Genomic DNA, 71,661 nt, shown 5'->3' with positions numbered 1-71,661 from the left:
TTTTTGGACTACCGCTCTCTTTTTGTGCCGTAGTATCTTAATTTATTTTGCGAGGAAAGCTCCGTACTTTTGAAGGATGCCTGTCATTCTTAATATGTTGGAGCGCCTTCAATTTCTTATGGTACTGTGCAATACTTCTAGTGTGAAATAGTTGCCTCAGACGCCGTGGCACGCTGCGGCGCGGCGGGCGGGCAGAGAGCGCGAAACGCGCATTGGCGCCTACAAACCTAACAGGGATACTTCACGCATTGCGCAATGCGTGAAGTATCCCTGTTAGGTTTGTAGGCGCCAGTGCTTCGCCGCTCCGCTTTGTGTTAGGCTCTAATATTTAATCTCGCGGAGTCAGCGTTTTTCAACTTATGATTTTGAAATGTTTGCACATCCTGTATGGATTATTTCATTTTAATTGATGAAAATAAACATGTATTAAAGGAAAATATAATGTGTGTTTTGTAAATATTAAGGTGGTTCCGTATCAAACTTAATGATTTCCAAAGCACACGAATTTCTACACAATTTCTTATAGCCATTTATAGCCAATGGCGATAAAGTGTAAAGCCCGGCGATAGGAACTATAGCCCGACTGTATACTTTTTTATAGCTTCGTATAGCCCGGCTATATGATTTGCTCCGCTTTCTACAGCCAGCTTCATGATTTTCAATAGCCTTCTTTAGTCGGCTATAAGAACTCCTATGGTATTTTGAAACGCAGCTCCTATCGCCAATTTTTACGAGGGATTCTAGATTGAAACGCTAAATTTTGCGGAGGGGTCGATAGTGATTCACGTCACATCTCCGAAGAGGAATTTGGGTTTACTATCAAACATCACTTAGAAAAGAACCGGTGTTCCGCATTATTTTCATAATTTTCACATAAATATCGAAAAGTGCCAATTGTTATGCAGTACAGAGAGGAAAGAAAGAAAGCGAGATGTAAATTTCAGGAGGTACGTATCTGCGTATAATGGTTACGTGACAAGTAGGAGATTGCTGAAAGGGTTATAAAAATGAAAGATCCAGTTTTCACGGTAATGCGGGAAGGTGTCAATCTTGATTTTTTTATGTTTATTAGTCCCGTCAATTTCACATGAATGATATTGAGCATGGAGAACAGGACACACATACATTTTTCGTAACAAGGAGCCCTTGCTCAGATATTCTTCAGGAGGGGAGAACTGAAAGTCACTAATTTCACAATTTCGTGATGGGTGTCATATCAAATCCGGGACTTGTTATCTCATCGATTTGGAAAAATTGGCCCCCTAACTCTGGGCCCGGAATTCTTTTTAAATGCCCATTTTTGTAGTTCCCCCTTCAATAGGCCTGTTCTGCCGTGCTAAGGAAGAACGCCGTATGAGCCTTCAGTTGTCGCCAAATTTTCACTCAAATTGCCTTTTTAATGAAGAAAGTTAAGAATATTTTTCCTTGAAATTGTCACAAATTTGAGATCTTACAAATTATATTCTCTAAAAATTTGGAGAAAAATGTTTTACAAATTTTTCCGAAAATTCGTGATTTTAAAAGGAAATTTGGCAACGTCTGAAGGCTTAGGCGTTCTTCCTTAGCATGGCAGTGTTGCACACTTCAGCTAGAGCAAAACGAAGATTTGTGTCTTACAGTATCGTTTTTTAAGTGAGAAGCTTAAAAAAACGCATATTCCTTACGCAGATTGTGAAGTTAGGAGTGTACTTCATACTAACTCGATGCGCTCATCGTGATTTTTTAACCAGTTTATCCAAGAAATAACTCCTCTTTTCGCTCTAGCAGAAATTTGCAACATGCTCATCATTAATGCTGCAAGAAGCAGAACTAATACTTCAATTTTCTTTCTGTGTTTTCAGGGAGGGATCTCTCCAGGTTGGTGACGAGATCATCAACGTGAACGGACGGCGGCTGCGGGGTCTGACGATGGCGGAAGCGCGGGAGGTCCTGAGTAGCGGCCCGGTGGAGGTGGACCTCGTCGTGGCCCGCAACCCGCCCTCCGCCAATACGTCGCGCTCCTTCGCAAGCCCGGAACGCAACCAGGTGAGCGCCGACTCCATGCCCGAGAGCTCCGTCGATTACGAGAACGTCGTCGTCCAAAGGAATTCCACCTGTGACGTCACCGACTCCATCGTCATCAAAGTTCCTAGTCCAAGGTCGGTATCATTCTCCTCAAGTTAGTTGTAATTGTTTAATGGAGAATTTGCAGGCGTCTAAAATTTGATGAAATCCCTGTTTAGGTGGGCGCTACCAAGTGAGCTGAACACGAGGATACCCTTGGTTCATAAATTGATAACAATTATTGGATGATATGATAAAATAACCTAATCTGCTAAAATACATGTGTCTTAATGGGAAAATCCGCCAGATGACGTCACTAGGCGGTGCATTTTCTCATTTTTAAGTATATTTTCATACTATTACCCATTGCAGAAAAAAATTATAAAAATACTGCAAAATCAGCTCTTTATGCACTTTCAGATGAAGCAGTAAAAAATTTGCGTGCAAATTCTCCATCGGACGTATTTCTGCTAAACGGAACCTTGCGTATTATGACGTGAGCTCTGTTATACAGATATTCTTATAGGTATCAGGGATCATGCGTCTTAATGCACATGGTTCCGTTTTAAAGAAATACGCCCAATTACCTTGCAGTACTTTGAATTCTACTCCAATTACATATTTCAACGTTATCTATCAGTTTTAAACCGATTTTTGCATTCCGTTTAAAACACCGTTGCAATATACTGTGGTGCTATTTGTAAACGATGCATGAGCATTTAAATGTTGCAAAAGTTCCTCTCAGAAGATATTTATTTTTAAATAGGTTATGAATATTAAAATTTTTATACTTTTTAGATCAAATTACGAATGTAATCTTCTGAGAACTTTGGCAACACCTGATGACCTATAATGCTTCTTCCTCAGTACGGCAGAATGAAAGAGCCGACAAAATTCGGCTCCTCCACGGAGAAAAAACACTTCGTGCGTGGGACCCGAAGTTAAGGTCATATGGATCTCTGAAGTTTTCTGATCATGCATCCGAAAACTTGAGTTCGAGCTGCCCAAGTTCGGGTCAGACATCTGAAGTACTTCGATATATACCGAAGGGTTCAGGTCACACATCTGAAGTTCTCTGGTACATACCGAAGTGCCTCGATGTCTGACCCGAACTTCGGCAGCTCGACCTCAAGTTATCAGATGCGATCAGGAAACTTCAGAGATCCATATGACCTCAACTTCGGGTCCCATGCACGAAGTTTTTTCCTCCGTGTCTAGTGCCTTTTATTCCCATATTTTGTTTGTTTTAAAATTTACAAGTTTTTTTTATCGAATATTATCGTTTTTTTATTGCAGCCCGCACGAGTCATGCGTCCGCGACGAAGCGGACACGCCGGGCGTGCGGAAGCGGTTCCAGAAATCGAACAACAGCAACTCGATCAACAACAAACTCCTGAAGAAGGCGATCGCGAGCTACTCCAAGTCCAAGTCCCTGGACGAGTCCGAGGCCGAGGCGGAGGCGGAGTGCATGTCCCTGGGGGCGGCCCGGCCCCCCTCGAGCCCCCAGCTGGACTCCCTCTCGGCCTCCACCAACTTCTGCACCCTCCCCCGGAGGCCCCGCTCCACCGTCTGCACCTTCCACACCTTCATCTTCGAGAAGGGACAGGGGAAGAAGGGACTCGGCTTCACCATCGTCGGCGGCAAGGACTCCCCCCGCGGGCCCCTCGGCATCTTCGTCAAGAGCGTTTTGGAGAACGGGCAGGCTGCCGTGGATGGCCGACTTAAAGAAGGTTCGTGTTTTTTGTATGAAGCTGTTGCTGATCCCTTCTACGGGATCGCTTAAGTTTTATGTCAAAAGAGAAAACAAGAGCACCAATTTGAATTGCAGGCCTAGTGGCAACCGGTACTTTTATGAGTCGTCTCTGATTGGCTGATCCGCCTGCAGTCTGATTGTTGAAATTTTGTGTTTGTCGAATAGACATAGATAACATCTAGGTTAAAAGGAGCAGCATGATTGGTAGGCGATGTGTTATCGCTGCTTTGGTCGTGTCTAGATGTCGAAAGCAACTCTCGATAACCTAAAGGCACCCTGTAAGTAGTTTTACGACAGCGTTGTGCCTGTCCACCGGTATCAGTCAGGAGACACATATACACATGGTTACTACGTGAAACGCGATGAATGCAAGGTGGAAGAACCAAGGTGTCAGCCCGTTGGTCTTCCACTGTTCATCAGCGGGACACATACACACAATGGTATTACGTGAAAGCGATGATGCAAGGTGAAGAAACCAAGGTGTACTCCCGTGGATGACGTCAAAACTGACTTTTCAAAGGGCGATATCTCGATTAATGTTGAACGTAGAAAGTTGCGGTTAAGACGGATCTTAATATTTTTTGCTAATTTCAAGAATCTAGCATCAAAACACAATTCTGTGACCAGCGTAACTGATCCATTTCAATTGCGGGCCTAGGAGCAGCCCGTATTTATGAGTCATCTCTGATTGGCAGATTCGCCTGGTGCCCACTTTAACGGGCCCAATGACACGGGCGTCATTTCTCATCGGAAATATCTCGATAACATGGAAAAATTTTACGTCGAAGATTTCAGAGATCGATTCGCCAGATTTTACTGAAAAGATTGATGAGTAATGAAAAACACTTTTTTCTCGAAAACACCATGCAGTTCGACCTGGAATTTTGTTTTTCCAACTTGAAGTATGATGGCTCCTGATGTCAAATAATATGAAAGTATTTTCAATGTTCGATTGAAAAGCAATACTCGGTCATGATTTCAAGACTTTGTACGCTAGTTTATCTTTAAGTTTTAAATTAAATGAATCAAATCCCACGTTCAATTTCAAATGAGGATGTTCGTAATTTTCTAGTGTAGCGTTGTCCACTTGCTCATCGAAAATGCATTACTCAAGCACCAAGTAACCCGAGTACCTCGAGTTTAAAGTCGAGTCGGAGATGATGACTAGATGAATTATGCTGCTTACGGAATTATACGACAGAATTATGCAGCCACGCTGAGAGAGGACGCTCTAAGAGCATTCCAATGTTGCAAGATTCCCCATGTTAAATCATTTATTCTATTATAAAATATGTGAAAATTGTCTCTTGCAATTTTACAACACAGTAAAAAATCTTAAAAATAATAATTTCTAAAAAACTCGGAAAGATAAATTCGAAATTAATGCCCACAAAAATTAATATTATGTTGAGGGAGATTTGGCAATGACGAATGGTCTTTACGGTTTTTTGCCAGTGGACGGTAGTATGTGCCCCGCAGTGGGCCCGGCCGATTATAGCATGAAAATTTACCGCAAAGCATAATAACCGAGTGAGCTCATCTCGTCGATTTGCGCCTTACCTCATGTTCCGCTAACATATTAATGCAGGTCATCTCATGCATCATGTATTCTTATTCAGTGGGAAACCCGCGATGATGTCAGTTTTTCAGAATACATGAGCTGAGCGTATAACATTGCATTTTGAACCTTCGAGATGGGATTTTGAAAATAAAAATGGATTTTATTTAGCCACTAGGTTATTGTGACTCCATAATCCGAACGTAACTCCATAACAATATCTTGAGGCTTGTGAATTTAAACGAATTTACGTTGAATGTACGTTCTTTTGACAGAGAAACGACAGTTTATAATGATTTGGCTCTTTCAATCTCATGTTCTGCTCACTGGAAATGCGATTCTCCAGACAGATTTTTAATTTCGTCGTGTCGTTTTCAGGCGATGAAGTGCTTGCAGTGAACGGACAAGTTTGTCATGGACTCACTCACGCAGATGCCGTGTCCCTCTTCAAAAATATCCGAAGCGGCCCGGTCGCCCTTCATGTTTGCCGGAGGACCAGAACCAAAGCAACGTAAGTCTTTCAATGCATTTACCAGTTTCAACAGCACAGTCTAAAACTGCAAAGAAAAGTTTCTCTCTGCTAAAATTAATCCTATAGAAAGTTCCACCTAATTTATTCTTTTTTCATACAAATCTGGCAACATTAAAAGTGAAAATATTCATAAAATCGACCACGTTATCGAGCGGCAGGGCATAACCTTAAACAAATTGCATTTATTTGATTTAAATCCTTCAAATGTACATCGTTGGGCTGTCAAATTCTTTCGGAGTATTTCTCCATGCAGCCCGTCGATCAGAATTTTCAGACAAACTGAGGAGGGAGGCTTGTGAATTTAAACGACGATTATTCGCATACAATTTATGGCATTCGGTAACTTAATATGCATTTTACGTTTCCCTTTACGACGGCGGGACCGTAGAAGTCAGTTTTGAGTCGCCAAGTTTTATTTTTAAAATGATCGCAAGTTATGCGCTCTTCACTGTTGAATTCTTGGGCTGCGGATCGGCGGGAAATAAAATTAACCGTAAAAGGTCTCTGAACTTTCTCTGAATGGCCTTATCGAAGATTCGCATTCGTCCGTCAAGAAGCAGATGCATCTGTCTTTTGATAGGGTTCCCAGCCTTTTACCAACAAAAAAACTCATTTTTCTGAAGGCTAATTTCTGGGTGGGAAAAAGAGAAGTAGCAAGGCAAAAACAAAAGGGAGGAAAAAAGACAGAGAAATAGGGAGGGGAAAATGCAATTTGGAGATTAGCTGTTTAAACAAATAAAACATTTAATGATAATATTTTGATGGGACGATACAGAGGTCAGATATTGGTGGGAATTTGAATTTTGAACGCTGGTAATTTGGACCGGTTATTACTGAGATTTCACAATAAAGTAGATGCAAGGAGAATTTCGGGTTGGAACCATTCTGACCTATAATATAATAATAATGATGATTAGTCGTCCTTTAAATTTGCAAGAGACGTTAAAAAATTTCGCATTTCCAAAAAGATTCTCCTAAATTTTGAGAATTCGCAATCGCTTTAATATCGAGAGACTTACCTCAAAAGATAATCGCTTGTATGCTGGATAATCAACTATGTGAAGTATTTTATTATGACCTAAGCTAATGCATCATTCTTTTGATAATGGTTTCGCAAGAACAAAACCATGTACCGAATTGTCTGACTTTCCGGTACTTTTGACCGCGAAGATGACTTAATTTTGGAAAGAGAGAGTCTTAAGTCATTATGTAAAAGCCACTTTTCATTCCTACTTTCCTTCATGATTGTTAAGTCTCACCGCAAGTTAACGTATGTGTCGCCACAAACGTCCCTTAAGTATTTGTTTAGAAACGACGACCCACTCACACAACACTTGTCGGAGAAAGTGACAATAATCTTACCGGTAGTTCAAGCCCATCAGTTTGAGTTGTGGCACTTTAAAGGAACATTAATCCGCAATGACGCAATCTAACGTCTCATTGTCTGTGGAATAAGACCATTAGTACTCTGGTAGCGTCAGCTTTTGTCAGTCTGTAAAAGTTTATTTGTTTCCCTCTCTTTCTTTCATTTTCTTTTCTGTTTGTTTTGATGGGTTGAATTATTATCTGAAGCTGGTTGATAAATATTCCTTTTTTTAGTCAGACATGTTTGAGACATATAATTTGTATAGTTTTATATCGTTTTAATAATTATTTATTTTATATTTTGTTTCAGGACAAGTAAAGCGCAGTCTTGTGGGGATTTAATTCAAACTGCAAACCCCGATGAAGAATAGTTTGGTCGAGCTCCTGCCAGAATCTCTGGATAGATTTTAGGAGGAGTAGTTTTACGACCCTCTTTTCTTTCATCAAATTCCGTAAGGAGTTCAAACAACTCCGGCAGTCCGATCATATTAAAGTGTTGATGACGTATGAAACTCATCAGCGTGTAATTCAGAGATCAATCTGTGAGATTAGGTGAATATCTTGATGAGCGGGCCAACTGGGTTTCTTCCAGCTCACAATCAGTTGACGCACTGTTAATTGAGCTAAAAAGTGTAAATTGAATCTCGTTCTAGATTTGTAATTTAGAAAATTGTAAAGTTAAAGTTTCTTCCGAATTCACTTCGTGCCAAAAGTTGTAAGAAAATTTGTCCAGGTCTATATAGTAGGGTATAGAGAGAGAGAGACATCGAAACTTAAAGCAGCTTTGACAGCTTTTATTTTTATTCATTGTTTTATCTTCTCTCTGATTCTTAAAATTCTTAGAAAAGAGAGACATCGAAACTTGAAGCAGCTTTGACAGCTCTGAATTGAATATTTTACTGTCTTCCATTCTCAATGTTACGCCAAATTCGATTTTTATACGAATTATTTTACAGAATTCCTGCAAACATTCCATATTTTGTACAGTATTTTTATTCATTGTTTTATCTACTTTCTGATTCTTAAAATTCTTAAAAAATAGAGACATCGAAACTTAAAGCAGCTTTGACAGCTTTGAATTAAATATTTCACCATTATCTTCCATTCTTAATGTTACGCTAAATTCGATTTTTATATGAATTATTTTAAAGGATTACTGCAAACATTCCATTTTTTGTACAATACTTTTATACATTGTTTTATCTACTCTCCGATTCTTAAAATTCTTTTAGCATCAAATATTTTTATCGATGTGATTTTTACCGGCTTGTCCGTCTCTGGCTCAATTACCCGTAAAATTGCATTTTTTGTAATTGTAAAAATTATCATTTCCGTCCCCTTTGTTACTACCTACATTGTTGAATTTACTCTCGTTTACCTTTTAAATATGTTTATGTAATTAAATTCGTTAAGTTGAAAATTTCATTTATTTCTATTTTCCTTTTCGCCCTAAAATTCACCGCACTCCCAAATCAATTGTGTATGTATTGAGTAAGGTTTAAGATTGGTGAATCTTACTCAGTAGCTCATCATATAGCTTGATTCCAAATCCCAAGGATTATAATGATAGTTCAGGTGCCTGGCAGCTAAAAATGAGATTAGCTGGAAATCCGGATACACAGCTATTTGCTTCACTTTTATTATGTCCCCCCCCCCATTTTTTGCTCATAATGATCATATTGGTTGAAACGGGCGGTTCTTACAGACTGAGGAGGAAAATTATGAACTATATCCATCCCGTGGGTTGCCGTTAGTTGAGGCGTCTAGAACCTAAACCGACAATCTCCGTTGCCCTGTCTAAAACTTGTGCAATCATTATAATTTTAACATTGAAAGAACGAGAAAGCTTCCACGTTCATGTTTTCTTATGAATTTTCTGTTATCAAGCGAGAAAATTTGGGGAAGTGCAGAAACGGCTAGAAATTTGATTGCTCCTCGCAAAAAATTAAAATGGTTGCCCAAATTCTAGACAGGTCAACTAAGATTGCCGGTTTCGGCTCTAGACACCCCAGTCTGTCTATGATACTTACCTCTTCTGTTCATTTCACAGCTCGTTCCCACCAATAGGATCGCTGCATTTTCCCATTGTGTTATTTGTCTATAGCTTTGTCTATCAAGTTCAATAATCAGCCTGCAGTTCTCTTACACCTCGGTGCCTGTAAGAAACAAAGCGTTCGTTTTTGAGAATCCTGTTCTTTTCATCCGAACTCATCAAAGTTGTTATCTCTGGTAGTTTCATTTTCCCTCCACCACAGTGACTCCAAGAAAGTGTATTTCTATTGACAACTGCAGTGCAACAAATGACTATAGCTTCGTCTATAGTCATGCTTATCAACTTCAATGATCAGCATGCAGTTCTCTTAAACGTCAGTGCTTACAAGAGGCGATCTTTTTTTAGAATCCTGCACTTTTTAACCGACTTCATCCAAATTGTTGTCTCTGGTAGTTTCATTATCCCCACGACAACATTGACTCCAAGAGAGTGTATTCCCATTGACAACTGCAGTGCAACAGAACTATGGCTTTGTCCGTCAAATGCAATAATCAGCATGTAGTTCTCTTACACTGAAAAAAAAAATTGGTAGAATTTACCATTCCTTCGCGTTCTGTGAGATACAGCGTGAAGGAATGGTACATTCTACCAATCTTTTTTTTTTTTCAGTGTACACTCCGGTGCATACAAGAGGCGATCTTTTTTTGAGAATCCTGTGCTTTTCAACCAAACTCATCAAAGTTGTCTTGGGTAGTTTCATTATCCCCACGACCCAAAGACATTGAATCTTTGCCACGACCACAGTGACTCCAAGAGAGTGTATATCTATTGACGACTGCAGTGCAACAAACTAAAGCTTTTTCTATAGCTTTGTCTATAGCTTTGTTTGTCAAATTCAATAATCAGCCTGCATGCACTGGAAAAAGAACACATTGGATCTAGAGTCCAGACTCTTGGAAACATCGACAAAAAAAAATACTCCTAATTCAATCAGATTTAAGCTTAAATCATGAATCCAGCCTCTTAATTTGAGCGGATTTCCTTTTGATTTAAGCTTAAATCTGATTGAATCAATAGTATTTTTCTTGTCAATGTTTTCAAGAGTCTGCTCTGGACTCTAGATCCAATGTGTTTTTTCCCAGTGTGCTTACGAGAGGCGATCTTTTTTGAGAATCCTGTGCTTTTCAACCGAACTCATCGAAGTTGTCTTGGGTAGTTTCATTATCCTCTCGACAACATTGACTCCACGAGAGTGTATTTCTATTGACGACTGGAGTGCAACTAACCACGGGAGCACGCATGCGCGAAGTGGGTCGTGGAATTTACATAACCCGCATCGGAGTCGATGGAGCTGGTCGGGCGGAGCTTTGTTTTCCTAGACCAGAAAACAATCCGATGTCGCGTTGCCCATTGCGTCCGTCCGTCCGTTTCGGATTCCACTTCTCTTTCCTCCGCGGCTCATTGTCGCTTCATTTGCTTACGAGCTTACGCCATTAAGGCATTAAGCTAAAAGGGCCACCGTGTTCTCCAAACCGCAGCTTTTAAAAGCCGCGCCGAGTCGCAAGCACGCGTCTCCATCCTCGGCATCACGCTCGAGAGCTTTGTCTCCGATCCTGGAAATGTTGCCAGCGCACACAAAATGGACGGATTTAACCGGAATCCGCTTCGAAAAAAAAGTTCGGTCATGAGAACCGAACGTTCAGTGTTCCATATCATACCGACTATTCGGTTTATCAAACCGAACCTAAAATGCCAACACTGGAAAGAAACGCATTGGATCTATAGAGTCCAGACTCTTGAAAACATCGACAAGAAAACGGACTCTCGATTCAATCAGATTTAAGCTTAAATCAAAAGGAAATCTGCTCAATGGAGAATTTGCACGCAATTTTTTTATTGCTTCATCTGAAAGTGCCTAATGAGCTGAGTTCGCAATATTTTTCATAATTTTTTTCTGACATGGGAAATTGGAGAAAAATTGATTTAAAAGTGAGAAAATGTGCCGCCTTGTGACGTCATCTGGCGGCATTTCCCATTTAAACGCATGTATTTTAGCAGAATCGGTTATTTTGTCATATCTCCTCTAATAATTGCTCAATTTATGAATCAAGGGTATCTTCGTGTTCAGTTCACTCAGAGGATTCCACTTAAACAGGAAATTCATCAAATTTCAGACCCTTGCAAATTCTCCATTAAGAGGCTTGGTTCTTGATTTAAGCTTAAATCTGATTGAATCAAGAGTTTGTTTTTCCTGTCGATGTTTTTAAGAGTATGGACTCTAGATCCAATGTGTTTTTTTCCAGTGAATAGTTACCATGGCATTAATTATACCTAACCTTCCAAACACTCCAAGTTCCCCAGCTTCACTAACAATTAAATGAGACACAATGCCGAAGCCTGGTAAAATAAGGACATAGACCTCTGGATGACCAAAAAACCAAAATAAGTGCTGATATAAAATAGGATCACCCCCTCCCAAGGGGTCATAAAAAGATCTATTGAAGTTTCGATCCTTTGATGAATTGATACATATTTTTTATCCATCAATTTAAATGAGAATAATCGATGCAGAGTGTGCTAACATTTCAAAATCATGAGTTAAAAACGCTGACTATGCGAGTATAAATATTAAAGCCGAACAGAGCGGAGCGGCGTGCTGCCAGTGCGAGAGGCTCACTGGCGCCTACAAACCTAAGTGGATACTTCACGCATTGCGCAATGCTTGAAGTATCCACTTAGGTTTGTAGGCGCCAGTGAGCCTCTCGCGCTGGCAGCACGCCCGCCGTGCGGCGGCGCCTGAAGCAACTATTTCACAACAGAGGTGTTGCACAGTATTATACGAAATTGAACGTATTAAGAATGACAGGCATCCTGTAAAAGTACAGATCTTTCCTCGCAAAATAAATCAAGATACTTATCGTACACAGGAAAAATCTAACAGCCTTTAGCTGAGGCAAATATAGAGGTTTATCCGGTTCAGGTATAACAAGGTGGGAATTTCTTGAAAGATAATTAAGTCTTGTTACACCAAAGAGGTGTAGAGAGTTTTAGTGAATTTTGTCTCATGGATTTGACGCTCCCCATTTTTACCAAAACTCTCAACTATATATTATTCTCCGTTGGACCAAACAGACAAAACAAAAAAAAACAAGCAAACCCTCATTCTTCCAAGACATTACCTATATATTTTCATCCAAAAACGTCGTGAGCAATTGTCGTTTGTATTTACATGTGGGCCAATTAACTTTGGGTCTCAACTGGCACGTGGACCAAAACTCCCGTGCCGAAAAAACGCGTGGACGTAAATTACTGGAAAAAACAGGTGCGCGGACAAAAAATCGTTGACGAAATGTCCTATAACCATTTGCTTCGCCCTGTGGAGAAAATCACTGAAATTTGCACGAAAATCCGCACAACCGTTTTTGTGTAAAAAATTCAATTGCCCAATAAATTTGGCAATAGCTGATGTGGCTTGGTCTCTTTCTGTTTAACGCAGTCCAATTTTGGTTCGACAAACCGAATTGGTTGGGATGATATGGAACACCCGACCGAAATATACAACCGAACTTTTTTTCAGTGAGCCTCGATGAATTTCACTTTGCCTCATTGTTGCTCATGCTTTATTTTAACAGCGGTTCGGCTCATCGCTAGCTCCGACCGTGCTGACAGGTCTGTGTGCGGGCTGATCGTTGAAATGAATAGACACAGCTATAGACAAAGAAGGCAAAAGGGGTATGAAGGGATCCTATTGGTGGACTAAGGTGGTTGCAAAGGAGGTAGGTAACGGCAGTAAGTTGGAAATGTAGCCAACGCGCGTTAAAATCCAGAAAACTAGAAATCTAAATACAGAGGGAACAGCTCATTCGAGCTCAATTTTCCCTCGAAAAGATACGCTGTTAGGTTCAACACTAGCAAGAATCGAATCTGGCAAAGATGAGCGCATAAATCCCTAGGATTAAGGAAGTTGCCAAAGACTTTGTGAATAATAGGATGTGAATGATCCCTGCACGCCTTGTCGAAGTCCCGATCGGGTCAGTTTAATAGTTCCGTGTTCGAGCGATGGATACTGTGTGTCAAGTGTCCCAAAAATGGACTCATGTTTTCCAGAAACGATACTTGAAGTACGTCGAGTACGAGGTCATGCGCTTGAAGGAAGGCAGTGATTTCCAACCACGTTCGACCAGTAAGTAAAATTAATAATATACTGCAAACAATTAACGATGAAGAATATTCTATATAAATTATTAAAATGTGATTATAATAGTCCCAGTCTCATATTCATCATATGTAAAGTGCGATTGTTGAATAGGAATCTTCACATGGAAATACGCCTCCAATAATCGATATATTAATTGACGGATGGCAGACATCGGGATGAAGTATGGTTTTTTCTGATAGGTATTCGAAGCGGCATGCATTAAAGTAAAATCTGTACGCTATCATGATTTTTAATTAAAATTTATTTCTTCAGCATTACAACAGCGATAAAATTTGCACGCGAATCCCTCACAAATCATATCAAGATTAATACTTGTCTTCTGCACGTATTTCCCTACCTTTTCATGATTTAAATGTCGTATTTTCAGAGGGAGTAACAACAGTGTCTGAGTCAAACTGACCGTCAATTTCACAGAGACTGGCCGAAATTACACCCGATTTTTGTCATGTATCAATCGGAAGCAAACAGAAATGGGTGCTTTCAGTTATGTATGTTGCAAGAAACTAGCAATTGTCGGCAATTTGCAAGCGGCTTGATTGTTATGTCTATGAATCACAGAAATACACATCGACATTGTGACGGTTTGATTGATAATGGCCTACAAGAGCACGATCTCAGGTCAAAACGCCTTCATTTTGCCGTGATACCCTACGCTTTGACGCAAAGTTAGTTTAGTTGCCTGTTCGACCCGAACCCATCAAAGGCCACAGATTTCACTTCGCTCTCTCACAAGTCACGAGAGTACCCTCTACCACCAGGCGTTTACGAAAGAAAAGTGTTTATTCCAATTCGAGGAAAAGTTATCACTTCTCTAATCTCATTCTGAATTTTATGATGTTCTATTGATCACTAGTCGCTGGTAAACTGCCAGTTATTGTAATTTCCCGCGACTTATGTAAGTTAATACTTTGGAGAAATTTAGGCATCAACGGTTGATCGTTTGAAAAATTATAATAGTTTAAATATCAGTGCCCAGAGCCAAAGGGTACCTAATTCACATTTTTAGAAAAATCGAGTTAGTGGCGTTTTCGAGATCTCCATTAACGGTTCCGCGTGTTTGGAAAATTTGGTAGCCCTGTCTTACGCCGGTTATGAGAAAATTGCGATTTACATTGGAATCAATGGTGCCGACGCGCGGTTTTCCCCTGACAACTCGAAAAAGCTACAATGAAGTTAGGTACCTTTTGGCTTCAGTATATTGATATATTCTGTCTGTAAAGACATACCTACAGCGTGGCATCACGCATACTTAAGCCTCCTCGTCATTTCCTTGAAAAACTAATCATTATTTTGAGAGTCTCCGAAACTGTGCCCAACTCGAGAGCACTTTCTTCCTTCTAGTGGCACATGTCAGTGGCGTATTCCATCTCGAGTGGCAGCTACAGAGTCTCTGTTTGGAGAAAATCAACCTGTAATTGAGGTGTTTGGAGATGAGCGTTGTCATTGTTCCGCCTGAAAACCCACCTCCGCCCATCGCTTCTCGTTTGCTACTCTGTCGCGGTCGCACCATGGGCAATGTATAAAACGTTTGATTTACATGCTCCGGAACCATCCGCGGATAAGTACGGGAAAAAGCTCATAGCATTAATAGTATATATGATTGAAGAAAAGAAAAAAATTAATTTAAATGTGTGAGCCACCAGAAAACTGCATGTGCTCTCGACTTTTTAGTAAAAAATAATGATTAATATCAAAACCAGTACCATCAATTTTGAAGGTCTCAGAATTTGAGAGTAAGTAGATATCGAAAGGCAGGTATCTAAATATTCCTAGTTTTAGCAAATGATTCCATCATCATATAAATTCCCTGACAGGAAGAGAGTAAAATTAAAGACGGCGAGTGGTGATGGTAATCGTAAAATGCAAGGGGTTGTAATTGAGCAATCTTAATTATACTACCCCTTCTTCTCCTCTTTTCATTCTCCTCTCATTTCTTCGTTTCCTCTCCAATTCTCTCTTGTCTTACCATTTCTTGTATTACTTTTCCTTTTCTCCTACTCATTCCTCCTACTCCTCTTTTTCTATTATTTTTCTTGTTCCTTCCTTTGATGTATTTTCTATTTATCATATTTTTTTTATTCTTCTTTTTCTACTTTCCTACTAATTCTCTCTCCATTGTCTATGTTAGTTTCCTAATACTTTTTTGCTCATTAGTCCTCGTATTTCTTATCTCCTCATCCTCTTCCCTCCCTTTTCTCTCTTATTCTCATTCTTCTACTCATTCATCCCACTCCTCACCTTCGTATAATTATATTTCTTTCCCTCTCTCGTTCCTTTCCTCTTCGTTTTCTCCCTTTTTTCGTCCTCTCCTATTCCAGTTTCTTCTTCCTCTTTTTCAACTAACATTTTTAACAACATAAACTCAACTTCTAGTCGTCTTTTGCCCAAGAATTGGAAGAGAAATATCACTTTAAAACCCTTGGAAAACACCCAACTAGCCTTCATTCTATAGAAATAACCATGACAAATTGTGGGCAATTGTATCAATTACTTAAATCGGCCTTAAGCATGCTAAAATCTGATTTTTTTAAGCAAATTAAAAAATTCCAAGCAGCCCTTGTGAGCACATTTTGAATCGAGATCTGCATTGAAATTAAATTCCAGTCCTATTAATTGAAATCTATGAACCAAGAATCGCTGAGCCAGGAACAATTTTGCACAGCTGGGTATCGATTACACCCCACAGTGCGGTCGGTGGCACGGTGCGGCGTGCCGATCTTCAACTCATTGACGAGTGAGATGCTGGACCTGGAATGAGGTATGATAGAATCGAGTGTGATTGTTTTCTTTCCCCCGCAAACTGTGCCAATTCCTCCTCAAGTTGCCGCGTTGAGACATCGCTGCTCATGAGGACATGTAGCCAGAAGTTGCGATTTAGATCTAAGCAGACATTATCGGGCAAATAGAGGCTAAGGAACAGTACCGCCTACAACTGACAATTTTGGTAAAAATGAGTCAGCGACCTTGCCGCATTCTTCAATACTAGGGGCCTCTTGGCCGCTTCGTGGCCGTCAACCAGTGAAAAAAAACGACACGTGAAAAATCGTAGTTGAAAAGTTATTTCATTGATGAATGGATTCAAAAGCCGACGAGTGCACGCGGGGGAAAGCGTACTCATCTTTGGTTGCAACGTTATGCACCAATTTTTATGTCTCATTTTTTAACACCGTTTTTAAAAAGCTACACACAGTTTTCTGAAGTTTCAGAGAAATTTCCGGAATAGTTTAAAATAAAATCACAAATAATTTCGACGAGAAATTTTCATTCGTTCTGTTTTCTTTTTAGTGACAAAAATTAATTTTATGCAATTCAAGTTTCAGAATAGCTGGATCGTTTAAACATCGTCTGAGTTTCTGACTCGTTGCAATTAAGATGCATACTTACCGTTTAATTGTGGTAAAAACCTGGCAAGGAACGTCAAAAGACGTCAACCTAGTTTTCCGGTGATTTTAGCGTCGCGCTAGCAAGGGAAGGGAGTGCGGTCGAGTGGCGAGTCATCTTCAGTTATCGCAAATACGAGTAACAACTCTCGCATTGCGTTTGGTGCAATGCGAGAAGTATTCATGCAGTCCTGTAGGCGCTAACATGCGGCTGACGTCGACCGCACTATTTGGCGCAATGCATGGAGTATTCTTGCAATCTTGCAGGCGCTGATAGGAGTTTGACGCCGTCCGTACCGTGTTTGGCTTTATTATGCCACCCTATTGTGATGATAAAATACACAGGATGGCGCTTTTTTTTCAATTGCGATCGGGAAAGCTGTAATGACGCTGTAATTTATGAAAAAGTTACAAATCAAATTTTTAAAGTGGGCGCGTTCCGTCTGCAGAATGGACATCATCGGTGACACAACTGATCACTGTGTTCAGAAATTTTCCCTCTAACTTATTTTTTTGCAAAAGAAAAAAGTGGCATATTTTTTCGTGAAATGAAATTTTGAAAATGCATTGAGAGCAAGTTGTGAAAAAAAATTATCTTCCACTGATTAAAAAAACATTTGTTTTCTTGCATCAGCATAGTTAGCAAGAAGTTTGCGATGCAAATCGAAGTAAGGTCTCTCTTGATCATCTCAAGTTTTCATTTTTATAACTTGCTGAAACCTCAATTTCCATCCCATGCTTGCAGCTCAATTTGCCTATGAAACAATATTCAACCAACCCGTCACAGGTGGTCTTTTAAGAAACATATCCGTAGGCAAATTATTCGGATTCTTGCTTCTAACAACAAAATGTAAGTGCGCTGCAGGAGGGATAGAATTTTTTAGACGACCTTTAATAAAGAAAATCTATCTAAGAATTTGAGCGAGATACCAGAGAAGCATTTTCCGAACTATTTTCCACTTCCCACTCTCGAGTGTGTTAAATTTCATCATTGGTCTGTATCAGCCGTTTCATGAACTCTGACATACGTATATAATTGAACGTATTTCTGTCAAACGGAACTGTGTGCATTATGACGTGAGCCCTGTCATGCATATATTCTTATGGGTCTCAGGGCTCGTGTCTTAATGCACATAGTTCCGTTTCTCAGAAATACGTCTAATTACGATTACGAATCAAATACGATTGATATTTTTGTGCCTACGCCCACACTCCAGTTTCGGTGCTTTTATGCTCTCAGTGAGATATTTCCTCACGCGGCTCGTTAAATATCGAAAATGATTCCGACTCTTTAGCTAAAGTCACGTCGTGCCATCGAAAAAAACCTGTATTGCATGTCTACCACTTTTGGTGTGTGTGCACTGAGCACCAAATTATATTTGTCAGCACTACAGCTCACGCGTCGGAAATTGTCTACATAGATTGAGCTACATCACTACCCCCTTTTCTCGTGATCAAATAGGATCCCTAAGAGGAGGGTATCGCAAAGGTCCAGTCTAGTGTTAGAAAGAAACTAAGTATTGAGCTCTTAGCCGATTCATTAGTTATGGTCAATGTCATTATCATGGCCGAAAAGTTTGCTTTTGTTACCATGTAAAGGTAATTTTTAAGTAAACATGTAACTCTCTTGCACACTGTTTTATTGTCAAAAATAGCCTATGGATTTACCTAGTTTTGCTTCCACTGAATTAGCTGAAAGCTCAAAACTTTGCTTCTTTCAATTACGAGTGGCCAAAAACCCAACAATTTTGTCTAGTGTTACCATCCAAGCCCAACGAGATTATTAGAGAAGAGAACTTCCTGATTGATACGATGTCCCATGAATGGAGGGTCCATTTCCGTCCGTTGACTTTGGTCAAGTGTGCCCAATATAGGGGCATCTTTTGGCTGGAGTTGGGACCACAGTCGGCGTTTTTGCCCCTAAGACTGATTAAACCTGTTCTTCCATTAGGTAGAGGGACCCTAATCCCTCTTCTGGCGGAAAATTTGGAGCCAACCCGCCTTTGCTGATATCAAATTTTTCCGACTCGAATACAAGTGAAGTGGCAACGATAGCTCTGCCGTGCTAAGGAAGAACGCCGTATGAACATTCGAGAGTTGCCAAATTTCCTTCAATAAAATGTTTATTTTGAGGAAAGATGTGCATATTTTCCCCTGAAATTTTCAGGGACTTTAAATGAAATTGCGGACAAAATTATCTAAAAAATTGGAAGGAAAATATTCAAAAGTTCACCAGGAAATTCGTGTTTAATCAAAGGAAATTTGGCAACGCCTGGTGGATCATACGACGTTCTTCCTTAGTACGGCAGAGCTCACGTTGACTCCCATCTCATTCCCATTCACGAATCCAGCCTCAGTACTAGGCGCGGGTGAACAGGGCCAATTGTGAAAGTGCCAATGGATGTTAATAACACGGCGGCGCGTCTGCCCCTCGTTTTTCGGCACCCCCCCCCCCCCCCCCGCGTTTTATCCGCGCGGTTTTTCAATCAAGGTTAATCCCTCTCTCTTCCAACCGGCGTCGGGCGCGTCGGGAGTCTGTGCGTGTCTTCGTAACGTCTTAACGTCAAACTCGACGTGCGCGAATATCGTAAGTAGAACGTGGATGCAGATGAATCGGTGGACCCCCCCCCCCCCCTTCGCCAAACTTGGCTGAATGAAAGTGAATTATAATAATTTTTCACGGGTGTTCGAGGCGCTAGGATTAGTATCGGGAAAATTAATTCTGTCGCTTGTCAAAATATAACTCACTCTCTGACACATATAAGATTCTCCTTCTAACTGACGAGATTCTTTTTTTAAACGTAGTTTTGATGAAATGGCAGGATGTTCGATCCTAGGTTTGTAAAAGATTTTGTGATTTTCATAACTGTTGAACATTTTTAAGTACCCATTTTTCGAAGTTTAGCTGTGCGTAATTTTTGTAGTTAATATTTAGATAATTGAAGTAACTCTGAAAAGAGCTAATTTTAAGTTTAATAGCGACTGACGGCACTTATTTTGCTGCTTCATGAAAGCTCTAAACTTAGACTCCGTCAACTCTATGAGATGTAATATCAATTGACCGGATTATCATAATATGTATAATTTACCAAAACCACCGCGGTAATGCTTCTATTCTCCTTACTGTTTTGAAATAAATGTGGTGAAGATCATCCGAATCATACGATGCTGCTGAACAGTTCGAAGCACCTGTCTCAATCCTTGCGTTCAAAGATGTGCGCGTCTATTTCATTTTCTCCTTAATGAAAAAAAAAGGGAACAATAATGCTCTTTGATGGTTACTTAGGGTATTCTTTGCGACGTGCAAAACTGTCAGCACAAATTTCAAACTAGACTTTGCCGAAGCCCGACTACGATTTTAAAATTCTCTCGTGCCCTCTACTCTATGAAGAAAATTGTGTGTGATGAAATTGGAGAGTTAAGGTACATGAGGAATAAGGGCAAGTTTCGAAACTTCAAATACTTCACGAAAAGTTACGAGAGAGCACATGATCCAGTATAAAACTTACGTGGAATAAGTCCAAACCGCCCTCTAATGAAATTTATGGAACTTTTTATCGCTAAATATATTTAACTTAGAGTTTATCTTTCAGGAAAAAGTTGACGAGGTGCCAAATGCTCAATTAAACTCCCCAAGATAACCATAAAATCTATATCATCAGATTATACGGATTAGCTACTTACAACAGCTGGAAGCCTCTTTTCTGATAAGCGGATTTCTGATAGCTTTGTCAACATTTCTTACACCCCTTCAACGTTCTAAATCGATTAACTTTTATCTGAGAGTACATAATTTCAAGAGCTGGAAACTGTCTCGATCACTTTCCACAGAGAAAAATTAGCCCGAGTGAAACTGCACGTTTAGGGTTCCTCAATCTGGAAAAATCTCAAGAGTCTGCGACGATCTCATAAGAGTTGTGCGACTATATATGGTTTGCGCATAAAGCTTTCGTGAGTTTTCGGTGGCGGTGAAAATGTGGTTTTGTTTCGAGTGAAACGTCCGGACAGTTTGATATGATAACCTGATTTTCCTCGTCAAAAGTCTCCCTTGCAGCGACTGCGTTATACGAGTGAGTATATGATCAAAATATCGATGGTGTAGTTCATCGTGGCAAAATTTCATGAAAAATAAAATCTTGAAATTTCATGTGAAATATTTCATGAAATTTCAGAAATTTATAAAAGATATTGAAAAATACCGTTTCCTTTTTATGTTTCGCAAAATGTAAAAATTGTGACTTTCTTCTGTTTTTGTGTGTTTAAGTGCGGGTTGTAATTCAAAACATTTTGTTACAATAAATATCCTTAATTTAGACTCATAATTAAGAAATCAGCGTTTTTACAGTTCATCGATTTAAACTTCCCGTCCTCAAAATACCAATGTCTGCTTAAACCAAACGGGGACTGAATTCATTTCAGCAAATCCTAATAAGAAATACGTTTTTCATTGTGCTGGATGTTTTCTAACAATTTAAAATTTTGTGAAACAACTTTTTAATCATTTGGCGAATAATAGGTTTGGCTTTGACAAACAATTTGCACATGTTGATTCAGGTTTTTTGCCAGTGTGAAATCAGAATTCACAAATTCTGGTACACACGTTAATCTCTCACTTGCGAGTTCATTTTGACAATTAAAAGTTTTAAATGTAGTCAGTAAGAAATTTTGATGTGCAAATAAGTCCTAAGGAGCTTTAGTTCTCACCCTGTTTTTACTGTTCTGCCGTGATAAGGAAGAACGCCGTATGAGCCTTCAGACGTTGCCTAATTTCCTTTTATAAAAACCGAATTTACAGGAAAATTTTGAATGTTTTCCCCCAAAATTGTCAGAAGATTGCGCACGGAAATGAAGCTAAAATATCTGAAAATTTCAAAGAATAACATGAATGTCGTCAAAAATACATGTTTAATCAAGGGATATTTGGCAACTCTCGAATGTTCAGACAGCGTTTTTCCTTAACACGGCAATGTTGCTCCGGGCTCAGTACAAAGGGGCTAGTCCACAGTCAGATGTTAAGAGTAGTTTTTGAGCTTTTAAGTTAAAAAAAACTGCTCTTAACAAAAAGTGATACTCCTCAACATAGACTCTGTATAAAAAATGTTAAAATTTGAAGACTGCACTAATTTACTGTCGGGTGAAGTTTTTTCGCCTTTCGAGGATTATTTTTGTCAATTTCAACTCGATGTTGGTGAATGATTTCTTCTGTACAGAGTAGTTTTTGAGTTGTTAAGTTAAGAAAACTGCTCTTAACAAAGAGTGATACTCCTCAACATGGACTCTTCCTAAAAACTGTTGAATTGAAAGACTATTCTCGTTGTCAGATGAAATTTTTTCGTCTTTCGAAGATTATTTTTGTCATTTTCAACTCGATGTTGGTGAATGATTTCTTCAGTTCAACTCAGCCCATTCAGAAATTAAGAGTGTAACGCGAGAAGGTAAAAAGAAGTTCATTGGCACCGTGCTGATGGGTGAGGTGGGGAAAGAGGGAAAAATCCATACCAGAGAGAACTGAATGAAATAGACACAAGTTGGTAATTAGCCAAGGTGACGACGTCATAACTCTATAACGAGCGGATTCTGTCAAATTTACATTCTCACCAATTCTGTCGCACCTCTAAAGAATCAGTTTTTCATGCATTGCAGAAATATGAAGTTTACCCACTTGATTGAAATCTTTGTCCCAAGACGGAAAATCTAACAGAACCACGCGCAAATCGTATTTTTATAAAAAAATAAATTGCAGGTCTTTTTTAAATTAAAATTTCCTGATTTTTCTTGTAATTACGTGCAAACATTAACAAAATACTGGACAGAGAAATCGAGCGATCGTTTTCTTGTAAAAACCTGAATGGTTTTCAGTGAAGCTTGCAACCTTAGAGCTGGCAATGAGTTACGTTGCTTCGTCTGAAAAATCACTATTTGTGACTGCACACAAGAGGTAGGATTTTATAATCGACAAAAAACTCAAGCCACTGTTGAAAAGTATAGAAAGGGCCTTATGAATATATTGGGACAAAAAAGGCTTGAAATGTTAAACCAAACTGAAATTATGCTGAATTAATTAATTGAATTATGATGACTGAGGTCTTCCGTTCAAAATGCGAAGTGTCAAGAAAAACTGACTAGCATATTGATTTGTTCTGTGGAGTACAAAATTAATTTTCCGTTAAAATGTCAAAGTCCAGAAATTTGTCTCGCCTCAGCATAAATCGCTTCACTGCAAAATTCACCTCTGTCGACCAAAGTTCTATTATTCTCTCGTTTACAATCACATTTATATTAACTTGTGTGCTGCCCCAGCTATATTTCGTATTGATTTCCAAGTAACACATGGTAACTTTAAGTTGGTTCGTTTGGTAATCCGCCTGATTTTAAGTCGTTCTCGAGAAAAATTGAAAAGTCTTTCCACCATGAGGAAATTTCTTTAAGAAGTTACAGATTACGGTTATGAGTCTATTACACGATAGATGTTGGCTAAGTCATGAAAAAACATCTAATGCAGTTTTTCAATAATATCTATAGATGATGGTAGTAAGTTGAAGGAAAACTGAGAAAATTAAGCAGGAAAGAACAAAATTGGACGACGCTGTTTATTATTCATGAAGGTTGAACCACATTCCCTTAAAAGGTAAATTAGAGAGCAAACAACTGATTACCATGATTTCAATTCGAATTTCTGGCATTCCAGTGCGAAAACTGAAGGAAAAACTAACAGGTTTCAGTGGTGAGGCGTGAATGATCGATTATCGATACGTCCCCACTTGAAGCTATGGTAAGAATCGATTATTAAGATGTTCGTTGCGAACACCCTATTCATCGATCCTTTTCCATATATTTAAAAGGCAGATCAATCGATACATCGCAAAGCACGCCACGCCACTGACAGGTATTAAGAGATCAAAGAATCGATGACAAGATTCATTTGTTCTTGTCGACCCTCACTGCAATAAATCTTGGATAGTCCAAACAGTATCGCCAATTTAGCGTAGAATTCATCATTTTTACACCTTTTACGTTGAATCTTATGAGAATGGAGGAAAATAATTGGCGAATAGGCAACATGGGGGTTGCCGATTGAAGGCGGAATCGATTATCAGAGGCACAATCCGTGCCAAAAATCGTGTCAGATCTAAGTGTCTTCCCGATGCCATATTGACGAAGAGGCGAGGCGTGATGATCAATTATCGATATTTCCCCCTTTGAAGCTGTGGTGAAGGATCGATTATCAAGGTTCTCGTCGCAAACACCCTGTTTATCGATCCTTTTCCATAGGTTTAAATGGCAGATCAATCGATGTATCGCAAAGCACGCCATCGACGTGAATCTCTCTGATCATTTTGCCAAAGATGTGGTATGCTAATAGTGAAATAGATGGCACTTGTCTCATTTACGGTGTTTCAAAATTTTCGCTTACATTTTATTTTTCTCAGGGAAACGAGGCGAAACCTCATTTCTTGAAATTTGTTAAAAAAATTACTAAAAACTGAAATGTGCGGAAGTTTTTTTGGAAAAATACGGCGATGTAAAATTTAGTTTTCGATTTTAAAACTGAAGTGTTACGCACAATAATTTCTGGAAATTTCAGAGGTTAATTTTCTCTAAATCCAGGTCTCGTTTTCATGCCTAATAAAGGAGCCAAACATCAAGCAATACCTGATGGCGCTTACAGTTCGAATTTTTACTTTATTTGCCTTGAGCAACAAATAGCGAGAAAAGCGCCGAATAAATCCTTATTGAATCCAGCCCGATCATGCTCAGATTCGAACTGCCACCAGTGCGTGGCATGCTTCGCGACGTATCGATTGATCTGCCATTTAAACCTATGGAAAGGATCGATAATAGGGTGTTGCAACAAACACATTAATAATCGATTCCTTACCATACCTTCAAATGGGGAATTATCGATCATTATCTGTCACCGTTGTTCCGAACTCGTTAGCGGCGTATAATTAAGAGACTCATCCCAATACCCTGTTTTCACTTGCTAATAAGCACCCGTGAAAACGGTCGATCGTTGAATGACCTTATCGATAAAATCCTATCTTTTTAATGCTATCTATCGATATCGAGAACTTTCGATAATCGACACAATCCGAGTTTCCTCGGCGACAAGACAAGACGATGCTAAGCGCGCGCCAAACTTACATACTGCTGTGCTAAGTAAAAACACCGTATGAGCATTCAAATGTTGTCAAATTTCCTCTCTGGAATTATTTAGTTTTGAACAAAGTTACTCGTATCAATATTTTTCAATGAAGAATTGAGAAGAGAGTTCACCAAACACGCATGGTTAATGTATTAGAATTTATTCATGATACGTACTTGAATAATTTCGCGAATACTTATCCCATCATCAGCAAGATACAACAAAAAATATGAACGATGGGTGTTTGGTGAACTTTCTCTCTTTTCTCCATTGATAATAGCACGAAAGGTGTGTTTCTCTAGAATATTTTTCCTTGAAATTTTCTGACTTTTAGATCAAATTAAGAAACGGAATCATGTGGAAAATCGGAAGAGAAATATTTACGAATTTTCCTGGAAATTCGTGATTTGTTGAATGAAATCTAGCAACGCCAGATGGCTTATACGGCGTTCTTCCTTAGCGCAGCAGCATACCTCGCGATGTTTGTATTGGCAGAAGTAAACGGCTCCGGCTTAGGGAGTTTCGGTGTTTTTCGGCTCTATTTCCGCCTTGCGTGCTTCCAAACACAATGCAACACAGTGCAACGTTTCATTGCCAAGTGCACTCAGCGCAACAAGGCGCGAAGGAAGGGAATCCCAAAAATCGCTGTAATCCATGCTGTGAGCTTTTTGGTGTCGTTACTTTATTAACTCAGCAACAAAGAACTTTCATTCTACAACCGGAGTATTTTGAGGTAAAGAAATGTACGACATTTCGTATATAGTTTCCTAAACTGTCGTTATCCTCACGAAAGAGCGTAAGTACATTTGGATTGCATTTTGCAAAAAGGAACCACTAGCATTGCAATGGTGCTAAGATTGTGCAACTTCATCCTTTGCAATAAAACTGCGGAAATTGTGAAAAACTATGAAATTTAGATGGTAATTTTTGTCTTAAATTTACAGTTTTTAGCGAGTAAAATAGAAACTATTAAGGGATGATCGGGTTTTTCCTCCAAGACAAAAGAATTTGCACAATCTTAGCAACATCGCAATGCTAGTGGTTCCTTTTTGCAAAATGCAATCCATTTCAATGTCACCAAATTCCTCCTCTCAAATTGCATTTTTACCAGGAGAATTTCGGTCTTTTCGAACTGCAAATTTCGCCGATTCTTCCTCTGATCTCATGCGAATAGAGGGAAATTCGACAAAAAGTGCAAAAGTACATTCTTGTAATATATTAAAATGTCCGGTCAATTTTGCAACCTTGGAATGGAGTTACGTTCCTTCGGGCGGGAAACTACAAAATGAGGGAACGTAGCCTTAAATGAAAATACTCAAAATTAAGATTTTTTATTTTAATAATTTTACATTAATAGAACAAAAATTAAACAATCAACTTCAAGTGAACCTCATGAATGCTTAAAATCTTTTCAACAACAATTCCACCGGTTAATAAAACTCTTAGTTGATAATGCGTACCTATATTTTATTCCTGTGAACATGCATTCAGAAAAAAATGCTCTACCGACGCAGTTCTCCAGGAATACATTTTACGATTCTCAGTTGAGAAGGGCGAGGAAAGCGAAATAAGTACCTCCAACGGTGGGAAAAGTGAGCTTATGGCTCAAGTTTCCAACACGGAATTGCGGGGCACTTTCATTTTTAATTTACAACACCTGTAAATAGGAACTAGTCCTCAGGAATGGCAGACGGGACCTCATTCACTCACAACCCCAAGGAAAGTTTCCAAGCACGGCCTAGCGCGACGAATAAAAATCCCTGATTGATGTTGAGCGTCAGGTCGAGCGAGTGGCCGCTCGGTGAAATGAAGGCGCCGTTTTCTTGAATACTTCCTTTACACGTAAACTCACCCCCAGTTGCTATGATACCTCCAATCAACCGGTAACTACTCGGATGCTTCAACGCGTGAACTGTTCGTCTCCGATAAATAAACAAACGTACCCTACGGAAAATTCAAACTGGGTCGGGGACCACTTTAATTTTTAACTTACTCTCCAGTTATTCGTGCAAAAACTTCTTGTCAGTGAAAACGTCGATACTGACCTTACTGAGTCTCGCAGTTGTGTATTTCTAGGATCTACCGGCATAACCTATAAGGAGTTTCGCTGCGAATTGTGAGTTTTTCCCTTTACCTTGATCATATCCCGCTGTTTTGACATCATGAAACCAAACAAGCCTCTCGCTTTATTTGATATTCTTGCTTTACTTGATAATCCTTGAATTGGATTACAAAAATACTTAAAAATGTTTTTTTTTTAAAAAAAAAAACAAAGACACCAAAATAGTTAGTGTGCAAGTTTGAGCTTTAACAAATTGGAGAAAAGTTAGAGGAAAAGTGTTTACATCCACACAGTCCAAAAACTAGTAGAGAGCATTATGTTTTTTGCGATTTACTCCCATTCAACCTATTATCCCGTGAAAAATGAAATTTAAAGTCAAGAGCCTATAACAAACAAATAAAAAATTAATAAACATTAAAATATTTTGGTGAGATCTACGAAAATTGATGAAAGGGCTTTGCCAATGGCATCATTGTCAACTAAAATAACTTCAAGTATTATAAAAAACAAAAAAGCTACTCTCAGTAATGACGTTTCAGAAAATCCCATTAAAAAATGAATCTCTTAGTTCAAAAACAACGCAGCTCGGGTTTTTTACATGTACAATTTTTTTCGTAGAAACACTCCTTTTCTAGCACGCGGTTTTTAACTTCTGAAAAATTCCATTTTTCCGAGGATGGGTCGTTTTCGAACCGAAAGATTCAACTGCAGTCGTCCATTTTTCTGCATTTACTCACCAGTTGCCTTTTATCAATCATGAAATCATTCAGAGTGATCTCTTTTTAAAATTTATCTCAGAAATCTAACCCCTATTATCTTCGAATATATTTCCCACTCTGACCACTCTCTCATTTTGAAGCTATCGCGTTTTCTTCACTTAATACTCCGAGATTTTTTACTTCTTTTACGTTAAAGCAGGTTTTTGGTTTAACAATATTAAAAAATCCCCAATTGGCATAAAATAGTTATAATCTTCCCCTTCGAAAGTACTTCTAGTTTGTTGGAGTTTTTTACCAACGTGCGTTAAAAATTCAGCATATAAAGCTGAAAAGCTCAATACAGATGGAAAAGCTCATATGAGCATAGTTTTCCCTCAAAGAAATAGACTAGTGTTGCACTTTATAGCATATCTCTTGATGGAAAACTATGCTCATATGAGCTTTTCCCTCTATATCGAGATTTTCAGCTTTATGCTGAATTTTTAACGCACGTTGGCAAAAAACTCCAACAAATTGTCTTCCGACCCGTGCGTCTACCGCAATCAGTTTGTGTACTTCTAGTACATACATACATACATATAAGTCGCTTTACAGCACTCCCTCGCGCTCTACGACTCCTAACCTCCACTGCTCTCTTTCAAACCACAAATCTTGGGGGATTGAGCACCTTAACATTTCCGCTTCCATTCCCTCCCTCCAACCTTTTATTGGGCGCCCTCTGCGTCTTCTCCCAGGAGGAACCCAATCAAGGACCTTCTTCGGCAACCTGTCTCCTGCCATTCTCTGGACATGACCATACCAAATGAGTTGTTTTGTCATAATGTCATGCACGATGGTCCGCGTGGCATCCATGATCTCCCGTACCGTCTCATTCCTGACGCGATCCTTTCTGGAAATACCAGCGGATCTACGCCAGAAGTCCATCTCCGTTGCCTCTAAAACCTCCCGGGTCCGCTGTTTCATCGCTGTTTTCAGGTACTTTTAGTTCCTCACTAAAAAAAAATTCGTGCACATGATCCTCATATTGATCCTCCTTGTGTTGCCAGGAATGTCGAAAGTGATCGAGCTGCCTCGAAGCCAAGGGGACGGGCAGCGTCAGGGAAAGCCTCGGAACTCGATGGACATGTACCGGCCGACGGCCAAAGAGGTCCTCCATGGCCTCCTCAAATTCCAATCGCACCAAAACCATTGCAACCACTCAAACCATTCCGGCTGTAACAATACAACCCAAAACACCCCCCTGATGAGGGAGGATAGCCTCGAGTCGCAGAGTTCTCAGCCGGGCTCTCCTGTACTGTCCCAGAGGGTCCTCTCCGGCCAAACCACCACTGCCAACCATTTGACCAGCCCTGACGAGAAGGAGGAGGAGGAGGAGGAAGAACTACGTAAGTAACTTCACGGAACGATTCAAAAATATTCCAGCGGGCCGATTATTGAAATTGATGGATAAGGCGATAGACATAGAAGACGTAGGGAGTATGGAGCTATCCTATTGGTTGAAATGGGTGGTTTCTGTGAACCCATTTGTTATTTATTTATGGTGTTCTATATCATTATGAATTTCGAGCTATTGCGTTGTGTCTCTCTTATCACTTTGATATTCACAGACAGAGGCGTTTGGTTGTGATTATTTTATTTCTGTTTCAAATACCACGTGAGAACTGTGCACCCTCTTTCGTAAAACGTCAATTTTTTATGTTGTGCGTTACACAGGGTGCTTAAAACAATCTGCTTGTAGACATCAGGGAGATGTGTTAGGGAGATTCCTAATCTAATTAATTCTAATTATTCATGAAACGTCATCACATCCAGTAATTTTTTTCTTGAATAGAACTCAGAGTCAAGAAAATGTCTATTTTAAAGAGCGGAATGGAAAAAGCAATCGCATGCACCAAGAAACGCCGTGACACTCGATAATTATAGAAACGCCGGTGTCACGGTTGTGTATAGTCGCAAATTTGAAGGCGAAACGTGCCACAGTCGGCAGCAGTACGCTGTGTGTTCGGTTTTAATCTTATGTGACACTTTACTGCTTGGTCCTACCCAGGTATTCCACAGGCCTCATTATTGTCTTTATTTTTACATTTGTTTATACCTGCAATTTCTCCATACCTCTTACCTCTAAAAATATATAGGGCCCGACATCATGTTGTGAAAATTTTCTATCATCTAACGGGCTTTTCATCATTTGAATAGCTATCGTTTATTCATCTGGGTGCTTACTACCTCCAACTGCAAATCCATATGACAAATCACAGAAAATAAAAGAGGCAAATGAGCAACTTGAGAAGTCGATGAGGAAGGAAAAGAAAAGGAAGAAGAAGAAACAAAGCAGAGAGGTTCATTTCAACAGTGTGATCAAAATGGAGGATGACGGTAAGTTTGCAACCTTACAACTTGCAACCATACTTAATTTTTATCCAATTTCAGAACTACTTAAAGCCTTGATCAAATTGTACCACTAAAAAAATTAGTCTAATTCATGTCATGCTTAAGTGTACTAAAATTCTTTACTTACCGATCTTAAGTAAATTTCTAAAAAAAAATAAGACACATCTCCTCATGTGCGTCAGCTCTCTACATTTGGACGTGTTTCTGCCAAACGGAACTGTGTGTATTATGACGTGAGCTCTGTTATGCATATATTCCTATGGGTCGTAGGGCTCATGTCTTAATGCACATAGTTCGATTTGGCAGAAATACGTCTATTTAAGGAGGCTTATTTCCTCACTTCTTTCAGAGGTAAATTTCAGGCATCTTAGATCCAATAGACGTATACGTATGTCTACATTTGAAAAAATATCCTGACTTTGTTTCATCTATCTTAAGGGGTGAAAAATAGTAGGACAATGGATAAAACCTCGAGGACCTAAGTATTAATCGAAACTCGACATTCAGAGTCATCGTCTTACTTAAAATTTGGACAGTGGTGAGGAGTGAATTATCGACTATCGATATTTCCTTTATTTGAAACGGTGGTAAAAAATCGATAATTAAGGTGCTCGTTGCGAACACCCTCTTTATCGATCCTCTTTCATAGGTTTAAATGGCAGATAAATCGATATATCGCAAAACACGCCACGCCACTGAATTTGGAATGAAATCAACGCAGAAGCACACTTCTTTTGCACTTGCCTTCTTCATTTTGACCTATTTTAACTACCTCTTTGTTCATTTCTAGAAGTTGCTGATTCCACTCCGCCACTAACTCAAGACGAGTCAATGGCCAACTGCAATTCGAAGACCAGCGAAGAGCAGACCTCTAAAATTGACCCTACTAAAAATGACCAGAAAATCGATCTAGATTGCACGCCACTAAGAGTATCCAGTGCCATGCCTACAGGCGACCCACCAGCATCCAAAAAATTAGAACTTCACCGATCAGTCAGTTCGGAACCACACTTTAAAACCGTTTCGAGTGAGACCGGGTCCACGAAGAAAGGCACCCCTAAAACTGGTTCGGAGGACGAGGATTCTGATGTGTGCACCGGAAGAACCGGTCAGGGTTCTCCCAAGAAAGTCAAAGCCAAAACTAACCGAGAAAAAGTCATGGAGTACCTTACATATCCTTTTTTCAGGTGAGTGATAAATGGACGTATTTATGCTAAAATGAACTATTTGCATTAAGACGTGAGCCCTGAGACCCTTACAGTATTCGAAACTCACAGGCGCCAACGCGCCAAATGCGCCTAAAAAATGAAGGCTCTCCACCAATGGGGCCCCTAAAAATTGCCCCCTAAAAATCTGAATTTTCATATTAGGCAATCATTCAAAATTTCGACGCACGGCACCGGATTGAATTCGCAAAATGCGAGTAGTTGCGTCATGTTGAGCATGCAATTTTGTCTTTTCCAATTTACAGCTACTTACTAGTTCTGTTACGAGAACATCTTGCGTCTAACTTTTCACTAAATGCGCAGTAATATGTAAGCAAAAAGTCAATTTGGCCCCTAAAAAACCTTTAATGGCGCCTAAAAATCGGTCTTGATGCGCCTACATGGCTCCTAAAACTCAAAGGTGAGTTTCGAACACTGGATCCATAAGAATAAATGCATTACAAGACTCACGTCATATTGCACATGGTTCCGTTTGGCAGAAATACGTTCATTAAATGTGTACAGGAACATGTTGAGGTGCTGTTATAAAGTGTGGCAAGTTTAAGAGCCAAATTAAATATTATTTCATTACATATCTGAAAATTGGAGGTATTAAAGAATACGCCGATGATTTCCTTTGATAAAATGGGAATTTCCAGGTAAATTTATGAATATTTTTCTCCCAATTTTTCAGATAATTTAGTTCACAATTTTACGTAAAGACTCTCATAATTTTAAGGAAATATATTCTTAACTTTCCTCAAAAATGAACATTTAATTGAAGGAAATTTGGCAACTGTCGAATGTTCATACGGCGTTCTTCCTTTTAGCACGGCAGAATTGTCGATGGTTCTGGTGATGCCCGAATGCGTATGTCATTTTTAATGAAACTTTGCCATGTTTTTTACTTATTATGTATTCCTTATTTTGTGTTTTTAAATTTGTTTCAGATCCACCCCAAAACCACGCTTCGAGCAGGGACGATGTCGGCCTGAACCGGTCGGGCGAAGTCTAAGCGAGCCAGGACCGGTAGATCACATGATCTCATCCCAGTCAGTCCTCAGTTCGTGACCCCCGGAGGATCCGGAACCTCCCGAACTCGCGCATTCCGTTAACTCCGGAGACGACCAAGCCGGAGGAAACACTCCTCGCCGAACAAGAACCGGAGCTAAACAGAGTCAAGTTAAGGGATAAAATCTGCCGAACCCTCCAGATCCTCATCCCACATTCCGCGGCCAAAGAGGGATTTTCGATCCGGAGAAAGAACTCCGAAAAAATCGGGCAGACGTGGATAACTCCGGAATCGCTGACATGTTCCGGAGTACCGCAAAACGACCCGGGCCTCTTCGTGGGCTACAATATACTGAACAAGTACAATTTTAATTATTTCAGGGACAATTTGAAAAAACTCTCAGTTCGCAACCCTGCGTTCAACAACTACCTCGAAACGATCAGTGAGCATGATGAGTCGAAACAAACAGAGGTAGAGACGGAGACAACGCCACCTGAATCCAAAGAATTCTCGAATAAAGTGATCCAAAATTCCGGAATTTCAGTTTCAAATCTTCCGGAGAACAATTTTCCTAAAAAAACGCCCAGTAAGATAACAGAGAAAATCTTGCGGTCAAAAAAACTACTGAACTCGAATAATCTGTCAAGTCAACTGGATTATTTCTTCCCTGAAAGTCGGAAAGTCTCGAGTCTCAAACATCCCCTAGTGATCGAAACCAAACCACACATGATGGTAACCAAAAACCATGTTGACTCTGGCGGTTTTGACGTTAGAATTACGTCGAAGTATCCGTCGGTGCGCGGGAACTCGGCGAAAAAAGCCCGGAAAAGTCGGTCGGTGGGACCGGCCAGCTCTCACGGTCGGAAAAACGCGGCGAGACCTGTCAGGAAAATCCAAAGTGCGGATCGGGCGACCAGTCGCGGTTTCCAGAAGGCCAATAAGGTGCACGCGACGAGTGGCAGCCCTGAGAAAGTGCGCGGGAAAATTGATTTCGGCAAGACGAGAGTTAGTCGGCTTAACGGGTCGAGCAACCCTGCAAACGAGTTTAAGGGCAGGAGGGGGAGTGGGAAATTCAGTAGGAGCGATGAAGATTCGCAAGAGGGTAGTTCCAGTGGCTCGAGCACGAAGGCTCCTGCACGGAGGATGTGCAGCAAGTGGAGTCAGTTCAAACTTCCGAAGTATAATGGACTCAATTCGGAGTATGGGCTGTCGGCTGACCAACTGTACGAGCGGAAAATGTAAGTCATTTCTTAAAAGCAAAATTTATGAACCTAGTTGGACATAATGATGAATATGGTTGTAAAAATAGCAATATCAATGAATTTTTGGACGTAATTCTATCAAACGGAACTAAGCGCCATAGGGGAGGAAGGGAGAGGGGGGCTTGGATTGGCGGGTGTTGCGGAACGCGAAGCTCGTTCCGTCCTATACTCGCAATGTTTTTCCATGGCGCTTAGTTTCGTTTGACAGAACGCGCTATCTGGGATTCCAAAGTCCTCAAATGGAACTCAATTTGGCGCTTAGTTCCGTTTAACAGAAAAACGTCCATTTTATTGAAATAGTACAGCCAAAGCATTGCGATAGTTACTGTGTTAATGCGAAAACCTTCCGCAAATTGTAGGAAATTGAATAAAAAACATTAACTATCGCAATACCTTGGCTACACTATCTCAATAAAATATTGACACAATGGGTCAGATGACCCAAGCGGCGTTGATCGCGATATTTTGAAACCAATTTGCGATTCTCGACGAGTTTTTGGCGAAAAAGTCGCTAGGATTATCAGAATCTGAGCGATTATCCTCGATGTTATAGCAATTTTATCTTCCTAAAATATTGCGCACAATAAAATCGAAATTGAACTACAAGTAATGACAATTTTTTGTTTGATGAAATTGTAATAATTTGCCGGTTGTATTTTTGCATTTGATCAGAGAATGAATTGCAATTTGATCAACGTCGATTGATCGCAATATTATCGGATAAAAAATTGCGATTTCATCGCATAAATATGCAATATAACCGGCGATTTATCGCAAAAGTATCGAACAGAACACGGTACACGGTGATAAATTGGAATAAAATTTCGATCTTGTCGTACGCAATTTTAGAATGATAAAATTGCGACAAGATCGAGGATAATTGCTCAGATTTTGATAATTTTTTATTCTGTCGTATGTGTGCACATTTTAATTACATTGTTGCATTAGTCATCTACGAGTAGACGGAAATTGGAAAATCTTACTTCCAATCCCAAGTTCGCCTCAATGTTTCCTACCTACGCAACTACATTTTCTTTGCAAATCATGTGTGACTTTGAACAGAAGATCTCATTCTCTGGTGACCCAGGGTCAAATTTTGACATTGTCATCCCCGGTATGAGCGCATAATCTTCACAATGTAGCATTACGGTGGGTATAATATCGAACTTTTGATGGGCGGAACTTTGAGGCGCAATGCAATGTCACAACAATGCGTTAGTGATGCACTTGCCAGCTGAAGGATTACCCATTGATTAATGATGCGAAACGAGCGGTCGATGCCAAGGAAACCATGCGCACGTTTCTAACTTTCACGTCAATGTCAAGATTCGAGTGTATGCTGAATCGTATTTTGACGTTGTGAAGGCGTTTTTTACGCCGCGACGCATGCTTTGAACTCGAGATACCAGGCTTGTTTACTGTTGAAGTGTTGACACGGTTTATGCAAGAATGTCTGATGTTCAATACGGTGTTTCAGAGTTTCCGAGAGGCGATTCATTAAAACTTAAGTTGGACTATAATTTATCTGAGATGTTAGAAATTTAGAAAAATCATGTTTTAAGTCCAAAAAGTAAAATCAAAAGTTTACCGAGGACATTGACTTTGTTAACCAGATTTTCAGAGTGAAAAAAAGCACCATTTACAGAGGAAATGTCGTAACTTTATCCTAGGTTTTTTCCCTTTCTTTTTTGATTAACCAAACGAGCAATCATCCCATATAATTGCAGAATAATTATGGTGTACACTTTGAACTTGAACAGATAGAATAAAACAAATCGATGATCTGATTTTCTCGTAATAGAGCATTATGAGTGAAAAACAATTGCAAAATCTAAATTCGAGTTACGGCGCTTTTGCTGTGAAGGGCAGAACTACTACAATACAAATAATTCTGAAAAATATGATGGATATCAAAAATTTCAGTACGGCCCGATTGAATTCAGACAAAGATTACTGTAGTTTTCATTCTCGTTCTCTTTGTGTGTGTGTGTGTGTTTTTTTTTTTTTTTTTTTTTTTTTTTTTTTTTTTTTTTTGTAATTTAACGATGAAGAAGGATTTTCACTTTGCTTTGCATAGGAATTGGACTAGTCTGGACTAGGAATTAAGACATGCTAATTCTCTTGTTTAGACAAAAAGCTGAACGGGCAAAGTTGCAAAGGGATCTGAACCAGCAGCTGAATGCAGAGAAAGAGGAAAAGCAAAGGATCAACGAACAAATGTTTCGAGCTTGGCTTGCGAAGAAACGGGAGCAGTCTAAACAGAAATATATGACTTTTTCTAAGTTCAACTACGCCATTTACTACTCAAAATTCTCTCCACTGTGAGTATTTCAAAATTCGAAAAAACAGATTCTCTCTAAAAAACAAATCATCCTGTAGGCAGCCAAGAGAGCAGGGTGTGGGGTTAGGATTTAGCTCATGCATTCTTATATATTTTCCTAAAATTCATGCACATTATCATAAAATCCGCAAAACTGATGTCATTTCAGTTTTTTATTCATAAGTATCATTCACTAATCCCGGAGACGTCCCGTAAAGGGTTGGCGGCAGGGCGTTGACGAAGAGATGTTGCGGTGTCAGTTGCCCGATAACCTCTGGGAAGACAGGCATATGTGGCGTTTGGGTGTCGTAGAACGCCAGAGTGCGTTATAAAGCGACTTTATATATATATCATTCACCAATCATCCAAAAAGGAACCACTAGAGAGGGTAAGATTTATAGTTTCACAAGGCATGTGTTTTGGTCAAATGGACGTATTTCTACCAAACAGACCTATGTGGAGGTGAGAAATATGGGGTGTGCTCGTCGAAGATGGATAAGAAGCAATGTAAAAGTGGGCGTGGTTCCTTTTGAAGAATTGGAAAAGCGGAATATTACATTCTATCAAACAGACCTATGTGCCAACTGAATGCGGAACTCATGAGCCGCGGGCATGACAAGAGAGCGTTGTAGACAGGGCTCATGAGTTAAAGCGCCCCGACGACGATGTTCCCGCCGCGCCCACTCCGCCCACCCTCGTCCGTTGCCGCTGACGTCACTGGCGCTTTATTATTATCATTCACTCTAACGGCCAGAGAACTAACGAGCACACCCTATATTTCTCACTTGCATATAGGTTTGTTTGATAGAAATATGTCCAAATCTTCATAAAGATGCTGAAAATGCTCAAAATCAACTCATAAAGCAGGATTTAGCATTTAGAGTTTACATTAGAATCGTAAAATTCAAACCTCCCGCCTCCAATAGAACCATCATCGACGAAGCTCAAATCGGCTTCGGAAGCAAAATCATTTGTCAGCAAATTGAACAAATCATGTTTCATTAAATGTCCTCTCTTTTTTGGCGCAGAAGTACATTTAAAAATGTAAAAAATAAATCCAGCACAAAAAAAACTATTCCATCACAACACACAGTGAAATAAGTTTAGTGCCCGACTCCCTGGTAAAAATTGGCAGTAGAATCTGTGTTCCAAAATACCATAGACCTACATCCGGCTGTAAGATTTCAAATAGCTTCTATAGCCGGCTACACAATTTCTTATAGCCTTTTACAGCCGATGGCGATTAAGCAACAGCCAGGCGATAAAGTGTATGCTAAACGTTACTAATTACGGATCCTAGGACTTAGTGAGTTTATGGACTACTGCTCTCTTTTTGAGCCGTAGTATCTTGATTTATTTTGCGAGGAAAGCTCCGTACTTTTGATGAATGCCAGCCATTCCTAATATATTACAGCGCCTTCAGTTTCGTATGATACTGTGCAATACCTCTGGTGTGACATAGTTGCTTCAAGCGCCGTGGCACGCTGCGGCGCGGCGCTGCCAGCGCAAAACGCGCATTGGCGCCTACAAACCTAACAGGGATACTTCACGCGTTGCGCAATGCGTGAAGTATCCCTGTTAGGTTTGTAGGCGCCAGTGCGTCGCCGCTCCGCTTTGTGTTAGGCTCTAATATTCAATCTGGCGGAGTCAGCGTTATTCAACTCATGATTTTGAAATGTTTGCACATCCTGTATGGATTATTCTAATTTTAATTGATCAAAAAAAAAATATGAAATAAAGGAAAATATAATGTGTGTTTTGTAAATATTAAGGTGGTTCCGTATCAAACTTAATGCTTTCCAAAGCACACTAATTTCTGCACAATTTCTTGTAACCTTTTATAATCGATGGCGAAAAAGCAACAGCCAGGCAATAAAGTGTAAAACCTGGCGATAGGAACTATAGCCCGGCTGCATAATTTTGTATCGCTTCGTAAAGCCCGGCAGTATGATTTTCTCCGCATTCTACAGACAGCTTTATGATTTTCTGTAGCCTTCTTTAGCCGGCTATAAGAATTCCTATGGTATTTTGAAACGCAGCTCTTATCGCCAATTTTTACCAGGGCTTTACTTGAGCAGACTTTATATCAAGGGGGAAGTTCTAATTTCAAAATATAGAGAAGGCTGATTATGTCTCACTGATTGTGAGTCATAGTTAGAGACTTTTTATGTATCCACAATATTTCCAGTCAAATTTTGGTGGGCGGTGAATCGAGTTTATCAGAAACGCACCAAGTCGCATTACGTTTGAACTTAAGAAAAAGAGGGTCGAAGTTTCATTTCTCCCTAAAACCTCAGTGCTGTGAAAATTGTGACGACTATCCTCACGTTAAAAATACTTTATTTTGACCTCAAGCTTTTGACTGTCAAAATAAAATATTTTAAACGTGAAGATAGTCATAAAAATTAGTCCTTAGCCTTGAAGTTTCGACTTCGAACTTTTGACTGTAGGCCTCGGGTCCGAACCCCATTAGTTGCGTCCAATTTTCACGGAACTGATTAGCGGATCTGCAGGAACAGATTATTCTACTCGGCGTTAATTCCTGAAAAATTGAAAAGCCTCATGAATGGATGTCCATATTGCCCTGATGTCTCCGGACAATAAATCTACTTTATAGATGTTTATAGGTTCCTGAAGGAACCAAAGTCAATAAGCCACCAAAAAAACAACAACTTTTGACTGGAAAAGAGTACAATTAGTTGTGTTCAAAACTCTCCCCCGATTCATTTCTCTGCAAAATGCGACTTGATCCGTTCATACTAAACTCAGTTCAATGTATGTATTGAGTTGTTCAATATCTTACTATGTCTCGTAGTCCATTCGGTAAGTAGAAAGCTCTAACATACTCAGTACGTCGTTTTCCTAACGAAAAAACGTAACTACATTTGAGCGTTGCCAAATTTCCTAGCGTAGATTGCATTTTTATCAGGAAAATCTTGGGAATTTCTAACTGAAAATGGAGATGTTGCAATGTGTGTGAGGAATTTGCGATTTGACTGTTGAATTCTTACGTAAAAGTTCGCGAGAAACACGATGGTCCCACTGGTTTTCTTTGAAATTAACTCCCAAGCTCAAAAAAAGCTCTCAAGTTGAGGCCAAAATGGGGGGGGGGGATATCTCACTCTACCCTGAGAGTCCACCTCTACATCAAAACAAACTCCATGCAAAGATAGGGAGCAAATACATTAGCAGTAATGCCATGTTTTCAGTTTTGGAGTCCCCAAATAAAGTGGCAGCCCTGTCAATGTATTTGCTCCCTATCTGTGCATGGAGAGCATGTCTTGATGTAGATGTGGACTCTCAGGGTAGGGTGGGATATCTCCTCCATTTTGGCCTCAACTTGAGAGCTTTTTTTGAGCTTGGGAGTTGATTTCAGAGAAAACCAGTGGCACCATCGTGTTTCTCGCGAACTTTTACATAAGAATCAATAGTCAAATCGCAAATTCCTCACACACGCAACATCTCCATTGCAGTGATTTTACCTGGGATCTCATGTAAAATTCACCCAAATTTTCAACACAAATTGCGCTATGGCATTCTCATAAGAAATGAAATTGTTTGAATCAAGTTTACAACCTCGGAATGGAGTTACGTGCCTTCGCACGGGAAACGACGAATAATTTTCTTTAATTTCAGGAACCGGCGGTCGAGCCCGGCCCAGCTGGAGGAGAACAGACGGACACAAAATGGACATGGAAAAGTTTCTCAGACTAAATGCACCGAAGAGGAAGGATCTAATTTCGAGATATACCTTGGACTCTCCGTTGACTGAAAAGGACCCGACCGCGACTAATTTCATCGGGAGAAAATAGCTCAGGCTCAGGTGTACGGGGCTCGCGATTCAGTCGGAGATTGTAATTAACTTCAAACTCCTCAAACTGATCCAAGGAGCTTGATCACTGTCTTGTGGTTATCGTATCACAGCAGGTGATATAATCAGTATGCCTCGGAAATAACGGATTAAGTCCTTGCAAGATTCGCTGGACTACGCCAGATTGTGGAATCCATTTTTCTAGCCAATTGTAAATGTTTACCCTGATAATTTTGGTAAATAACTCCTCTCTAAGTCTGTTTTTGTGGAGCTTTAGAGAAAAATTCAACTCGCTAAGAAATTATTTCATTATTAAATGTCTGAAATTTTCCATTATTTCAAATCTTTACAATGTGCTGGAATTATATCAATCGATATTATATGTGATCCAATTAAATGCCCTCTCTGTAATTACGAGGGGCGTTCAATAAGTAAGTATCCCCCCTCTCTAAAATCCATAAGAATGGACCAATTTTAAAAAACTTGGGCTCAAAATCTTCCTTAGGATATTTTGAGTTCAACAAAACAAACCGCAACAAAATCGGACTATGTGCGGCCGAACGCGAGCCGTTTGAACGCGCCGAGGTGCTCGACGCTCCCGCCGAATCTGCGAGGATTTGAAGTCCGCTACAGGAGAAGAGCTTCTCTGCCAAAGCCTCAGTCGTTCATCACTGACGAAAAATCAAAGAAATTTTTGTAGAATAAGGGGCTTACCTCACTTCTCCACATAACCAGCTCGATCCAAGCAAGTCTGATACTGAGACTAAGACTAAGAGAACAGCTTTTGGATGCCTCGTGCGTGGAAGTCTTTCAGCTGACCGCGGATGAAAGAGTTGACGGCTTGTTTGACCTCTTCCACTGATTCAAAATTAACTCCTCCGAGTTCAGATTTCAGGAACGGGAATAAATGGTGGTCTGGTTTGCCATTTATTATCGTATCTGAAATCTGAACTCGGAGGAGTTAATTTTGAATCAGTGGAAGAGGTCAAACAAGCCGTCCACTCTTTCATCCGCGGTCAGCTGAAAGACTTCCACGCACGAGGCATCCAAAAGCTGTTCTCTTAGTCTTAGTCTCAGTATCAGACTTGCTTGGATCGAGCTGGTTATGTGGAGAAGTGAGGTAAGCCCCTTATTCTACAAAAATTTCTTTGATTTTTCGTCAGTGATGAACGACTGAGGCTTTGGCAGAGAAGCTCTTCTCCTGTAGCGGACTTCAAATCCTCGCAGATTCGGCGGGAGCGTCGAGCACCTCGGCGCGTTCAAACGGCTCGCGTTCGGCCGCACATAGTCCGATTTTGTTGCGGTTTGTTTTGTTGAACTCAAAATATCCTAAGGAAGATTTTGAGCCCAAGTTTTTTTAAAATTGGTCCATTCTTATGGATTTTAGAGAGGGGGGATACTTACTTATTGAACGCCCCTCGTATTAAAATTAAAAAAACATAATTTAGTATGTTTTTTTTTACGTTTGACTTAGAGTACTGACATGAATGTGGTGGCCAATTCGTTGAAGGTATAGCTCATTGTTTGGCAAATGACAAGCACATGACACATTAATATCTTGCATACAAGTTTTTGGAAACTTTTAAACTTTCCACCGTATTCTACGTAACTTTTTTCTCCTGCTCTGTGGTCCATTGTTAACGCAAGAGTCAGTATATGGCCCGTGAATTGTCTCTGCTTTACGAAAGAGCGGCGCTATCAGAAATATTTATACATTTCATTCCCTTTTTCAAAGTTTTTAATTTCAGGACTTTATGTTCCCTCAATTTTTTAACAATGAATCCATTTGTTATATCGGCAGTGACGTCATGCGCTATTGTTAGTTGAGAGTTTTTTGTTTGTTGTTATCTAGTCAATGTATCCATTTTAGACTTGAATCAATCAAAATATTTGCATTTGGGTCACTTCATTGATCATTGGATCCCTGAAGGCTTCAAGTTATACGTTAGTGCTTTAAGACTCGGATGCAACTATTCATGCACAAGGGATATTTGTGTTGCATACAGGAAAAGATGAAGGAGTTTCTTACTTTTTAATACAAAATTGCAATACCGATTAATTTAACTGTATACGTGCAAGCACAGAATAATCTGGAGACATACTGATTAAATCTACATTGGCAATTATGCTGAAGAGACTAGACGATTGTACCACTTTCGTAGTCTCACTTTAGGGAGGCAGCAAGCTTCTTTGAAGTTCGCAGTGATAAGAAAAATTAATATAATCGAAAAGGATGAAGATCAAAATGCAATTAATTGCGTCTCTGTGGGCTCATTGAACTCGTACTCGTATTTCATCTTGATCAATTTTTTACGTCGTAGACAAATGAATTACTGCAGTAAATTACAAATGTTGCACACATCATTTTCATGTGAATGTTATTTTACATCGCAGATCGAGTGCTTTCTGTAATTCCCTTCTCATGGAAGCTACCTTTTTATTATGTTGCTATGTCAGTTATGTTATACATTTTGTGAAGAGAAGGGCTAAAATGTGTATGTGTAGGTACCTTATCCGCGTTGTAGGCGGACTACTCGATCCATCCATAAATTTATGATACACTTATAATTTTATTAAAAAAGGAGGAGTTTAAGGTGACTTAACAAGATTCTGGAAGCAACAGATAGGATTAGTGCCTATATGGTTCCATTCATTCACTCTAAGAAGATTTGGTCTATTTAAATCTTGTTTCATACTCTTGACTTCAGTTCAACTATACGTCTAATTTCTCAGACTTCTTTTATTTTTACAGCTCATTATGGTCTCTTAAATGTTTTAAAATAAACAATACGGTTTTTTTATTTTCTACATTTTTGAGAATTTTTTAATTTAAATCCCATCTATCTTCTCACTGGAAAAAAAGCACATTGGATCTTGAGTCCAGACTCTTGAAAACATCGACAAGAAAAATACTCTTGATTCAATCAGATTTTTGCTTAAAGAAAAAGGAAATTCGCTCAAATAAGAGGCCTGGTTCTTGATTTAAGCAAAAATCCGATTGAATCAAGAGTATGTTTTCTTGTCTATGTTTGTAAGAGTTTGGACTCTAGATCCAGTGTGTTTTTTTTTCCAGTGTATGGCATAATAAGTGATCTTACAATAGTTCTGGCAAAATGTTTTGTGATGCTGGGTTTCCTCATTAGATTCTTGTCAATTTTATGCATGCCGATTTGAATTTTTGTGTTCGCTTTGACAATAACCTAGGCAGAGCTTCGTTCCGCAATTCGAAATTTGTTAGAGTCGCCTGTTATTTTCCAATTGGGCGTATTTATCGTTTAGTCTGAAAAGTAACTAAATTAAGCTTTCTACCTTCGTACGTTTTAAACTCGAAAGCTACCCTGCCCTTAACATTTTGCCTGTAAGCTATACTTTTCATAATAACTAAAAATTACCGGTTTTGGAAAAGTTCAATCTAAGCTGTATTTCCGACTGCGGTGAAACAGTTTGTATCATATCGCCCTTTGTTCAAACGCGCGAAATTATAGAATTTTAACGGTTTCAAATTCAGTTAAATCGGACCGACCGATTAAAATGACCTCGAAGCTGATAAAATCACTTCTATTTGCGCACACAGTCAAGTTAAATGACTATTAATGGGTACTTTTGATCGTAAAATTCAAATTTAGGGTCAAAAACTCTCCTTAAACATAAATGGTGCCCTACATTTTAGATGGCGCACATTTTGGTGGATCGAGTCAATCAGAGAGGTCAAACATGAAATTTTTGACTAAAACTGCAAATTTTGATGTTTATTTTGTCACAATTTATATTTTAAGGGGTGTTTCTGGAAGACAATTTTACGAGGAAACCAATGGAACCACTGTCAGAATCCCAAAGTTTTGTGTAAGCGGAGTTAAAAGTTTAAAGTTTCCAAATTTTGTCCGCCCTCTTCTATTGATTCGATCCACTGTGTAGCGGCTAAAATGGTCATTACGAGGGTCGATTATCTTTACATTCACGCGCATTGTCGAGTTAGGTGTCCACTCGTATTTAATTTTGAACAGGGACATTCAAGTTTGCTCTAGGGAAACCATAATGAAGTTAGTGTATGACATTAAAATGAATACTCGCACTATACTTTTATTTAATGAGAGACAGACGGCCAGAAATCAAAGCTCAGCTTGATTCTGTCTATCTGCCGCTATCTGCCAGACACCCATATCGGTCGCTTGCTTTACATGTCTATGATAAGACTTCGAATGAAGGTGACCTTAACTGATGACCTTTTTGGGATTATTATGCTCATTGTCAGTCGCATCTGGCGTGGCGTAAGTAGAGCTAATCGGACAAATTTCACTTTGCTGGCAAAGAAAATTCGCAACCCTTTTCCACCTCTGCATGAAAAAGAGATGGCAGCAAACTTCTCGTTGTCCCTGCAAATATTACAGTACATCCACAAATTACGCCCTCCTTTGATGGCTGTGTGATTTAATTTAATATCGGAAACACTTGTGAAGAAAGTTATCCGTGACAGTATGTTTCATATCCGATCATGTTTTGTGTCTTTAATAAAAGGATATTCGCCACGTCATTCTAATGTAAGTTCAAAGTATCCTGTTACTTATATTTTTTTAAAATTAAAAACGGGGTGCCTCGTGGTCCAAACTCCAAAGTGCTTCACACTTCAGGCGTTTTCCGTTACGCTTTACTCTTAGGATTCTTTTACGATAGATAGTGTACGATTGATCGATCAAAAAGCAACTTTCAAAAATTGTCCTCTTTTCATGGTGTCTAATCACTCATGAAAATACAAACAATATGACAAAAAAACGTAGGAGCATATAACTTGTAGTTAGACATTCAGATATGAAGTCTGAAATCTAAAACATTCCATCGATAAATTTTCGGATAAAGAAATTTTTTCAAAAATAGACCGCGTCAAGCAGAAAAGAATCAAGCCACATCAGCCCTTGCCAAATGTAATTGGGCATTTTAGTTTTTAACATGCAAACGGTTGTGCGTATTCCTGTGCAAATTTCAGTGAATTTTCTTCATGGTGCGAAACAAATTCCCTCAAATTTTCAAAGAAATCCGCACAAACGTTCTCTTGGAAAGAATGAAAATGCCAATGTTTAAATTTAGCAATAGCTGATGTGGCTTGCTTCCTTTCCGCTAGACGCGGTCCATTTTAGAGTAGGACCAATAAGTTGATGCCATCTATTCAATTTTTTGCAATTTTTTATTTTTTTGCAAATTTCAGTGAATTTTTTTCATAGTGCGAAGCAAATTCTTTAAAATTTTCAAAAGAATTCGCACAAACAATCTCTTGTGAAAAATTGAAATGCCCAGTTAAATTTGGCATTAGCTGATGTGGCTTACGAAGTTCCTTCCTGCGAAACGCAGTCAAAATGTACACTGGAAAAAAAAAACACATTAGATCTAGAGTCCAGACTCTTAAAAACATTGACAAGAAAAAATACTCTTGATTCAATCGGATTTTCGCTTAAATCAAAAGGAAATCCGCTCAAATTAGGAGGCTTGGTTCTTGATTTAAGCTAAAATCCGATTGAATCAAGAATATTTTTTCTTGTCGATGTTTTTAAGAGTCCGGACTCTAGATCCAATGTGTTTTTTTTTCCAAGCGTGTATAATTATTTCACACTAACCAACAAAACAATTTTTAATCAAATAAATCGATTGAAACCTCAAACCAACTTCTCCTACCTTAATTATTCTCATTGACCAAGAATTGTAACTAATATCGAGATAGGCTTTGTATTCGTCACTAATTTACTCTAGTTCTCCAATCATTGGTGCCTATAATAGTTTATTTGACGCTTGCAGATACCGCTTCCCGAGTCATGGGGGTGATCGAGAAACACATTTATGCTCGAGAATTATGTCTTAAATCTAATGTCGGATGTACTCTGCTGGTCATTGCAGTTAAGCCCTCTTCGATGGCTGCATTTCGAAACATTTTGGTGGTGGTTATGTTCGCCGTTCGACAATCATCATGAAGAAGGTTTATATTTTATTTATGTATGGAATTATGTGACTAAAACATGTTTATCCTGACAGAATACGATTTATAAAATGGAAGGAATACACAATAGAGACATAACATCAAGTTAAATTTCAGTCATTTTTGTAGAAATAATGTATTAGCGTTTCAGTACCTTCCTAATGGACCACTATATATGGACAAGGTACGAATTTAAGAATTCTGATACATGCTTCTTAACCAGAATTTCACGTAGAAATTTCTTACATCGGAAATTACCAAAATCATGTCCTGTCTAAGATATTAACGTTTTTATTTTACATTGGTCACAGGAAATTTGAATTGCCAGATCACACGAAACTCAACACTCTACGTGAGTCCAATCGCGTACTACAACGGTTTTGACAAGCTTCTCAATCCAGCACTGTTCATTTCCCACCATGTGTTGTTCAAACTATAAACACCATGCTACAGCTGAGCCAAAGCGTCAAGATTGAGGCTGCCAGACTTTCATATCCTAGATTGTCATGGAAATTTTTAGTGTGTGATTTGACTCGCGTAGACCATTGAGTTTTCATGAGCGGGATGTTTGAATTCACACATCAAGAAACATTAAATATGTTAGGAAGTTCAGTAATTTTCGTTTTGCAAATCGTGTTCTACGTAAAATTTTGGTTAAGAAACGTATTTCAGAATGCTCAACTTCGTGCCTTGTCTAGTGTTCCATTGTGCAACTTGAAGTATCGCTTGCTGCAAGTTATAGAGATCATTTCACAATTTGAGCAACATTGTAAAATCTTATACGTCGTTTCTACAAAGAATGACTCAATGAACACAAAAAATAAAAAAGTAAGTATTGTATCAATCATTGGAAAATAAAGTAAATCATTTATTACCAGGATTCTACACGCCATGGCCACTGAGCAGCCCTACCCCCCCCCCCCCCACGAGAGTGCAGAATGCGCGGGGAGGGATAGTGCAGCACAAGGAAGGGATAGCGCACACTTTGCAACCTGATTGTTGAAATTGTGTGTTTGTGGGGTAGACATAGATGACATAGGTTAAAAGGCGGAGCGTGATTATTCGGCTATGTCTTATCGCTGCTCCATCGTGCCTTTGTCGAGTGGAGTGGACGACATACTGTCGGAAAAAGAGGTGCCTACAGCTTGTCGTGAGTTCCACCCGACATAGGCACGACAAAGCAGCGATAAGACATAGCCGACCAATGATGCTCCGCAATTTAACCTATGTCATCTATGTCTATCCGACAAACACAAAATTTCAACAATCAGGGAGCGTTACGTTCATCATTTTATATAGAGAAGATATTAAAGAAAATTGGATTGAATTTTTCATGATTAAAGAGTATTTGAAAGCTTAAGTTTTGCGGTTAATCTTTTTATAGGTATGAACGATGATCCTCATTTTTCGTTTCATTGATTTTTGTACCTGACTTTCCCATTCCAGTGCAAATGAACTGATATTGGATGAGCCTGTTTCACGATGATCTCCTCATTGAACTCTGTAAGATTCGTACTTCCAATCCGCTTTTCTACGAAATCGTTGGCGTAAATATCTTCCTCCAAAGAGTCTTGCAGTTGACGGCACCATCGGACCCAAAAATCTTCTGCCCGCCAAACACAGCAGCACCGCACCGCAGGCATTTAAATGCAGCATTTATATTTATATATAGGATGAAAACTTGTTAAAAATGTTAAGAAGATCCAAGTCCAAAAGACCGACAGTCTGAATACGTGAAGTTTGTCTTCTCTTTTTAAAGGGTTGTTGACGAATGGGCGTCATAGCGATTGGTGTATCGGTGTGAGTATGTCTTCTATCTCCAGAGGGTCGATTGTTGAATCGTTATCGAATGTTACTAATCGATAAATCCCTATCTTGGCGATACATTTTATCTATTAAGGTCATTCGATATCGATTTAACAATCAAGCCGATGATCCATGGAGTTTCTCCATCAGTGATTTTAGCCCTATATGTGTTATCATCGATATGATTGAAGAATGATTAAAGATTAATGTTATACCAATACCGTAAACGTCAATATTTACAAGTACCTATTGGTATAGCCATATACAGCACGCTCCTGGTTTTCCTTCTGTACAATGACATACATTAACACTCCATATTTTTAGATCATTTTGGGAGCCTGGAGGATTGGTAAACCCTCATGCATCGGAGGTTCATCGATTAATCGATGTGTCTAGCTTTGGTTTATGATGATTGCATTTTTCCTTTAGGTCTATTTTGCTGAAAAAGCAAAAAATAAAAATATAAAAAAACGACCCGAGTAAGAGGAGGAAAAAAAACTACCGAGACAAACCAACTCATAATAGAAAAAAAAAATAATAATAATAATGAAAATAAATTTAACAATATCAGCGCTTGATCTTAATTGAAAATGACCAAAGCTAATCGTATCTATTTTGTTTTTGCAAGCAAACGAATATTTTATCGTACAGTGGGGTCAAACATACTTCAGTTGTTTCGATCGAACATGATGACTGATTGTAGCTTCTAATTAAATCTTTATCTACAGAGAGGATATTATCATTAAAAAGGCATTGTTCTGGTGATTTCCGTTATTTATTTTTAAAGAGCATAGAAATTAGTGGTTCATAATTTGTGTTGAATTTCCTCGGACCTGAGTATCAAGTGGGGCTCGTGTCAGTCCTGGAGGGTTCTTTGACATCCGTAATAGAGGTTACGTCAGTTGTGGAAATTGCACGTTTCAAAATCGAGCAGGAAGGAGGCCACATTGGATGAGTTTGGAAACGAATGCTGGTGTAATTGGTTCACCAACTTTCTCAACTCGACCTCACTAAGTTTCTCTATTTTCTCTGGAACAAAGTAACTTGGAAAATAGGATCACACAAGATTTACTGTCTTTCAATGCAAGAAGCACGACACACAAAGCAAAACAGAACTTACGTGCTTTCAAAGCGTGGGTGTATATACTATGGAAAAATTATGATACAGCTCTGAGTGAAGGTGATTCTCAGATTTTGCCGTCGAATTTCTCCATCATGTAGTCAAATTACAAAGAGCCAATGCTTATAATTCGCAGTTTCAGTAAAATTTGCGACATCGCGAAAAACCGCCTTTAGTGAAGTTCGGATACTTGCCAAAAAATTTGCCCCGGTTTCCTCTGCAAAATTTCGCGATAAAATCGGAGTATCACCGCGCTACATTCCGCGACGTCGGAAATCGCAGAAAATCGTCCACGTGTTGTCTGAGTATTGCATTTTTATCGCAGAAACATCACGATGTTATCGCGATAGTGCCGCGACATATCGCGACTTTGTAGCGATTTTGTTACGTTGGAAAAAGCTACATGGGCGTGATAATTACAAAATTTGAAGGTTGTCTAGCCTTAAGGGGTCGTAATCATGGGATAGAATCATTCACGACGACCTCTTCATTTGGTCTTAAGAATCCGTGTGTCTGAAAAACCAATGAATAAAAAAGTAAAATAAAATTTGTTGACTTGTTTGTGTTTGATCGATCTGATGACTGCATTTCTATTTTAATGTATGCGTAAATTTTATTTCATGTTCACCTGAGATATAAGATGTAAATGGAATAATACAATTTTAGAAGGAATTGCTGGAAAAAACGGCAAAGTCACGCATATTGAAGTTCAAGAAATAAACTGAATTAGCTTGAGCTGACAACGTGACTATCGCAGAAAGAAAGGTGTTTTTTTATAAAATCTACAGACAGTCTTTGCCACTTGAAATGAGGCTTTGATCCAGCAAATCAATGAATATTTCCGTAAATTGTTCCGTTAGATTTTGAAAAACACCTATTTTTTCAAGAGCATTATTCAGAATTTGAGGAATTTTACTTACTTGGCGAGTTTTCACAAACTATGAACAACCAAAACGGTGAGCGTGGCTATGTAAAAACTTATCGGCGAGTCGTTGATTTGTCTGCATAGTTCTTCCCAATCGATAGAATCCGATATTTCTTCTATACTTCTTGCCAGCCAGCGGGCCGATTATTGAAATTGATAGACAAAGCTATAGGCAAAGACGATAAAAGCGATTTGGAGGGATCCTATTGGTGGAAACAGGTGGTGGCAATGGACATAGGAGGTAGGTAATGGACTAACTAACGGCAACCCACTAAAGACCCGACAGTTAGTCCATCATTTTCTTCCTTAGTCTATAAGAACCAACCATGTCAACCAATAAGATCGCCCCATACTCCCTATATCTTCTTTGTCTATCGATTTGTCCATCAATTTCAATAATCGCCCCGCAGGTTCGGGAATTTATCCTCCTCTAACATAAAGACTACTAGGCGATCATTTTCGATAGTTTGTCACTGGATAAATTTACCAACACGTAATAACGTGTACTACGTTTAGATTCTTCACAAATGGGATTCTTCCATCCTAAAAGTATTTGAAACTCACTACTGGATGGATGTCCTTTTTATTTAATGCCCATTTTGCAAATATTTCAAACTGCGGTCCAAACTTCACTCTGAGATAATTACTTTGGTCGTTTGATCTTTTTTAGTCTCAGCTAAAGTTTGAAGTACTACTTTTTGAAATTGGAAACAATTTGTAGCTGGTTCACTATAATATAGACTTAAACAATATCCGCGATAATTGGTCCATAGATTAAGCGGCTCAGGAATTAACTGGGCTTCTCCAGGATAGAATTCTTCGAGCAAGTCATCGAGGTCTTTGAGGATTGTTGATTTTCCTGCCAAAATGCCTTCTTCAATAGAAATTTTGTATTGTGAAGAATTCATTTTAAAGGTACCTTTGATTGGTGGTTTCTGCGGAAACACTGTCAAAAACTGGTGCACTTCACTGATTCGTGTGGGAGTTCTACTCATGCTCTAGTTTAATTTATAAGAATTTTCACAGCTGTGGTGATATCGTTATCTTTTTAATAATGTTCATGGTTCACAATTTTCATGATTACACAAGAGCAGTACTCGGTCACTCTTGCACGCACCTCGCATTTTACCGCGAGTTTTCATTTCGCTGATTATTTTGTGTGTTGATCAGCTATTTCAACTTAGGTGGAGTGCCCTTAAGTTATCCAGCATCTTTCAACCTTCATTTCTTGCAAGCTCTGCGTTACTCCTATCCACCGACATTCCCGGTGATGCATCACGTTAAGCACGAAAAGGGTATCTTGTCGTAGAACCGTTAAGTGGCAATCTATTTTAGTTGGTCCCCAACGACCTTTGTTGGAATTCCCAACGACTACGTCTTCAAGAAGTGTGACAAGTTGCATAATGTGATCATGGACAACATCGAAATATAGTTTAAATAGATTAGTAGGTAGAAAATGCGGGAACCAAGATGACCTTTATTCAGTGCACTTTCCGCAAATATATTAATGCTTCTGTCTAAACTTCTTTCTGTGATAACTGAGTGGGTTGTTTGATCTTTTTGAGACTTCGCTAAAGTCTGCAGCACCACGTTCTGAAACTAGAAACAATACTCAATATAGCCATAACATATTGTATCCGCGATAATTGGTCCATAGATTAAGTGGCTCAGGAATTAACTGAGCTTCTCGAGGATAGAATTTTTCAAGCAAATCATCGAGGTCTTTGAGGATTGTTGATTTTCCTGCTAAAATGCCTCCTTCAATAGAAATTTTGTATTGTGAAGAATTCATTTTAAAGACACCTTGATTGGTGCTGTCGATGAATCACTGTCGAAAAAAATAGATGCACTTCACTAGTTCGTTTGAAAGTTCCACTTATTGTCGAATTCAATTTATATGAACTTTATTTTTTACTAGTAATGTTCATGATCAGCATAATTTCTGTCGACTTTTCATTAGTCTGGGTATTGTGCAAACTCCCCGTTTCGCCCGACCTTTTGCCCCCCTCCTGTTTGACCTAGTCATGCTCCAAAGGCAGGGTTGAAAAAAAAAACCTGCCGAATTTCCATCGCAAACTGTCTGGTGCGCAGGCGGGAGCATCGATGTCTCCTTTCTGCAGACTCTCCGCACTTCGCATTCGCAGAAGGATTTTCTGTCAACCCCAGCAGCCTTTCGGGCCAAGACGGAATCTTTTAAACTCAAACCAACTTAAACGCCCTTTTTTTTAAAAAAAAATGGGCGCATTGTTACTGACTGAGGTTAGAAGAGATGATCATCAGAATAACTTCAACTTTTTTTCTACAAATAGCGTCTCCGGTGGCTCCTATATTTTCAAAATGAATGTCATAAAAATGGAGGTTTACTTGCCACAAGAGGTCGTAGGGGGAACTGCTTCTCTTCATTTAATGGCTCTTCAACTGAAAGCCTTAGAAAACCACCCACTGTCTGCAGAGAAACGTGGAAACAAGTCGTATAGTAAATCTTCATCGTTTAACCCTTAGATGACCAACCGTTTTTACCTACACGAATGGCTAACCCGGGCCTGCGAGACCCGTATTGAGAATATAAGTTTAGTTTTTGCTAATAAAGTAGCGGAGTGGCAACTGTGCCAGAGCATAAAGCTCAGAGGTAAAAAATAAAGTCAAAGTAAAGAATACTTCTTCTTCTTCTTCTTCTACTAACGACTAGGGCATGGCCCTGTTTGTCAAGCCTTCGAGTGCCAAGCACAAAATATTAAAAAATTAATAATTATCTGTAAAGATTCGTCAAGTCAATAAAACAAATAGCAACAGGAACATTCAATCATCTTCAGGAGAAGAGAGCCAGCTTTGTGCCCATCTCTTAGGCGGTCGTCCAGGCAGTCTTTTCCCTATGGGTTGTCCAGTCATACAAACTTTTGCCAGTCTCTCTTCATCCATTCTGTCAACGTGCTCCGACCACATCTTTCTCCTCATCCTAGTCCACTTGGCTACATCTTGCACATTACAAGCATCTCTGATGGACTCGTTGGTCTGATGATCCCAAAGTGTAAAGCCTGCTATTTTTCATAAGACCTTCATTTCAACGGTGCGGAATTGTTGTTTGGTGCGCTTTGTCTCGGCCCTGGTCTCTGTGGCAAATGTTAACACTGGTCTAACGATTGTTTTATAGACTCTGACTTTACTTTCTCGGGCCATGTATTTGTTGCGCCACACCATCTCGTTGAGGCATCCGGCAACTCTCGCCGCCTTGAGTGCCTGGTCTCGCACTTCGGTTCCTAAGTCCTTTGCACTTGTCAGCAATGCTCCAAGATATTTAAACTCCATCACTTGTTCGATCATTTTACCATCTACTTCCAACTTGCATCGTATAGGGTTTCTACTGACTACCATACTTTTTGTCTTAGCGGCGGATACTTTCATATTGTACTTCTTGGCTGTCATATTAAATGTATGCAAGATTCTTTGCAGTTCATCTTCCGAATCTGCTATAAGCACAGCATCGTCAGCATAACAAATGATATTAATATTTCTGTTCCTAAGCGTATATCCTCGCCTTGGTCGCACGGCGCGAATTAGTTTGTCCATCACTAAGTTGAAGAGAAATGCGCTCAGCGAATCACCCTGTCTCACTCCCTTATTTATGACGATGGCATCCGAGAGACCTTCAGCGGTAATAATTTGGGTCCTCGTGTTAGTATTTAAATCTTTAACTAACTCTATCAAGCATCTGGGAACATTTCTCTCATTTAATATCTGCAGCACATCCTGTTTTCGTACGCGATCAAATGCTTTTTCAAGGTCTACAAAGCATAGGAAGAGTGGCTTATTAAATTCGATAGCCTTCTCCGATAGTTGACGAATCATAAATATGGCATCAGTAGTTCCTCTATTCCTCCGGAAGCCTTGCTGCTCTTCAGCCGCGTCTACAATTTCCTCTAAGATGTTCTTAATTACAGTAGTGAAAAGCTTCAAACAGGTATTGAGCAGCGTAATGCCGCGGTAGTTCTCTGGTAGAAGCTTATTTCCTTTCTTGAAGATTGGGATCGTGTGGCTATCCTTCCATTCGTCTGGAACTTTCTTTTCCTGTAAGATTTTAGAGAACAAATGATGGATGTGCTTGGCCAAAGTGCCACCGCCATATTTCAAAAATTCATTGCCTATACCATCTGGTCCAGGTGACTTCCTTAATTTGAGCCGGTGGATAGCTCTTGTTACCATGTCCAAGGTTATGTTCACACTATCTTCATTTCTGAATTCTAAATTTCCATTGGAGTCTGTATTGCTTTCATCATACAGTTCAGAGAAATATTTAAACCATTGCTCCTTATCTACATGCTGGACACGCTTATATTCACAAATTTCTTTTCGCTGGTTTCGGAGTGCACCCCACATTTTCCTCTGAGCTCCATAAAAGTCACGCTCCATGCCTTTCGTATATCCTTCCCAGTAATTCTCTTTGATTTTCGTTATTTTTTCATTGGTCGCGTTGCGGATTCTTGCATATATCTCGTGTTCTTGAGGGGTTGGATTGGATTTGTATTTGAGGAAAGCTTCTTTCTTTATCTTCGCCGCTTCCTTGACCTCGTCGCAAAACCACGGTGTTCGGTTATTCATGCGATTCTTGTTCACTTTCCGCCAACCAACGGCTTCTTCCGCTGCTTCTAGCACTTTTGACTTGATATGTTGCCATAGTTCATCAGCTGTCGAAGAATCACTGGGTGGACTCTCCAGTTTTCCGCGTAATCTCGATCGGTAAAGTCCTCTTATAGAGAGGTCTGACAGCTTCTCAGCACACAATTTCTGCACTATTACTGGACGCCTCTTAACTGGATTCAGACTCAATCGCAGTTCGCATAAGACGAGTCCGTGATCTGTGCCGGCATTTGCAGATGATAAAGTTCGAACATCCAGTACTTGCTGCGGATGCAGCTGCCGATTGCTGATAACATAGTCAATCATGGACGTCTGACCTCTACTATTGGTGTAGGTGATCTTATGTTGTCTAGGATGATCAAAGAACGTATTGTTTATTCTTAATTCGTTAACGGAGCAAAATTCTACTAATTCTCTACCGCTGTCATTCAGAGTAGGCTCGTTAAATCTGTTCTTCACTCCAGGCACCACGCTGTCTCCAACCCGAGCATTCCAGTCACCTAACATGATTAATTTCTCGGGCACCGGTATAGTATCTATGACTTTTTGTAAATCGCGGTAGAAGTCGTCTCGTTCCTGCTTCGCTCTTCCTGTGTCCGGTGCATAAACAGATATCAAGTTCAGCTTCTCACAGCCTAGATTAAGCTCTACAAGGAGCATCCTTTCGCTTATGTATTTGATATCAGTGATGTTGTCAACGAGATTTTTATGAATTAATATTCCAACACCGGCATATGCTCTTTCGTTCTTATTTGCGCCTTTATACAGAAGCAGGTAATTTCCGCGCATCACAGTGCCAGCGCCTTTTCTTTTTGTTTCGCTCAGAGCACAGACATCGATTTTTCTTTCTTCTATTTCCGAGACGATTTCTTGGTCCTTCTTATTCCATGATTTCACGTTCCATGTAGCGATTCTCAATCGTTGAGCCATTTTAATCCGTTTATCCGTTTTCCGTAAATCTTTGGGTCGTAAATCCGTTAAAGTCTGGTACCGAGGCTTCTTTTTGCTTCTTTGAGCAGATTGTGTGTTTTTACCGGCGGCAGGTTGCTAGCCTCACCGCCGAACCCTCCTCCTTAGCCCGGGCTTGGGACCGGCAGCACTCCCTATAGAAGACAGTACAGGCGGAGTTTCCGAACGGGACGAGCGTGAGGTTCATGTACGCGCCGAGGTCAGTCATGTAAGTTTGGTACAGCTGGTTCTTGATGAAGTCCATGCTGTCTGGGCACAAGCTCTCATAGTAGACGGTCACTCCGATTTTCTGCTGGTTGGTGGCTGCGGAGGCAAATGTAAGTACTAAACCCAGGAGGAGGGAAGGTACAGCTGCGGCGTGCATCTTTAGGTAGAGTTTTGAGATCCTTGAGGAAAATCCACTTGAGAAAACGGGAAGATTTGGCGACGGGAAATTCACGCGAGTTGTCGTCGGCGAGCTGAGGACGGAGGCAGCAGGTACGATGCACGCGAACACCGGGTGAACTAACTAAAGAATACAGTGACATTTATTAAACACGAAGTAGAAAATACAACTAGCGCACTACTTGGTAGGGACACATAATAATGGTAGAGAAAACCGGGCCTAACGGGGATCTCCAACGAGGGACGACGATTGAATTAGGCAGGCACTGGTGATCGAGTTTTTTTATTATTTAAGTAAATGTTCTTTCATCTAACTCTTATTTCCTTTTTATATATTTTTTTAAAAAGGGAAAATCGAACTCTGCATGCTATAAGGATAAGCAGGGAAGTAGATTCTTCTCATACTCAGATTCAAAAACTGTTGTAATCGCTTTGATAGCACAGAGGATCGGTAAAACCTCCTGCATTGGAAATTCATCGAGGTTCAATGTGTCCAGCTTTGCTTCATGCCGGTTGAATTTTTTGCACATACGTCCATTTTGCTGAACAATCAAAAACAACAAAAACAAAATTTAAAGAAATAACTCGAATGAGAAAAGATAAAAACTAACGTATTACCAGCTCATAATATAAGTATAAAAATAACAAAGGAAAAAAAATATAAACGTCATTAGCATTTGACCCTAATTTAAAATGATGAAAGCTAATAAATCGATTCTGTTTTCACAGACCATTTTTTTAGTGTGCCGTGGTGTCAAACATACTTTACTTACGAAACACTGTCAGGGGGCTACTAATTATTATTAATTTTACTTGACCAATTAGTAAGGATGTTTTCAAGCCAGCGCCTCTTCAAGCCTTCTTGAGGCTTAGTGGAAGCATTCTGTGATTAACGATTGAGAAAGAAGGTACATACTCAAAAGCGTCCTGACTCTCGCACTGGGCAAATGATTTCCTCCTCTAAATCCACAGAGTTGGATTGCCTCGGCCGTTAAGAAGAGGTGGGCTCACGGAGCGTTGCGAGGGTTGCCCTATGGAATAGAGAGGGACTCTATGGCTAACTCCTTTAAAAATAAAATAAAAAATGGCAACTTTTGACATCTTATACCTTCTTAACGTACCTTACCTTACCCTACCTTACACTGTTAAAACTGGCTAAATATTGTGTTAGGAGTGTACTTTTCCTGATACACCACTCGCTGTTTATGTCCGATGTTAACAACTGCGTTATTATTTGGTCTAATGGCCAAATTCATTCATATAAAAAGTACCTATTAATTATTCAGAGAAAGGCCCTAAGAATATATTAAAACTGCCACCTACAGATTTCTTCATTTAACGCTTTTTCAATCTGAAAATCATATCTGTTCCTCGCCATGTAATGTGTTTGCGCATTTTTCGTACGCTCAGGAAACCTCATTAGCACCTGTTGTACTTAACTCAAACAAGATCAGTACTAGATTTCAAGCCATCACATGTGCATCCAAAAGCAACCCACCCCTAAATCATGGCAAGATTCTGGATGATACGTTCTCTGTTAACATAAAAAAAACAGTCTATCGAGCTGAATTTCAAAACAGCGCTGGAAAATGTTTTAGCAGATAAATGTTTCTACTCCGAGGCAGAATTTTAGCCTTCGTATTTATTATCGTATTTGTTTTTAGTTTGTTTGTTTGTTTGTTTTTTTTCATTATCCTACTTAATTTTAATAGCTTTGTGATTGCCGCTCATGTGCACAGACAAATAAAAACATATTTATTTGAGCACTCAGCCGATTGAGAGCACTTTTTCATTTCATACCGCCAACATTTTGAGTTCTAGAAATAATTGTTGCAGCGATTGAACGGCGCTGCAACAATCACCTCCAATATGTACGGTGGGGGATTTTCTCAATTTTTTTTAAGATTAGTTGGATTGCATTTTGCAAAAAGGAACCACTAGCATTGCAATGATGCTAAGATTGTGCGACTTCATCTTTTGAAATAAAATTGCGGAAATCGTGAAAAACTATGAAATTTAGATGGTAATTTTTGTCTTAAATTTACCGGTTTTAGCGAGTAAAATAGAAACTATTAATGGATAATCGGGTTTTTCCTCCAAGACAAAAGAAGTTGCACAATCTTAGCAACATTGCAATGCTAGTGGTTCCTTTTTGCAAAATGCAATCCAGTTGATAATATCTCTGGTGATGAAACTTAATGTAAATAAGAGGACGGAATGAGTAGCATACATTAAAATATGACACGTGTGCTGACTGCTGACAGTCCAAAAAGATGTCGTTCATGTCCTTAAATCATTATTCTTCGCTCAAGAGACACTTTCTCATAATACATCAGGTTGAGTGCATTGTTTTAGAAAATTTGTAAGGAAACACCCGAAGTCCAAATCTCCCTCGAAAGTAAAAAAATAGTGATACTGACTCTCTACTAAGTCACTGAAAAAAAAAAAAAAGAATCTTAAATTTGCCGCCAAGAAGTATTTTTTCTCAAATCAAGAATTTTGCTGTTAAAGAGAAACTACTTTTTCGCTTAACCCAAGCATTATTTTGCTTATATCAGGAAAAATTCAGCTTAAAGCAAGATAAATAAATTCTTGGCGGCAAATTCAAGAATTATCATGCTTGAGCCAAGCACCTTGTTTTTTCAGTGAATGCCAATAGAGTTGTAAAAATCGTGTCGGAATACGTTGATAGGCTCAAAAGAATTTCTGTAATTTTCATCAGGAAGATTAATTAAATATAAAAAATTACACAGAAGTTAATATAATATCATACGACCTTAAACTCAAAAATTGAACCGGGCAAAATTACCCGAAGTGTACTTTTTTTCACGAAGTATATTTCGTAGTTTCCTGGACGAAGAAACGTAACTCCATTCCAAGGTTGCCAAATTGACATAAAAAATTCAATTTTATTTCAACAAACATCAGTGGAAAATGAGAGGAGATGGCGATTTGACTACCTTAGTACATTACTCTCATCATTTTCCCGCCATTCCGGCGCGTTTGAAATTCCTTCGAGTCTTGGATTTTTTAAAAGGGATTTTGGCTAGAAAACCACGCAATAATTCACCTTGTAATCTACTCACCTTGTATTCTGAGATGCCTAACTAAAAAACACAAGGTTTTGTGACGTACTGATTTGTTACCATAGCCTCAGATGGGAAAGTATCGATATCCGAGCATTCATGCCTCGCCATTGCACCGTCCCATGGTGGATCGAGTCAATTCGAAAGGTCCGGCATGGAATTTTTGGCTAAAACTGCAAATTTTGATGTTCATTTCGTCACACTGAAAAAAAAAGTTCGTTGAATCCGAACTAGTTAGGATCATATGGAACCAAGATTTTGTTTGGCACACACGACCGAATTATTCGGTCTGCTCAGCCGAACTGTTCGGTCCACTGAACCGAACTGCAAGAATTTATTATGGTTCGGTCGCACAAACCGAACAATTCGGTTGAACAAACCGAATAATTCGGTTGTGCGTATACCGAACAAAACCTGGTTCCATATGATCCTAACTAGTTCGGATTTACCGAAATCTTTTTTTCAGTGCACATTTTAAAAATTAACGAGTGCTTCTAGAAGAAAATTTCACGAGGAAACCGGTGGGACTACTTTTAGAACCTCAAAGTTTCGTTTAATTGGAGTTATAAGCGTTTAAAATTTCCAAATTTCGTCTGGCCTCTCGTATTGACTCGATCCACTGTGCGTCCTATGAAAATTGCTCAAAATCGTTACACTAGCTGGCGACGACAGCCAATTCCCGGGCTGCCAAACTGGGTGAACGAGTAAATAAATTTTCTCATCAAATGAGACGGAGAGGCCGATTTTGATTCAAAGCTCGGCAACATTGTTCGGTGCCCTGAGGACAGATAGTCTATGCGTAAAGATGCTGTGGAATGTAGCCGACGAGACGAGAGGGGGGGGCTGGATGGAGCTGGAATGGGGGTGGGGGGTTATCATCTCGCGCACCCAACCTGCTGCGCATCGGCGCCGCATTTCAATGATAAGTGATGGAGTTCCTGGAGAAGCCGAAGAGCTGTTACAATGCCAACAAAGTAATATTTGTGAGAAATACGATGGTGCCTGTCATTTTGCCTAAATTCTTCAAGCTTTAAAAAGGCTCTAAAAAAGCTCTAAAAGCTGACATCAGAATGGAGGAATGACACGTCATCATAGAAAAGTCCCCCTCAACATCCGATCAAATTGTTTTTCGTGATGAGGTAGGAATTGAATGCAATATGAAAGTTGATAGAACGTCGTTATCAATATTTTTGTCATTATAACTAAATTACCAAAAATATTCACGCGATCAGTGCTGACCAAAAATGACGTCTCTTCGGTCCATTTCCGACTATATTTGGACCGTATCTTGCAATTAGGAACTACAATTCCAAGCTCAGTTTAGAAAAAAAAAATATGTGCTGTTAGGTCCCCTATGCATATACGTGTTCTTAACGGATGAGCCAGAGAATTTGGTGTCTGATTTCAATATAATGTAGTCCATTTAGCGGACTACTAACATTGGCGGAGCTGGGAACTACTTGTGAAGGGGGGAGCGCAGACGGGCATTTCATCAAGGGGGGATCTGGAATCTACTAAAAGGCACTCCACCAACGGGGATTTGCGCGGTACTTGCCCAGGTCAAGAGAAAGGATTGAGGGATTGATCTTAGGGGAAAGAGTTGACCCTTTGAGACCAGAGAACAATCGCCAAGGATGAAAGTGTTTGGCGATTGTTCTCTGGTCTTAAAGTGTCAATTCTTTCCCCTAAATACTATCCAAAATATAGACTACATTTAAAATGCAAAGGTGCTTACACTTTATGTGCTTTACCGTTGTGCGCTAGTGTCGCTATAGAAATAAATGAAAATCATAGAGCGGAACATTGAGGTTAAATTTTTGAGAGGAAAAGTAGTGATCCTTGTCTGCAGAATACGAAGTTTGAACTTAAATACTACCTCTCTAGTGCATATAATGTTTTGAGCCCAAGCTCCTCAATGAGTTTGCGTCCATTGCTAAGAATCATTGCAAAATGGTGCATGATAACTTCCCAATTCCCAAGTCACAGTACACCTGTTTCCATGGTTCCATTTCCTTTTGACAACTCGCAACTATGGTGGATCATATGATTTCGCTCGCTTCAAAAAAGTTTTATAAAGTTCCGAGAATTCAGTAAGTTCGAGTGAAAATACTGGTAAAATTGTTCTTTGAAATTGTGATTCTTTAAGAATGCTGATTCAATGGTTCTTTTTGCCGATAATTTTAGTGGCACCGCACGCAGTGAGACATAAGCACCACAACTACACCTCTGGTACGCCCAACACCATCAGCCCTTCCAGTTTGTCTATTGTCTCTAGTCCCTCCAGTAAATCTACTGCCTATAGTGCCACCGGTAAATCAATTGCCTCCAGTTCCACTGGTAAATCTATTGCCTCCAGTTCCACTGTTAAATCAATTGCCTCTAGTTCCACTGGTAAATCCATTGCCACTAGCGCATCCACTATCTCTGCTACCTCTACTAATGTCGTCACTCCAAAAGGTTAGTTATAGTTGCAGTTTGAAACCTATTTTCTTTTTACATTGTTCTTTTTCCGGTTATAACAACAATCTACAGAATATGTTTTTGGTTGACGTTAGATTTGAAATTCTCAAGTACTCTCTTTGAGGGAAATTACCTATTCTACGAGAATTGAAGTGGAGCCATTTTTAAACTCGTATGTTCCGTTGGTACCCAAGTGGCATAGATACCATTAAATTGGACGAAACTTCAGAATCCGAACTCAATGGTAAAATTGCTAATGCATCGGAGTGTTGTGTATGTTGCCTATCTACTGATTGAAGGAACGCTTTTAATTGAAATATGCTCCAACAAAATTGATATAAGTTGTAAGTTTTCATTGCACTGTACATCGCCTATCATTCTGACACATGGACTCACTTTTTTATTTGTAAAAATCGGCATTTATTAGCTAAAAAATGTAAATATATTGCAATATAAAGGTAAAAAAATTAGTGCTGTGCTTCGCGATGTATCGATTGATCTGCCATTCAAACCTATGGAAAAGGATCGATAGACAGAGTGTCCACAAAGAACACCTTAATAATCGATTCTTTAACACAGCTTCAAATGGGGAAACATCGATAATCTATCATTCACGGCTCGCCACTGAAAAATATTACAATTTGATTGTAATAAATCGTATTTTTATTTCAATAATAATAATTTCATCGCACTCTGCTACTTGGGTACTAACGAAGATAGAAAATTCAAAAGTATCATGTCCAAGTTCTGCCCGTGTTAAGGAAGACGTCGTATAAGCATTCGAGCGTTGCCAAATTTTCTCGGATAAAACATGTCCATGAGAGCAAAGTTATACATGTTTTTCCTTAAAATTATCAGAGATTTGAATTTATCAGATATTTTAAAATTTTCCTAAAGAAAGTACACTTCTTCTGATCAAGGAAAAATCAAATATCAAAAAATTGGTAATTGCAAACGAAATTGTCTGAAAAATTGGAAAAAAATCATTCACAATTTTCCCAGTAAATTCGTTTTTAATCGAAGGAAGTATGACAACAACTAAAAGCTCATTCGACGTTCCTCCTCAGCACGGCCCTATCGACCGGCCCGCCGCACTGTGCGACATATCCCCCCCCCCCCTACAATAAATAACACTTCTCCTAATCCAAAAATTCCGGTGCCCAGATGAATGGACCGAGTCGGTGGAGCTCAAACCCGCGGACCGGAACAGCGACCGGGACCCCTTCGGGCTGACCAAGACCCTCGGGCTGCTACCCTCGCTCCCCGACTACCCCCGATCCCTCCACGAGCCCAAGCACCAACTCCCCCGCAAACCGACCAATAGGAACACGTTGCTACCCGTCCTTGCCAGGCGCCACGACGCCCCCGCTCTCAGCATGTTCCCCAGCCTCTTCGACGACTTCCTGGTCCGTTCCATGATGTTCGACGCCATCGACGATGCGGTCAATCGGGGGATGAGCGAGATCCTCGACACTAACCCCGGTGACCTCATCGGAAACTCAACGGGAGCCAACGGTAACTCATCGGTCATCAGGGTGTCAGTCAACGGAACGGTTAATAGAGTTAAGCGCTGCCACAGCCATGAGCGTTCTATGTTCCCCGATGAGGGTTTCCATCTGCCTAACGCTGAGGATTTCGTGAGCACGAGCATGGAGGATCTTCCGGTTGCACGCGGTGATGATGTCGAGCCGGCACTGCATATTCGCTTCTTCCGAATTTTCAGGTACGGATCCCAAAGCATCTTAATCTTTCGTCACACTACACTGGAAAAAAAAATACGTTGGATCTAAAGTCCAGACTCTTGAAAACATCGACAAGAAAAAAATACTCTCGATTCAATCGGATTTTCGCTTGAATCAAAAGGAAATCCGCTTAAATTAAGAGGCTTGGTTCTTGATTTAAGCTAGATTCTGATCGAATCAAGAGTACTTTTTCTTGTCGATGTTTTTAAGAGTCTGGACTCTAGATCCAATGAGTTTTTTTTTCCAGTGTATCACTTTCACAGGATAAGAGTATGGCCATATCACTGCCGTGCAACTCAAAGACGCCGTAAACGCCATTTTAATCCTTTTTTTTTCCCCGCAATTTCCCGCCCCCTAAATTTGCCGCCATAGGCCGCGGTCCATGTGGCCACACCCTAAATCCGGCCCTGATAGAGTTCATAGGTCGGATGTCTTTTTGGGGCCTAAAATCTCCACGATGCCGCAATCACACGCTGAATTTAGTAGCTGAATGTGGAAGTCAACAGTCATCGCCCAACGGCTGAAATTTAGCAAATTCGAGTTATTTTCACCCAGATGTGTATCAAATCTACTTGAATAGTTCAGACAAATTCAACATTAGTCCGATGGTTGCAGAATTTTGCGCGTCATGCGCAAAATTCAGGCATCGGGCCGATGACTTCCACGTTCAATCCACATTAAGCTCCCACATTCAGCGTGTGATTGCGGCATGACGTATGACCTCCAAATTACCAACATGACCGTACTCCGTACTCTTCCCATATAGGGTGATTGCGGCATGACGTATGACCTCCTCCAAATTACCAACATGACCGTACTCCGTACTCTTCCCATATAGGGTGATTGCGGCATGACGTATGACCTCCTCCAAATTACCAACATGACCGTACTCCGTACTCTTCCCATATAGGGTGATTGCGGCATGACGTATGACCTCCTCCAAATTACCAACATGACCGTACTCCGTACTCTTCCCATATAGGGTGATTGCGGCATGACGTATGACCTCCTCCAAATTACCAACATGACCGTACTCCGTACTCTTCCCATATAGGTTTTCTGATTCTCACCATTGCCTTGTTTCTAGTTTCCCGAACACCTCCCAGAAGTCCCTGACGTTCCGACTAGGCAAGGGACCACGCTCGGAGCTCCCTGAGGACTTTTCCCTGAAGGACGGAGAGCTGCGGATCGACGAAAGCTCAACAGTGACACGGCTGTGTATTGGTGGTGTGAGTAAAGGGTTCTGGACTGGGATGGGCGGAATCGTCGTCTTCCTGATTCTGTGTCACGTTGCGTGCTTCCTTCTTTGTTTAGTTGTTAAGAAGCGCATGGCAGAGAGAAAACAACCGGTCCTTAATATGTAGTTGTTCTTTTTGTTGAAATTAAAGGAAATTCAATTGTAAAATTGTTGCCTAGATCAGTCCCGAAGACACGAGAGGAAAAGCTATAAATCTTTCTGTCAACGGTTTGGCGTCTATAAACCACCAAAAGTACACGGAAAAAAGTATCACAATCCCAACTATACTCCTAGCTGATTTTGGCGCCACATATTAAGAGTAGGTAGTTGCACAATCCAGAGGTATAGTTAAGTCGGCAAAAAGTGATGTTGGATTAACTATATAGCTGGCTGGTGCCTTTACACTTCTAATTTATGCAACTACTCTTATTATTGGCGCCAAAATCAGCTGGTGGTATAGTTGGACTGCGTTTAGCAATTAGGAACTACGATTTCTGGCTCAGTTTAAAAACAACGTATTTACAATTAGTTCCCCTGTGCACGTAAGTGCTTTTACGGATTAAACAGAAATTTTAGTTCCGAATTACGAAATGAAGTCCAGTTAAGATTGTGATATATTTTTTCAGTGTACACGGTGGTTCGATCATTTGGGCCTCTTTTGCTAATTAGGAACTACAGTTTTCGGTTCGGTTTTAATACAACGCATGTATTTCTATTTTCCCCAAAGGCTTATGTTTTTTTACACGTGAGCCTGAAATTGTAGTTTCTAATCGCAACAATTCGGCCGTTTGATTACGAAAACCGATCGCGAATAAGTACCGGATCCTTAAAATTTACCTGTGTATTTTTGTGAAATTTAAAGTCGTTTTTAAAGTCTGCAACTTCAAAAAATTGCTGACTTGGAAGTATTCGGTGATCGATACATGGTTATTATATTGTGAAAAGTGAGAACTAATCACTAATCGTCTTTTTATCTACCAGACGGACTTCATCTATGAAGTTTCAATTTAAATAATCGATTCTCTGGTTTTACGATATCTCAGGAGAGTGCCCTGAAATTTAACGATAGAGGATTGATTCATCCATCCTTACATAATTGTGATTTAAATCCGAATAAATTTGGTGAACTGGATGAAAATCAGAGAATTTTGCACCGTGTAATGTTTAGAATGTTTTGCAATGGTAGACTTCCATGCACCGCCCCATCAGTGGCAAGATTAATTGTCTTCAAGATGATTATAAGTTATAAATGGATCTAACATAAAACACATTATCATTGATTACTTGGCTTCATTAGAGTAAGATCTTTTCCTTGTATTGTAACAAAAATAAATTGTTTCGTTTGATTTTAATTGGGGAAAAAATGACAGTTTTGTAACATTAAAGGTTGATAAAAGGCGAACGCCTTTTATCAACCTTTCGCCTTTCAGTTAATTTAGTGGGTAACCTAGAAGATTTTTCACAACCAAGCTTGATAGAATATGCCTTCTGATTGATGATTTGCAAAAAACTGAATAATGTTCCCTCGATGTTATAATTTCGCAAACACCCTCAGTTGTGTCAATGACAAGACGGGAATTTAATAATAAAGATTGGATGCGACTCTTCGTGCATTGTAGTAGCCTGTATTGCATATGCAAAGAAATGAAGGCGCACAAGTTGTCTCACCGCTCAGTAGCGTGATTCTTGTTAAGTCCCTGCAGTTGGAGTATTTTCTGAAAGTATTCTCAGCTTATGTAGGCAAAAGGCAATTTTCAAAGCTTTTACATCAGAGTATAAAAATCCTCTTGAGAATTAAATTCTTGTTTAATTTAAAACGTCTGTAACTCTTCCTATACAGGTACACTACCGCCATGTTGAAAGAGAACGTTATATGAGCTATCAGTCGATGCCAAATTTTCATGAATTACGATATTTTAGGGAAACTTGTGTGTGAATGATTTTCGTCAAATTTTTTAGATGATTACGTTCTAAATTTAATCCGAAGTATCAGTAACTTTCAAGGGAAAATATTCATACCTTTCCTACATACATAAAGTCGCGATTATAGCGCCGCCTCGCGCTCTGCGACGCCCAATCGCCATTGCCCCCTATCCTCCCAGAGATCATCAGGCAATTGGCACCTTCTGATCTCCTCCTCCACCCCTTGTCGCCAACCTTTCACAGGACGTCCACGCCGTCGCCTTCCGGGAGGAACCCAATCGAAGACCTGCTTGGGCAACCGATCATCTGCCATCCTTCGCACATGTCCATACCAGACCAACTGCTTGGACCTGATATCGTGCACGATGTCCTTTTCCACACCCATTATCTCGCGTACCCTTTCATTGCGGATACGCTCTCTTCTCGATATCCCAGCAGACCTTCGCCAAAAGTCCATCTCGGTTGCCCTAAGCATGTCTTCAGTTCTTTTCTTAAGTTGCCAGACCTCACTCCCGTAAGTTACGATACTCTTCACGATGACGTTGTAAATTTTCCTTTTGGTCTCCTTGGAGATACTCTGGTCCCAGAGAACCCCATTTAGCATCGCGATAGCTTTCCTGCCTTGCACATTCCGATCTTTAATGGCCCGATCCAAATTTCCGTCCTTAGTTAACCAAACTCCGAGATATTTATACTCTTCACAGTCCAGGATCTTCCGGCCATCCTCCAGTTCAATGCTTTGCTGATCACCACCGATAACCAACTTCTCCGTCTTAACCACATTTACTTCCATTCCCCACTTTCGGTATACTTCCACTAGCTTCCGCGTCATGTAATTCGCATCTTCTTCGTCCTGAGCTATTACCACCTGATCATCAGCAAAGCACAGAGTATAAAGGGTGCCATCTTCACGTAGCGGGACGCCCATTCCCGAACAGCATCTTTTCCATTCCTTTAAAACTTCTTCCAGGTACACTTTAAATAAGGTTGGCGACAAACAACACCCTTGTTTCAGTCCTTTAGTAATTAAAAACCCCAACGATAACTCCCCATGCGATTTAACCCTAGAGAAAGCCCCACCATAAAATTCCTTAATAGCACTAATTAGTCCCCCACTAAAACCCCTTTTGTTCAAGGCTTCCCAAAGTTTCATCAATGGCACACTATCGTAAGCTTTCTGGAGATCCACAAACACTAGATGTAATTCCTGGCCAACTCCCTTCTTTTTCTCTATGACGTGGATGATGGTAAATAAGTGATCAATCGTTGACCGACCGGCTCTGAAACCTGCTTGCTCTTCCGCTTCATGTTCTTTCCACTCCTCTTCAATTTTTGCTTTCAAGATTTTTCCATACACTTTGCTCAGGGTACCTGCAACCGACAGTCCTCTATAGTTATCACACTCATCTTTTCTACCCTTCTTCTTGTATATAGGTGACACCCAAGACTCTTTCCATTCTGTCGGTACCTTTCCACCGTCCAAGCAATCTTGCATCAGGTATCTCAACCGTTGAAACAGCTTGCAGGTTCCACACTTGATCAACTCAGCAGGGATATTTCCCGGACCTGGAGCTTTATCGTTCTTCAGCTCTCGTACGGCCTTTACCACGTCCTCCATATGGATCTCCAAGTTATGATTATCGTTAGTATACTCCAAGCTTACGCCTCCATCTTGAAATTCAGGTCGCCTTTCTGTCAGTAAATTTTTAAAATACCCCTCCAGTTTATCAATGGATATCGGAGATATTAAGTCACGCTTCATGTCCCTTCGCAGCCCTTTCAGCAACTTCCAGCTCTCAGTGCTTTTCCTTCCTCCTATGTACGTGTCTATTTTGTTACAGCTCCTCTCCCAAGATTCGTTCTTTTTCTTGGTTATGAGCCTTCGTACCTGCGTCTGAGCTTTTTTATACGCCTCTTTGTCTTCTGTTTTTTTAGAGGAAAGGAACTGATGATATTTTTTCCGTTTCTCCTGAATCTCCTTCTCAATTTCTTCGTCCCACCAGTAAGGTTTTTCGCTAACTTTCCTATCATCAGCGACACCAAGAGCTTCCATTGCTGCCGAGTGAATGCAATCCTTCAGGAACTGATACTGCTGTTCGGTATCACCGTCCCTTGATTCGCCCAACTTCTCATCCAAGCGCTTTCCATATAAAGCCCTTACACTTGGATGCTGCAAGCTGTCAATGTTATAGTTTACAAGCTTGACACGATCTTTTTGTTGGTGAACTTCTTCCTGTGCTTGCCTGGTCTCCTGGCTCCCTTTCACTGGGAAAGCTATTTTCGCCCCGAGGAAATAATGATCACTGCCGCAGGAAAGACCTCTCCACACTCTAACTTGCTGAATCTTCATTCCCGTGTCTTGTCTGACAACCACATAATCAATGATTGATTTCAATCCGCGAGTAGACTGAACCCAAGTAAATTTATGGATATCCTTGTGTTGGTAGAACCCATTGAGCACCTTCATGTCCCTTTGCTCACATACGTCAATGATACGGGCTCCGTTATCATTTAGTGCCGCCTCTCCGAAAGGGCCGACGATCTTACTTTTAATTTGACGTCCTATTCTACCATTGAGATCTCCCAACACAATGATTTCCCTCCTGGATCCAATCTTACCAATTTCCTCGTTCAATTCTTCGAAAAATTGGTCCTTCACTGCGACAGTGGAATCATCGTTGACTCCATACACTCCCAAAATGGTGATTTTATGGCCAAACACTGTCATATTCATCTTTATCATTCGGGGGTTAACAGCTTCCCATGTAGTGATGCACTTCCGTAGGCTCTTGCGAATAAGAATTGCAACACCCTGTTGAGCTCGCTGATCTTTTTCCACGCCACTATAAAACAAATCGTATTCCTTTACACTTACAGAGCCTTGTCCTTTCTTCTTCGTTTCTGTTAATACCGTGACATCAAATCCGTGACTCCCTATCTCCGATACCACTTCCGTCATTTTCGTAGAAATTCCTTGTACGTTCCATGTTCCAAAAACCATCATCCGTTTACGTAATTTTTTCCGATAAATCCGTTTATTTCCATTTGTACCGAGGCAATTGTTATTGGGTCTTTTAACAGTATTCCTTTTTCCGAGTATCGGGGAGTTAGCCCGATGACTCAACCCCCAACCTGGAGGACCGGGGTTTGATTTCGGAGTTTCCTCTCCTAGACAGGTTGCTTCCACTACAGCTGAGAGCCCTGTCTGCCCTTCCAATGGGTGGTTCATACGCCTTGAAGCCGGTGACCATCTCCACTACCCCATGAGGCAGGGGTTACCAGCTGGGGTCCGCAGGATTGCTAAACCTGTGACATCAGTCCCCCATACGGGCATACCTTTCCTCAAAGGCTCATATTTCATCAGTGAAAGTTCGGCATCGTTTTAGTATATTCTGCCATGTAAGTCAGAGCGCCGTATGGACCTTCGGGAGTTGCCAAATATTCCGGATAAAAAATGTATTATTGAAGAAAGTTGTGTATCTATGCTCCCTTGAAATTTTCAGACATTTTAGATTGAATTACGTTCAAAATTGTCTGAAAAGTTTGTAGCCAGACACTTTACCCAATTTTTTTTTACCCGATACCTAGTTTGGCCAACACATTTATTTAAATTAAACATTGGCTGTGTTGCTCTCGTAGCTCTCAAAACACAGCTACAAATAAGACAAACATATCCAACACAACGTGGAAATAGAAAAAATAAAGTGCTCGCTTTGATGACGGCGCAGAGATACAACTATTCGTGCTGAATGGATGTCCGTGTTGTATCTGCAAATTTGAAGGCGCGATGCGTGAACTCGCAATGCTCCCGCTCTATGCTGTCAGTGATGCGTCACTTACATTCAAGATCGAAGGAAATAAAACAAGGCCTGATTACATCTCTCCTATCTTCTGCTACTTTGCTAACGTAGCCATTAAAGCACCACTACAAATAAGGAAAACGGAATCAACACCGAGCAAGGGGAAAAAAACGCGTTGGTGACGGCGCAGGGATACAACTATTCGTGCTTGATGGATGGCCGTGTTGTATCTGCAAAATTGAAGGCGCGATGGCGCGATGTGTGAGCTTGCGATTCTCTGTTCTACGCTGCCAATGAATTGTCGCTTTGATTCGGGTGAAAATTTTTTTAAAAAAAAATAGACTAATAAGCGTCTCTCCTATTTTCGGCTGTGCTGATATTTAATTTTTTTTATGTCTTATTCTTTTTTTTAAAGATGTATTTGTGACCTACGTCTAAAGTTCGGATGTTCCGGCTCCATAAAACCTGTGGGGCACGTTTAATCAGCGATCCTCGGGTCAGTTCGACTTAGCTTTGGCATCTGAGGGTTGTATTTCATTGTTTGGTGGAATCTCAGCACCTAGATCATTGCTTGTACCTGAACTAAGTAAACTATTAGATCAATGAACTTTGCACAAAAAAACTATCGGACAAACTTTATAAATGGACCATAAAAAGTTTGGACCAAACGAAATGGAGATGTTGCATGTGTGAGGAATTTGGGATTTGACTGTTGATTCTTACGTAAAAGTTCGCGAGAAACACGATGGTGCCACTGGTGTTCTCTGAAATCAACTCCAAAGCCCAAAAAAAGCTCTCAAGTTGAGGCCAAAATGGAGGGGATATCCCACGCTATCCTGAGAGTCCACCTCTACATCAAGACAAACTCTCCATGCAAAGATAGGGAGCAAATACATTGACAGGGCTGCCTCTTTATTTGGGGACTCTAAAACTGAGAACGCGGCATCACTGCTAATGTATTTGCTCCCTTTCTTTGCATGGAGAGTTTGTTTCAATGTAGAGGTGGACGTTCAGGATAGCGTGGCATATCCCCTCCATTTTGGCCTCAACTTGAGAGCTTTTTTTAAGCTTGGGAGTTGATTTCACAGAAAACCAGTGGCATCATCGTGTATCTCGCAAACTTTTACATAAGAATCAACAGTCAAATCGCAAATTCCTCACATATGCAACATCTCCTTTGTAGCAGAAAGTCAAGAATGATGACATGCGGTCCTAAGCATTCCTATACAGTCCTTCATAGGCGTTAATATGCGTCAGACGACAACTGACGGACTGCACTGCGTTTGACGCAATGCGAGAGGTATTCATGCAGTCTTTTAGGCGCTAATATGGGCCTTACGCTGACCGCGCTGTTTGGCGCAATGAGTGAAGTATTCCTAAAGTCTTGCAGGCGCTAATATACGTTCAAGGCAGGCCGCACTTTGTTGGGCGCGATCATTCGAACTCGCGTTAGAATAATCGCGGCATCGAATAATAGAACATGCAACATCCCCATTGGGTGAAGTGTCTGGCCAAAAAATATCCACATCTTCCCTTATCAAGGAAATATGACAACGTCCGATGGCTCATACGGCGTTTTTCCTCGGCGCGGTGGCAGTATTCTTTCCCAACGGTTCAGGCGGCGGAGGTGACGGAAATCACCATTCACTGGTCGCCGTGGCACCGCCGCACAGGTAGGAGAATGAAAATCAAGCAGGATGTTCCAGTCACTAGTCAGGTGATTCAGGAGGGGGGCGGGGACCGGGAGGGGGGGGGGCGCGGGGGGCCCAGCCGGAGGACTCGCGAAGAACGGTTCGGACCGCCGCTCAGTCGTGACGCAGAGACCGTTTCGCTCGCTCGTG

The 71,661-nt window shown here is 40.0% G+C and overlaps 5 protein-coding genes across 13 annotated transcripts in view; all 5 read left to right on the top strand.

Annotated features, from left to right (window-relative positions):
• LOC109040935 (uncharacterized) overlaps positions 1-8,676 on the top strand; it is a 126,536-nt gene extending 117,860 nt beyond the window's left edge. Inside the window, exons 6-9 of the mRNA XM_019057070.2 lie at positions 1,842-2,138; positions 3,340-3,773; positions 5,733-5,865; positions 7,562-8,676. Of these exons, the coding sequence (XP_018912615.2) occupies positions 1,842-2,138; positions 3,340-3,773; positions 5,733-5,865; positions 7,562-7,622 (925 nt within the window). The 3' untranslated portion in view covers positions 7,623-8,676. The remainder of the gene's footprint in view (positions 1-1,841; positions 2,139-3,339; positions 3,774-5,732; positions 5,866-7,561) is intronic.
• A 4,611-nt stretch (positions 8,677-13,287) lies between these two features.
• LOC109040933 (uncharacterized) lies at positions 13,288-32,465 on the top strand. Of its 8 annotated transcripts, none has more exons than XM_019057066.2 (6): positions 19,360-19,430; positions 20,675-20,913; positions 28,817-29,155; positions 29,967-30,146; positions 30,952-31,348; positions 32,317-32,465. In XM_019057066.2, exons 3-6 carry the CDS (start codon positions 28,819-28,821, stop codon positions 32,435-32,437), a joined length of 1,035 nt encoding a protein of 344 aa, XP_018912611.2. In that variant the 5' UTR covers positions 19,360-19,430; positions 20,675-20,913; positions 28,817-28,818; the 3' UTR covers positions 32,438-32,465. The 8 variants fall into 8 exon arrangements, with proteins under 8 accessions (XP_018912605.2, XP_018912613.2, XP_018912611.2 ...); XM_019057064.2 differs by having other exon boundaries at positions 19,372-19,430; positions 20,437-20,913; XM_019057065.2 differs by lacking the exon at positions 19,360-19,430 and adding an exon at positions 19,437-19,680.
• LOC109040934 (uncharacterized) lies at positions 32,434-42,581 on the top strand. The gene is made up of 3 exons (XM_019057069.2): positions 32,434-33,616; positions 35,770-35,961; positions 39,597-42,581. Exons 1-3 carry the CDS (start codon positions 33,105-33,107, stop codon positions 39,730-39,732), a joined length of 840 nt encoding a protein of 279 aa, XP_018912614.2. The 5' UTR covers positions 32,434-33,104; the 3' UTR covers positions 39,733-42,581.
• A 1,410-nt stretch (positions 42,582-43,991) lies between these two features.
• Positions 43,992-64,265, top strand: LOC109040944 (uncharacterized). Of its 2 annotated transcripts, XM_019057086.2 has the most exons (5): positions 43,992-44,309; positions 45,556-45,733; positions 60,843-61,115; positions 62,283-62,841; positions 63,948-64,265. In XM_019057086.2, exons 2-5 carry the CDS (start codon positions 45,598-45,600, stop codon positions 64,222-64,224), a joined length of 1,245 nt encoding a protein of 414 aa, XP_018912631.2. In that variant the 5' UTR covers positions 43,992-44,309; positions 45,556-45,597; the 3' UTR covers positions 64,225-64,265. The 2 variants fall into 2 exon arrangements, 1 of the variants encoding a protein (XP_018912631.2); XR_011900434.1 differs by lacking the exons at positions 60,843-61,115; positions 62,283-62,841; positions 63,948-64,265 and adding an exon at positions 47,180-47,759 and having other exon boundaries at positions 43,998-44,309.
• Positions 64,266-71,501: 7,236 nt separating this feature from the next.
• Hil (peptidase hillarin) overlaps positions 71,502-71,661 on the top strand; it is a gene marked incomplete at its 3' end in the record, with an annotated part of 74,954 nt that continues 74,794 nt past the window's right edge. The window contains 1 exon segment of the mRNA XM_072303539.1: positions 71,502-71,537. Within this exon segment, the coding sequence (XP_072159640.1) occupies positions 71,502-71,537 (36 nt within the window).

This window comes from Bemisia tabaci, chromosome 8 (genome assembly GCF_918797505.1).
Source record: "Bemisia tabaci chromosome 8, PGI_BMITA_v3".
NCBI lineage: Eukaryota > Metazoa > Arthropoda > Insecta > Hemiptera > Aleyrodidae > Bemisia > Bemisia tabaci.
This window is presented reverse-complemented; position numbering and strand designations above follow the sequence as displayed.

Bases quoted from the DNA above. Each gene is read 5' to 3' on its own strand.
- LOC109040933 (XM_019057060.2), top strand. From the start codon at position 13,304: ATGGATACTGTGTGTCAAGTGTCCCAAAAATGGACTCATGTTTTCCAG. The intron at 29,156-29,966 runs GTAAGTAACTTC...TCATTTGAATAG, and splicing joins GGAGGAGGAGGAAGAACTAC to CTATCGTTTATTCATCTGGG. The intron at 30,147-30,951 runs GTAAGTTTGCAA...GTTCATTTCTAG, and splicing joins GATCAAAATGGAGGATGACG to AAGTTGCTGATTCCACTCCG.
- LOC109040944 (XM_019057086.2), top strand. From the start codon at position 45,598: ATGCTCGAGAATTATGTCTTAAATCTAATGTCGGATGTACTCTGCTGG. The intron at 45,734-60,842 runs GTTTATATTTTA...CGATAATTTTAG, and splicing joins CGACAATCATCATGAAGAAG to TGGCACCGCACGCAGTGAGA. The intron at 61,116-62,282 runs GTTAGTTATAGT...TCCGGTGCCCAG, and splicing joins TAATGTCGTCACTCCAAAAG to ATGAATGGACCGAGTCGGTG.
- LOC109040934 (XM_019057069.2), top strand. From the start codon at position 33,105: ATGATGGTAACCAAAAACCATGTTGACTCTGGCGGTTTTGACGTTAGA. The intron at 33,617-35,769 runs GTAAGTCATTTC...TCTCTTGTTTAG, and splicing joins CAACTGTACGAGCGGAAAAT to ACAAAAAGCTGAACGGGCAA. The intron at 35,962-39,596 runs GTGAGTATTTCA...CTTTAATTTCAG, and splicing joins TACTCAAAATTCTCTCCACT to GAACCGGCGGTCGAGCCCGG.